We start from the raw sequence: 72089 nt of genomic DNA on the forward strand, positions 1-72089 counted from the left end.
GTAGCCACTTGAGAAACTGGAATGCTTGTCGAGGGCCAAGCCAACATGCTAACCTCAACTGTGTCTATACTATTTTTAATGTATTTAGAAAAAGCTTATTGTCTTGTTTCACTAAATTGCTATGTGTGGATATACTGTATCGTAGGTATTATTATAATTATAAGCAAAATTATAAGCGGTCATTACAACAACATTCGTACATTTAAAATATTATAACATTAATTTTGAGCACCAACCACCAACTCATACAAGCAGTTTTAGTTAGTACTCCCAAATAGAAAGATGAGTGGGAAGTATAATGTTGACAGTGATATATAATAATACAGGGATGACTTGTAATACACCCTCTCTGAGCACCAGCCCCACCCGGCTGAAGAAAACGACCGGAACATGATATTGTTACGTAACAATGCGCCGTACCACCCCTACCGAGTAAACACACGCCCACTTTCTCCAGAAGCCAGCAGTGATTGGCCAAACGCACCGGAGTTGGGGTCTCTTTGGTGCTTCATGCACTTCAAATTCATGGTCGTTTGTAATCGGTTCCTCCAGTGACTCCGACCGAACAAGGATAGAACGGTAGGGGGCGCGGCCATTCTCCTCATTAACAAGAGGCGTTATTCATGGAGTCACTTATTTCCTAATTTTTCCCAAATTTATTGATAAACTAGAAAATGACAACTATTTTCATTTTCCTGATCAAAAAATATATCAAATGAACTTGTTAGTGAAAACATGGCCATCCCCACCATCCCTTTAAAATAACATGATACATCTCCTTTAAGTTACCAGTTATCATTGGTTACATTTCTGTCGTGGCATGAAAGGCCCAAGTGTTTACAAGTAGCTAGAATGAACTGTACATGTGAGCAGAGGCTACAAAAGTGGCACTTCAGTCTAGCAGCTACAAGACAGTACGGATGTCACTGGGGTTGACAAAGATCCTAGGAGTGGCGAAGCAGGTCTGATTAGGACTGTTGGATAAACTGCAAGGGTGGTTAGGTGGAACACCGTAATTATACATGCAACGCGGTCACTGGAGAGAGGAAAATTAGGAAACGGAGGGTTTGCCTAAGCAGGCAGTGGAGATTCATGGGGCTTGGTAAATCGGGGGGTGCTGTCAGTCTCACAGGTGAGCAAATGACAGGAAGAATATAGCCAAGGGGAGAAGTCATCAGAGAGTCAATAGGCTAGAGTGTGCAACAATGAACTGAGGAGCAAGAGAAGTACTTCAAATAGCACTTACACACAGTACTTGGATGAATGGCCTTGGCTTCAGTCCACCTCTGATAGTGTGGTGTGTGGCTAATCAAAATCCTGAGAAGGAAGTGTTCACATACCAGTGAATATGCAATGAAAAATAATCTTATTGCATTGTTTCCAGTTGCAATGAGATAGATGATTGCATGGAAGTATAAAGGCGCAAATATCTCAGCATATGAGATGTCGCCAAGACAACCCAAAACCTCTTCTACATCCTCATTGTCCCATCTTTAGTTGAATCCCTCTCAGGGTATAAAATATCCCTTTGTGGTTGCCATTAACATTCACCCAGGAAGCTCAATCAGTAGCCAATTCTGGTTTTTCCCTCCTTTTATAATTAGGCTCCAGGCGGTGTGGGATAAGGCCGAGCATTTTGGCTGAGAAGACCCTCGGAGATGGGAGCTTGTGGTTTGGAAAGTCTTGGCTGGAAGGAACAGCTGTATTTTGGAGCCAGCAACTTGCCTTTCTCAGATGTGAATCATGTCCTACACAGTGACAAAGTTCGCAGACAAGATGAGAACTCTGAGGAGCTCACAGACATGTGCATGGCCAAGGATTTTGGTGGAAAGCGACAACTACAAAGGTCTCGCTTTTCCACTGGCTGGCTCCTTAAAAAATATTGCAGCATTCTGAAGGCTGCTGGTCAAAAAACTATAAGGAGCATGTACTCTGCCTGAAGTCAGTTACTTAAATTCCATTTTATGTTTACATTGAACCATCTCACATATTCACTCCCACAAAGCTCAAGCTGACACAAAGGCATGTCTGCAGTTTACACTTTCATAAGCAAATGTTAATAATCACACCAAGTGGGGTTTGGCAAGTCTTGACTTAAAGAGGGGTGGGGGGCGTAATTAATAGCTTGGAGTAGTGCAATGCTACACTAATAAAAATGTGAAGAGTCAGTCATAGACGGATAGAATGGAGGGACTCCACTTTTCAAAATAAAAACAAATTCAGCCACAGATAATAAATACACCGGAAGTATTGTATGTTTTTTTTTTTCTTTCATCTGTGCCGCCCGGTCCAAAGTGGCCTGCGGCCCGGTACCGGGTAGGACTGCATGTTCGAAATAAACTTAAAACCAGTGCTTGGCATTCTGTCCCGGGGGCGGAATGGTCCGTCCTGGATGGACACCCATTTTGGGATGGAGGACGACAAGTTTTAAAAAAGGGATGGACTAAGCAAGGGCGAAGGTGGATTTTAGTCCATCCCACTAATCGTCCCTCATGTGTGTGATGTGGTTGCGAGCCGGCCAAAAGTTCATCTCGACCTACTCGTAGAAATGGGCAAACGACAAAAGGCGCCTCAGAACGCTTCAAGCGCTCCACTAGTTACCCAAATGCGCGTATTTACTACATTGGGAACACCCCGGCAGGAACGCTGTGCACTGCACATGTTCGGTCTGCAAAAGTTTAAAAAAAAAAGCATGTTCCGTCTGCAGGAAGAGAAGAAAAAGAAGAAGGAGAAGGAGACAAAGAAAAAGAAGAAGCAGGAGATGAAGAAAAAGAAGGAGCAGGAGGAGAAGGACACAAAGAGAGAGAGAGAGAGAACAGAGGGGAAGGTCAGAGAGAATGGGATCAATACAACGCGTGGTGGCAAGCGGTTCGTCAAACCGTTATCCCAGAAGTGGGTGCCCATAAGGTAAGTGGATTTGAATAGTAAATTCAACTAAAATTCAATTAAAATAAACCCAAACCTCATAAACCTCTGATGTTAGTATCTCTCCCGCAGCGTCATGCAGGGAAGCGTTGTTTTTTTTTTTTGGTGGGTGTGGGCGGGCATAAGGACGTAACCGTTTTAAAAGGACGAGGACAGACTGAGTCGGAGCACAATAATTTTTTATGAATAAGGACGGAGAGACGAGGCCGTAAGGGTACCTAGGTCGCGGATGGAGGACGGACCAGCAAAAAAGGGTCAAGTGCCCAGCTCTGCTTAAAACACACACACACACACACACATACACAAGCAATAGCAGTAAAATTCAGGTTTTGCTGTGCCTAATTTACAAGATAATGCCTTCCACTTTGCCATTGCTCAATTTGTATCTCATGCACTGATTTGCATTTGCTAGCTAACAATCAATCAGAGTTGATGTCACTGACATCGCTTTTCATACTGCGGAAATTATGAATTTCTATACCATGATGGAGTTAAATTAGTTTAAGTTTACATCAGATGATTACACCGTTTTAAGATGTTGAACCACGTGTGACAATCTGCAGTTTCTAAGAGTTGAGGAACAAGGTGATATCTTTGTCACATGTATTATTCATCCTCATAGAAGCGTTAATCCATTACCAGAAGAATTTGCTATTGTGGGCTTCAACTTGACTGAGTGCCTGTCCATCACAGAGAACAAAATATGACCATTTCTCAGAAACCAGGACTTGAACTTTGTGTTTCTACTTTTATTTGAAACATTATTGGCAAATAACATTGTATGAACCTGTTCATCACAATCATCCCCTTTGGTACTGTGACAAGACATCTATTGAAACGTGTACAGTATGCTTATTATCTAAGGGCTCATCAGCAGTGGCAGAGGACAAGTTTATACCCTCAGCAGGGGGGGAAATCTCTTTGGGAATCCAGGATTAAAGGGAGTACTAACAGTAAATCCCTTTCACACAATAAGATGAGCCACTGGTTTAGGGTGCTTAAAAGCCTCATTCTCCTAACTCTCCTCTAACCTTCGGGTGTCCACAGTTGTCCCAGTGCAGACAAGGAAAGGATGCATTGGTTTATTCAGACTCAACATTATCCCTTGGCAGGGTCAAAGACGTTTTTATGTACCGTACTCTTAAGGAAAAATTGAAAGCACATAGGAAAGCAAATGAATGATGGCCTAGATTGTATTAGCAGGACCCATGATTTGTGTTCATTCAATCAGAGCTGAAAACAAGCCGGACGTAACAAATAACAATCCATGCACTCCAATGTTTAAAGCATCACAAGCCCGCTCCCATGCAAATGTCATCACTCCATACTGAAAAGTTCCACCTGCAATCTTTTTTTTTCTCCATTGAGACTACAGATGGCACTATTGCCTCAGCATGTTTGTAATGGCAGTCTCACTCAGGTGGCCCATCACCAAATTTCATAAATAATATAGCAAAGCATGCACATGGAGTAATGATTTTAAGGTTGATGGTCATAATCTACAAATTTTGGGGAAATATAAATCTCTTTAACTGCCCCCTCGACTAAATGGTTTAGCACATTTTGAGGCACTATGTTTTAATAAGAGTGGTCTAAAATGTCACCCAAACTGATATCCACCAATACCACTTGGTAACGGTATGCAAAGCTAAACAAATTCTCCGGTAGGAATCTGTTTTTAAATGATATTATTAGTGATAAAGGCCCACTGGACAGAAATATGTTACCATGATAGCAGAAAAAAGTCTAATTTCCCAATTTGTTTTTTCAAAAACATGCTGGCACGCTCTGCATTTTTATTATTGCCAATAAGTGAGGCTTTAAACTGTTCTGCCAAACAATTTCATCTGGTATCATCAACTACTTCCTGCTGTATAAAAGAGTCTCCACGTTCTTCAATGTTGCCCTGGGTGACCAAGAACAGATACTACCTCGAGTAGTCAAGATGGAATTCCCCCGTTCGAATATATATTTGACCTTTGCGTAGCTAATTCCTGGCTGGTCCACAAGAGGGACTGTGGACTATACTGAAACAGGAACCAAGCTTATCACAACATTTTAATTTCTCAGGGTTACCAGATTTACTTTTTTCCCCAAGTCCACCTTCCAGGGGGTTCCGTTACGTTACGTTAAGAGGGCGACTGCAACGCGTAGCTCCTCGGCTGCCTGAGCGGCGGCGGACGTGGAGCTCCTCGATTGCTAGAGAGGCAAACGTCCGCAACACAGATTTCCGGTAAGAAGAAAATTTCGTATAGCTAAACCTTAGCTGTATAAGCAGCCAAACGCTAATTGCTACACCGACAGTGTCAGAAGCGTTATAGCCTGTTAGCTGTGGGGGACTAATGGCTGCCTGGCTATGGCGTCTAACAAAACTGTAACGTCCCTAAATGTCATCGCCACCAAAATTTACAGTATATGCATACTCCTATTCTTGTCCACTTCAACCTTGTAAAAATAAAAAAACGGTCGGCTCAATATTCTCGATTTTGTTGAGGTAGTAATGGCTTTTCCTCACAGGAGCTCACATACAAAATTCAACATATTGTGCAGATTGCTTTTATATTTTAACATTTTGAAGTGAACATGAGTAGAGCTAGACATATGAATTTTGGGGACTATTGGTCACCATTGTCAAACAGTGACAACAGAACGTGACAAAGTACGCCAGGAAACAATATACACTGCTTGCCTCATTCCTTCAATGACGTGATCAGGCTGAGATGTGCAACAAGCAGCCCTCACCCATAAATAATGAGTGTCATTAAGCTGTGCTAAATGTACTCATGAAAAACGCATTGAAACCTTTTTCCAAGGTTTAAGTACTGACATTTTGACATACAAACTTATTATACAAGTGCCAATGTTCAGCCCAATCAAGTGTCTCCTTAAATTAACTCAAAGTAACATTTAATGTTTAATGGCATCACTATTAATTGCAATGAGGGTTCTAAATTAACTTTTTTTGAACACCAGTCAATACACAGCTGGTGACTCCAGTTAGCAGTCAATCATAATTCCCAGTAGACAATTTTATTTTATTTCTTTTAACTTTAGCTTTGCTGTTTTTATCTACCTCTTATCTACCTTTCTTGCACTGGTTGCACTCTATACTGTAGCGTGAGCAAAAGGAATTCGCAACGCTGCCAATGGCCGTATTAAACGTCATTATGGCATAGTATTTATTGGAAATGTGAAGTCACTGCCAGGGGTACACTGCAATGAACTCTCACTGATGGACTAACCTGCTGTGTAGACAGATAAAAGCAGAGCAATTTGGTAACGCAGTTCAGAATAGCAGCAGGTGCAGTGTGTTTACAATGCGCATGTTATGGACACACACGCTCACTTATGAGTGGTTTCTCCCTTCAGTCTGCTCTTCGGGAGGTGAAATGCATGCTCTTTTGGGTTAAGGCCCCGTGATGGACTTGGTCAGTCCAAAGCCTTACATCTTTTGATGAAGTCCTTTGTTGTGTTGGCAGTTTGTTTTGGGTCATTGTCTTGTTGCATGATGAAGCTTATCCCCATTACTTTGGTTGCATTTGCATGGCTTTGTTGACTTCAGAACTCCTTCTGATGCTACCATCATGAGCTCCATCATCAATAGACTAGTGAGCATGATCCCGAAGCAGCCATGCAAGCTCTGACATTACCTCCACCATGCGTCACAGATGAGCTTGTGTTTCGGATCATAAGCAGAACCTTTCTTTCTCCATAGTTTGGCCTTTCCATCACTTAGGCAGAGGTTCGTCTTGGTCTCATCACCGTAATACTTTGCTCCAAAACTTTTGTGGCTAATCTCTACTTCTTTGCAAAATCCAATCTGGCCGTACGATTCTTTGTACTGATGAGTGTTTTGCATTTTGTGGTATGGCCTGTATATATCGTCTCTCAAAGTCTTTGAACCGTGGATGGTGATACCTTCCATCCGTGCCTTGTGGAGGTTGGTAGCGATGTCACTGACTGTTGTCTTTGGGTGTTTCTTCATAGCTCTCACATTTCTGTCATCAACTGCTGTTGATACTCTTGGCCGACCTGTTCGATGTCTGTTGCTCTTTACACCAATACTTTCATTCTTTTTTAGGACATTCCAAATTTTTGTATTGGCTATGCCCAATGTTTATGCAATAGCTCTGATCGGTTTTCCCTCTTCTCTCAGATTCTAAATGGTTTGCATTTCTTCCATAGACAGCTCTCTGGTATTCATGTTTTCTTAAGCTCAAATGCAGTTTTCACAACCAAAAATCCCAAAGCTAAAAACAAGCACTATCTAATGTTTAAGAAATCAATCTAACAGGCAACACAGAGCAACTAGAAACCGCTATCTGTCACATGTTCCAATACTTTTGCTCACTCTAAAAGTGAGTGGCTTCAAGCAAAAGGTGCTCTGTCCTTGGTTGTTTAGCACATCTAGATGTAAATACCATGAACTAAAAGCTGGATTTAGGAACTTTTGTCTCATTCATCATTTGATCTAAACCCGAATGTCTTTAGTATACAAAAAACAAAGGAATTGACCTCGCCATTCCAATGCTATTGGGGAGGACTGTAGTAATAAAGCCTGACAAAATGTATATTCACATTACAACAGAACTTGTACAGGTGACAATTTAAGACTTAAGATCAGTTGGCTTCATTTCAATAGAAAACTTGGTGTAAAAGGCTGCACCTTAAAACAATGAATGTTCCGAGAATGTTTTAGTTCTGCTTTCCAATTCAAATCAGAATGTTCTCTGCCGTATTCCAACTAAAATGATAGAGACATTATCCAGTGTGCTGAAGTTGATGCAGCTGCTGCCTCAGATAACCAAAAGAACGAATTTTGGACTCGTTTATTCACACAATGTTCCCAATCCTGCTCCAGGATAGCGAGATAGGTTAAGTAAGTATAAATGAGCCGCACCCTTGTAAAACATTTCAATAAATGGAAATGTACCAGAAAACACAATCACTAAAACACCCAAAGAACATGTAATCACTTCATCTTTTATTAAGACATTTTGCAAGATTTGACTGAAAGGCAAGTTTTCTTACATATCCATCAGTGCAGACAGGTCTCCACAGTCTTGATAAATGGCATTAACTGTACATCTTTTTCTCGTGTCTTGTCCATGTTATTGTAGCCTGTTAGGTCAAGCAAGACAACTGAATGTAAAAGATTAAAGCAAGTTAGACAACTTGGGAATTGTGCCACAATATACCAGGTGGAAGGACAATAGTTTCATTTGAGAGGAAGCAACACGCTGCCTTTGTGCATATCAATTTCAGCCAATGACCAGACCCAAAATTGAAAGGGCACAAAACAAAAACAAACAAATGTTAGATTAGGTTTCACTTCAAGTCATAGGTCTAGTTGAGCTGCCGTATGGCTCCAAGAGTGTGTGGGCATCAAAAGGAGGAAGAGGGAAGGTCTTGGTGGAGGACATCTAGGACATGGTTATCTGCATGGATTCCAGCATCTCCTCCACTGCTTTTACAGAGCACTTGTTCTCCTTTGACCCACGACCAGCCAGCTGCAAATATCAAAAGAAGGTACAAAAGAAGCACAATCGTAAGAAAAAGAAGGGGAAGAGAATGAAGAGAAACTTCAAATCTCTCTACCAGTGAAAATAAAGGAGCGCCTCACTAACAAAGCCCTTTGCATGTGATTATTAACATGAGCACAAGCGAACATGCACGCACGTTTATAACACATCAGAAACATGTTTTACTTGAACTGTCACCATTTTACTTCAACTATTTGATGAGTTGATGTTAAGTCAGTGGCATGCTGTCAGGGCCTTCAAGCCTTCTTTGCTGGGCAAAAAACTATCAGAAGCACAGGCATACTTCCCTGAAATGGTAATAACCTATTTCCAGCAGTGTTTTGTCTTCATTTGATAGTGTGTGCCTTAAAATCGCTGTTTCTTCTTTTAACCAATCAGATTTTAGATTCACCACTCAGTGTCTTCACAAACGCTCTGACTGACGAGTGAGTTTTTCCATCCTCTTATTGATTTAGTCTTTGATTGAGCTCAAAGTGGATCAAAGATTATTTTAGGGGCCAGAATGATGTCGGACATGATTAAAACTTCACTTTCAAGTAGGGCCGGGCCAATAATTCGATATCAATATGTATCGCGATCGCAATAAATAAAACTCCATTCACAAAGCTCAACAAAGGACCTCAAATGTTGCAAAAGTATGTTATAGAATGGGCAAAACATAACATAAGGCATCTAAAATCGATACTTCATTACCATATCGATACTTCGTATCGGCATAAAAAGTATCATACATCATGATACAATATTTTTTCCCCGTTCCTACACTGCCGATGTAACACGAATTTCCGCGTGTGTCGGATTTCACCGTTAAAATCAAAATTTGTCCAAATACTTTGGATAAAAAGCAAAAAATACATTAAAATAAAAAGCACGAGATGATTTACTTAGCATTACTGCTGAGAAGTGGATGGAGAAGGGGGAGTGGCGAAAAAGGCAAAGATACTGCCGGCGCGCACACACGATCGAGATACTGCGCATGCTGATTGCTCAACCGCAAGGAATGCTGGTCTTTGTAGATACAGGAAGTGCTTGTATGCGGAAGTGCGTTGTTTGGTGCCAAACAAATCGCAAATATATAAGCAGAGGTAAACAAGCTGAGAGATGGAACACTAAAGCACAATTCTGGAGCGAGGAGGAAACAGCCTGCTTCATTCATGTGGTAAGTGACATGAATATCAAGTGTTTTATTGACAGTTGAAAGTAACAAGCGGAAATGACGTCCATTTCAGTCATGACGCCGTGTGTCGCCGTACACAGTGGGTTATTCAAATACCGGAGCAACTCTGTCCGCTCGATCATGTAAACGGGATATTCAGAATGTTTCAGAAATCGGAATTTTGACCTCAACCCAAATATTGACTGCATGTAAATGTAGTCACTATGGCTAGGTTGACACCGCAGGCAAATGCGACCCGGATCAGATTTTTTTGACCTGTATCTGATTTTTTTTTATGACGGTCTGAACTGCTCAATTCCGATTCTTTCAAATGCATCCTGGGTCGCTTTCATATGTGGTCCTAGATCGGATACGTATCCGATCTTTTCCAATGCGTTCGCGGTCTGAACGGGCAGGTCGCATATATCCGACATTGACGTCATCCGGAGCCCAAAATGTGCTCCGCGCAGGCAGAGGGAAACTGCTGGTAGCAGGGGATCGAATCTACAAGGTTGTTTTGAATAACACCATTGACTTTATATTTTACTTTAATTTAATCCACCTTGAAACATGAAGCATAAAGTGGACATTTATGGCGATCGTAGTAATTCAGCCACGGCTCAGATGGATTAATTTTTTACGCATGGTTAAGACGTGACGTCATCGTTAGTGATGTCTCCATGAAATGAGATATTAAAGCCTCGCCTCATAATTTCCCGCAAATACCGTATTTATTTCTACCTGCTACCTAATTGCTCAACTGTATAATTGCCCCGACGCGTTGGACCACATTTACTTCCGCAAACACGTCGTCGGGAGTGACGTCAACGCGTTGGACCACATTTACTTCCGCAAACACGTCGTCGGGAGTGACGTCAACCGTCTCTTCTTCTGCGCATGCGGGCCACTTTAGTGACGCATGTGTGACAAGACTGAGGTCGCATTTATAATGTAATATGAACGCTTACACAAACAAATCAGATTTTTTCAAAAAATCCGAATTGAGCATTAAGACCTGCGGTGTGAACCACTCTTTGGTGCTTGGGACAAAATAGAGGACGAGGCAAGGGCGTCGTAAAATCTGCCTGCATATATATAATGCTTATATAAACATACAGTATATATATATGCAGACACAGTAGGCTGTCTGAGGAAAATGTTTATACCCTTGTTTTCCTAGCAAAGAATTTAAGAATGGCCAAAGAGCTGTCAAACGTTAGCTCAGACATTATTTTTCTGTTCAATAGTGTTAGGGCGTGCAGATGTTCACAAGTATTTGACAATGTTTAAAATGTTATCTTCTTATCAAGCATATCCTGATATTTTGAATTAATAAAATAATTTGAAGTTCTTTTGTCAGTTTTAAATTCGATGCTTTGGCTCATTTTAGATTTTTGTCGAGGTACCGTTTCGATACCGGTATCGAGGTACTTTGTGCAGGTGTAGTATCGAAGTCAAAATTTTGGTATCATGACAACGCTAACACACATACTGTAGTTATTTAGCATTTTTTGTACATTTAGTGCCATGATGAAGTTATTAGGAAGTGGATTAGGTCACTTAAAATCCTTAAAATTAGGTCACCCACTGAAGGCCCAGGTCTGAAACTCAGCGCACACCCACAGTGTAAAGTAATAGAAATAGTCTGACCGGAAAATGTTGCATAAATGTCATTTTATTTTTGTTCTGCGTGTGAGCTCCCCGGCAGGATCAGTCCTCTTCCGAGGCCTCCAGTATTAGCACACAACACACATTTCCGCACCGTCTCTAAAGGGCTTCAGAGGAAGTGCACCGGATTATAATCCAAAATGCATACATAATCACTCATCCATAGACGCACTGTATGTGACCACACTTATGCAACCCAATTAAACTTGCCCTGCTGACTGGGGCATGTCCGCAAAAAATAGCAAAAGATCAGGTCAACATCCTTAACCTTAGGCCATCCTTAACTCAGGGACAGAGCAAGAGGGTCAGGCCAATTAAATGAAATTTGTTCACATTTCAAAAGCTGCAATGTGATGAATGTTCCGTTTGATGTGTTTTTATTTGTTCATGTTTTGTCTTTTGGGACCCACCAAAGCAATTAATCACTTGGTCAGATCACATGCTATATTTGTAACTTACAAAATTGTGCTTTTCCAGTCATTATTTTCCAACCACAATCTTATGCATACTGTTTTCGTCCAATGATAGTACTTTACAAAGGAGAAGCAGACTGGCCTGATGTGTTCTTGTTGAATGGTTGTTGCCGGCAGCTGACAAGGTTGCTCTTTTTTTTGTAATTTATTTATTTATTTATTTAAATACATCTGCTGCTGTGTGAGTTCAACCATTACAATTAAGAACTCATTCCATAGCATCCACCCATTCGAAAACCATGAGTGAAGGTGGGGGCTGTTTGCCTCCAGTTGCCCACCCTTGGCCTAGACCAGTGGTCGGCAATCCGCGGCTCCGGAGCCGCATACGGGAAAATAAATTATAAGTGTCCGATTGAAGTGTATGTTATATGTCTCAAAAACGTGTATCATGTGTTCTTATTATCCCATTAAGGCCAGGAGCGCATAACCGCGTTTCTACCACTAGAGCGCTGTTGCGTCTTTCCACCCTTAAAGCCGGGAGAGCGGATACGTCGTTTTCTTTCTATTATTTAATTATCTGTCTTTTAACCAATGAAATGCATCAGAATATGCACGTGATGGTGTCGTAAGCCCACGGAGAATGCTCTGTAATTCTTTCGAGGCATAATGGCGGACAGGTCAGTCACAAGAGCTCTGAAATGAGCAACGGCAGTGATAGAGACGACGCTCTTGTGGACTTTGAAGCAGTAGAATGAGTCGAACGTGATATATGGTTAAGATATATGTTTGTAGACAATGAAAATATTGACATCTTTGTAACAGAAAAGAGGATGTAATTACCACGTTACTTATTTTTTAAATTAAAAATAATGCTTCTCTTGCACTGACACTATTTTTACATCATTGATTGAAACAGAAAGATAAACTCGGGCTTGTGTGAAAACCACGTCTAAGCTTTCAAATTCTTTTGGAATTATGTTTCTATCTGCTACAGGCACTGAGATATTAATTATTTTGGAGGTGTTGAATTTCTGGGAAAACTTCAGGTTTTCGAGGGTAATTCCAAAGACGACCTTAGGTTTTGAGGAGCTGTTAAGCCAGGCACTTTAGGCCTTAATGGGTCAAATTTTTTTGCCACTTTCATATGTGGTCCTAAATCGGATATGTATCTGATTTTTTGCAATAGGATCGCAGTCTGAACCGCCGGTCGCATATATCCGACATTGACGCCGCACGGAGCTCAAAATACACTACGCGTAGGCAGTGGGAGATTGCTGGCAGCTGGGAGATCGAATCTGCAAAGTTGTTTTGAGTAACAGTATTGACTTTATATTTGACTTTAATGGCATTTGAAACATGAAGCATAAAGTAGACATTTAATGGTGGTAGTAATAATTCAACCACAGTTCAGATCGGATAATTTTTTAAGTGCGGTTATGACGTGACGTCACCTTTAGTGACGTCTCCGTGAAATGAGATCAAAAAAGCCTCAACTCATTTCTGTATTTCTACCTCCTACCGAATCGCTCCACTCTAGAAATGCACCGACACGCTGGACCACATTCACTTCTGTAAACACTACGTCGTGAGTGACTGCGCATGCGGGTCACTTTAGGGACGCATGTTCACAAACAAAAGAGAACGAGGTCGCATTTATAATGTAAAGAAATGAACGCTTACACACACACACACCAAAAAAAATCTGATTTTTTCAAAAACGACGCCAGCTTACAGTCCTGCGTAAAGGTGAAAGTGACTTCCTACAGCCCTGATTTGCAGACGCTGTTTGCAGAGGTTCCGGAGCAGAAGTCCCATTAACCAGGTAAAATAAATATTCAGGCCGTTATTTTGCAAATATTTATTTTCATTGTTCAGTGAAATAATGCTGTTCAGGCATTGTTATTTGCTAGATGGATAATTTAAGTTCAGTTATTTAATTCATTTGAAATAGAGCTTCAACTCTGCGATTTTCATCTTTGTAAGAGTTCAAAATGTGTTCATTTAATAAATACATTTAAATTTTCTGAAACATGGATGGAGTGCATGGCTTTCATAAGCAAAACGCTATTTTACAAATGTAAAGATATACTGTATATATTGGCTAACATCTTCATTTCAGATGTCAAGAAGTGTTTGCGGCTCCCGATGTTTTCTTTTCCGTGGAAACCGGGTCGAAATGGCTTTTTGAGTGTTAAAGGTTGCCGACTGCTGGCCTAGACAGTTTTCATTTATTTACTTAAGCCCTTAGTTGTGCTCCATTATTAGAAAACAGGAAATGTCACTGAACTAACAATTTCCATGGCCTAAGGTTTTTTCCTCTCTTTTGCAAAACTTCATCATAAACAGAGCAGTTGGCTAAGGTGTACAATTGGCTCCAAAATTTCCAAGTGTGACTCATTCAGCTAGGGTGTGCTGTAATGATCATGCATTTCATCGCCTTGATGCGTATGCGGCATTACCCCGGATCTCAGTCAATTATCTCCTCAGCCTGAGGTGTGACCACTGACCAATATTTTCAAACAGGCAGAATACAAGACAGCGCTGCATCTCAATAGAGCTTCTTATTATAGAATTATGACGCAGCAGGAGTTTATAGTCCATGACAGAGGACCTAATCAGGAAATCTTGAGTTTTGGAGCGTAAAGAGGAAAGGGCATGTTGGGCAGCTTTTAAGCTCCTTCAGCTACAGCCCACACGCTAAAAACAGTTAGGTCAGGTCAGGGTTAAAAATACCACAATTTTGGGTCAAATTGGACCAATCCCCTACTTGGGTCATTTTGATCCAATTCTCTGGGTTGTTTTCTGCAAAAACATCCCCAAAACGGGTAGTTTTCTACAAAAACCCCAACATTGGACTGTTTTGTACAAAACAACGCAAGAAAGTGGGTCAAATTGACCCATATAGTGGATCGGTCCATTTTTGACCCCAAATAGCCCAACTGTTTTTAGAGTGCACATGCCTCCGGGTCTTTAACATGTCAATTGACCCCATTGCTAATGACTTCTTTTTTCCCCCTATGAATAAATGGGCCCCGACCAAGTTGACCTCTTGCTGACATCTGCTGCCACTTGCACTCACCTGCCCAACTTTTTTTCACTGAGGTATGACAATCACCAGGTACAGAGGCCTAATAAATATGGACGACTGACACGAAAAACGCTTTAAAGGAGCCATCAATCAGCAAGCACAAACCCACAGCAGCCTGCAGCTGTCTAACAGAGGCCCACACAGTGACTTCCTTGAAAGAGTGCTGCAGTCCTTATATGGGAGGTGAAGAGGGAAAAAAAAGACAACCCTTACACCCTGTCAATTAACTTGTTTAAAACATAATGAAAAAAGACATCCTAAACCACATGCCATTTCCTGTGCACGTATTGGTACGTACACATGCATGCACATGTGTACTGATACTGTGCAAGTCCAAATATTACAAACAAAAATACTTGTGAGCAAGTATTGAAGAGGCAGAACATATTAAATCACGTCCCTTCAAGAACACAACAAGCAACTTTTAACACTCAGACCACTGGCTTTCAAGAGGGGCTCATGTATTTGAGACTTTAACCAGAAGAACTCAAGTATGAGGGGGAAGGATGTAATCCCGTACACCCAGCGCCCCCCACCACCAACACACACACTAAAACAAGCATCACTGCCATTGTAGACGATCATTTCCTGATATTTAGTCCAACATTCAGGCACTATTCAGTTTTAAATTGGGTTGGAAAACTGCAGCCATCCAAGCATATTTGGCGACCCAAATAAACTATTCTAATTGTGTTCATCTGCAATCAATTACCCAGAAGGAAATCTCCCGCCACTTGCAAACTATTCAATTGAAAATTACATTGCACCCAGTCAGCAAAATTGAGGCTGGGGCTCAAGTCAAATGTGTATATTTGCAGACTACAACACAGAGATGCCTCCACTGGTTGTTGCTAGATGAACGCAGGGTTGATGTTTTACATTTAGATTGACCGGCCTTTCCAACCCCTCTTTCTACATACTTGTGAAACACGTTTTATCAGTACTTGGAGATTTATAGTTATTGAAAGCTTAACACACTACCATTTTAAAATGTAATAATCGTTACTACAATATTTAGCATCTCTAAGTAATTCAATTAATTAATTGACTTTCTGATTTCATTGTTAAAACATGTCATGCCATATTTACAACAAATGAGGCCTGAAAAACTAAAAAGCACAAATCATAGCGTTCCAAATCATTGGCCTCTTTTGGGAATGCTGATAATGACCAGTGATGTATGAACTTGTGGCGATGCCTAATGCCAATGACGTCTTAGCAGGGGCTGTGCAATATTGATGAGATTTTATATCCCGATATAGTATTTTTCTTTAAAATTACATCAAATTAACAGCAATTTTATATGATCCTTTTTCTACTTCATAAAATAAATATTTTGCAGTGGCGTGCAGTCAGGGCCTTCGAAGCTGGCCCAAACAGCATCAGAAGCACGGACCGACAAGTTACATGATCCAACAGTCTTTTTGTCTTTTTTTCAGAGCAAGTCTATGATAATTAATAAATACACGACTGACCAAACCCGACTGCCTGGAACCGGTAGCCCAGATAGCAACGACCGGCACGCTGTGAAACTGTGACAACTCAGTGATCGCTCACACAATGAAGCTACCTGCTAAAGCTAATGCGAATGAATGCACAAAGACCCAAGAAGCACTTTGGATCTAACCAGTGATCGACAAACCAGTTTAGCTTCAATAAGCGCTTCAACCATTAGGAGAAATGACTATCTGTTGTGAGGGAGACTTTTAGGTTCTACAAAATGATGAATGTCTCAAATGTTGTGTGGCACTTTGCACCGGATTCAGTCGCTATTTAGCCGATCTTTGCACATAACGCCACAAAGTCCTAATAATATGACAGCTGTGTATTCATACCTTTGGAAAGAAAAATATGAGTGTGAGCATTCAAAAAAAGAGTGAATATTTTTTTGTTTGCCGTGGTCCATTGCAGAGCTCATTGATCATGTCACCCAGGGGAAGATGGGGGTGAGGATGTGTGGAGGGAGTTTCCTCATTGGAAAGCAATCGTCAACGGGGTGGGGGGTAGTGCTGAAGGACTTTTACCCGTTTGCTTAACATTGGACAACAGGGGGCATTGGAGGGGAAATTTTTACAGCACGGAAAGTATTCGTCAACGGGAGTGTGTGTGCACGTAGTGAATATTCTTTCGTCTGGGTTCGTTCAAGGTGGCAAACGGTCGCAAAGATTTTCACCAACAATTTGAATGGTCTCAAACAGTTTGTCTTGTTCGAAATTTGATAGCAACAAGTAAAACTGTTTGCGAATGTTTTCCAAACGTCTTTGGAACTGTTTGCAACATTGAATGAACCCTGACCAAAAAAAAACAAACATTTACTACGTGCACACACACTTGCAAACCTTTGCCACTCAGTGAGATATGGGGTTTAAGCAAGTTAAATTCAAGACTTAAGACTTTTTAATTCCATTTGAAATCAAACTTAAGTTCAACTCCATGTTGTCCAAAGTTGCTACAGACCATTAATCAGAGCTGGACATCGCCTAACCGCCACAGAGTTTTCGCCTGCATATTTAAACGACCCACATGGTCCCAGTCGGTCAGAGTCAAACGACATCGAGAACAGACTTAACCTGTACCACGTTACACAAAGGTGCTGCATTCCTGACACGTGGCCAAGTAAGGAAAAAATAAAAAAATAAAACAGTGTCGTGTACCTTGTAGGGATGGGACGAGACAAAAATCCCACGAGACGAAACGAGATTTTTGCTAAATTTCGAATACAAAAAAATACCTAATGTAATTTTTTCAGTTTTCAAAATATTTTTTATCAAACAGACTGCAAGACAATTAATCATCTAGCTCAAAAGTGCAAATGCAAACAGGAGTCACTTTCGTTACATGCTCTCAAATATTGCTGCAATAACAGCTAAAGCTGAGATCTTTCCTCTTACTGAATACTTTTGACAAAATCCAACTGTGCTCGTGGGGCAGTAACTCAATTGTATAGTGTTTTATGTTAATTTATTGGCTTTATTTATTCATATTTTTATTAATATTTTATATATTTGTTAATATTTACTGATATATTTATTAATAGATGTATCACTGCCCCTTATTGTTTTTTTATTTATTGTATTGTTTTTAAAGTGCTTTGTTAAAGCTCTAGCTGTTATGAAATGCGCTATATAAATAAAATTGAATTGTATTGTAGAGTTAAACTTGTTTCTCAGACGATCTTCAACAAGAGAAATGTTACTGCGTCCGTGTCAAGATTTCTGCAATTCGTCGTAGTTCTGGGCTCCTCAGAGCTGCAGATACGGCACCCCGCTGCTCTAGATCGCGAGCCATCATGTCCAAAGAGTGGTTCTAGCGCGTGATTACGTCCATAATTAGTTTCGCGGGCAGCTCGAGCTGTCTTTATTTAGATGTCAAAAGTGCTGCTGCTGTTGGGCATCGGTGAAAAAAAAGAAACTATACGCGTGACACGTCTAAACAAACATGATACACGGCCAACTTTGGACCAGCTGCACTAGCGTTGCGTTCATTGCCTGCATGATAAGCACTTAATGTGTGGCTCAAAGCCAGTCTAACGTATCGCCACATCCATGTTGCGAGCGTTGTCGGTCACAACAGCGACTCCGTGATTTGGCCTCGGAAGTTCCCATTTGGTGACAGCTCCTTTTAGGGCATCTGCTATATTCACCCGGACTCCAAAACATCGTCAAAAGAAAATAGATCTTGTGCTGTGCAGGGACGAGAAATCTCGTAGCGTTCTAATCCCGTGAGATCTCGTAGCACGAGATCTCGTCCCATGCCTAGTACCTTGCAAAGTCGCAATGACATGTGCCCCATATTGTTTTTATTTCACTGATCACCACGCTGTGCGTGTGTGTGTGTGTGTGTGTCAGTTTTGTTTGATATTTTTTCTTTGTCTGGCGGCGTGTGTGCTCGTGCGGCACCTGCGTGTGATTGGCTGTTGCCGACGAGGGACGGACTGGCACCACGTGGGTCATTTAAATATGTAGACGGGAACTTAGGCGGTTAGGCGATGCTCAGCTCTGCCATTAATGACGTGCATGTGCTCTTACGAGTCCCGACGGTAACCACATCATTTTGTTGGTTACGCTGCAGTGATTGCATGATTACCACAAGAATCATTCTGTCATTCTTTTTTTTAAGAATGTGAATTTATTTTGAGATTTTTTGCAATTATCAAGTACTACTACTTACTGTTAACAATTGCAAACTTGCAAATGCTAAACTAAATGCCTTCTAAGACTTATTAAGTACCCGCTGGAAACCTGAAATAACAATAACAACAACAACAACAACAACAAAACTTAAAATGTATGATTAGTGGGGATCCTGTAAACAATGTTTTCAGGTCCAGAGAGCAGAAATGAAAATATCTTGAAAGGCCAAGAATAGAATAATAATGCAAGTACTGCATACAATCTTGATGTCACTGACCTTGTAGGCTCTGTTTATTTGATTGGCAGCCCAAGCAGAATACTTTATGTTGTCCTTTTTCACCTTGGCACTAACCTTTGGACTGGCAGCTATGTGACTTGCAGACTAGATAGAGGAAAAAGCACAGGAGAGATCAAGAGATGTGGTCTTTTATCAAAAACTTGGTACGATAAAAAGAAGCACCATACTTTGCACACACGTTTTTCATTTTCTATCTCAACCACACTAATCAGAATAGCAGAACGAAAGAGGACAAAAGCAAGCCTTGCCTGAGATGGGCCAAGTTAATGGCAAGGAAATAGTGCTGAGTGTTTACATGCTTCATTTGTACACTATCAATTCATAGGGGCGGAATTTCTCCAACACCAGCACATCAGAGAAATGAAATGGCTTTGTATGCAAAATATCTTGCTGCACAATATATTAGGCATCATGTGAATCACTTTCTTTGCGTGAATTGATGACTCCCCTCTAAACCACAAATGCCATGTATTTCCCATGCTCCTTCCACCATCCCCACACAGCACAGCAAGAGGTCTTACCCTGTCTGCAGTTTTAAGCTCTCCCAACCAATATGCTAAAACCGTAAATACATAGCAATCTACGTGGTCTTTTTTTTTTTCTCATAAAATGGTTTGGGCTTCTGTATTCCTTTATTCCTGCGTGTGTGTGTGTGTGTGTGTTTTTTTCTAACTCAACAGAAACCTCAATGTAGATGATGTCAACCCAGACAGGCTATCCCTGTATGACAAACTGAACTATTATGGTGGGGAATCCCCACACGTGTTGTAAATAACTTAGCCGCAGCCCAACTGTGGTCAGTGCTACCAGTTCGTCTGTGGAATTGTCCGAGTTGGTGCAAGCTGGTGAAGGTTCCCTGCACTTTCACCGACCTTGCACCTGTCAAGATGTGGACCAGCAAGATGTGCTGACAAAACACACTCAGACTGATCTGCAGATGATAAAGGATAAAATCTCACCTCACGTACTCAGTTAAGACCTAAGTGTTGCCGGATGCCTTGTCAGGATATCATGAGGTCTGCGCTGTCTCCAGTCAAATATAAATGTTAAAGGAAGCAAATGTCTCCATTTAGCCCAACTCTGTTCCTCATACTTGTTGCTGAGCCTTCGGAGAGTTTCAGAAGTGTGCTGTTTTAAACTGTTTGGATTATATGAAGAATGCCAGTGCTGCACAAGGAAAACAGAAGGGCTTTCTGTGTTTGACCAGCTTCCCCTATGCACCTTTAATTCCAAGCACCCCTTTGTTTGTGTTCTTATGTCAGCTCTCACTTTCAGATGATACATTGGCTATAGCAAACAACATCCGGTTTAAACAAATGAAATTACCAGCGGGCCTTTGGGCCAAAACTACAATCAAAGTGGCACCTGGTTGGATCACTTTTCCAGAGATTCTTTCAAACCATGACTACTTTATTTATTTAAGTCATCATCATAAAAAAAAAAAAAAGTTCCCGGCAAGGGGGTATTATTACTTAAAGAGTTCCAGTGGGGAAGACTTTCCAATGGTTGCGTTCACCATCTGAGTCAGCAATGAGGTGACCTGTCTGAGAGCCCCTTCTTCCCCCCTAAAAAGACTTCCACACATACACGAGTGGACACATTCACTTGCGTGGTACTTGGCACACCTAGTGGCCAGCCTCAACACTGACAAACCACAGGGCTACAAAAATGTCTATTTTTGTTTCTTCTGCTCTGTTTTCTATCCCAAAGTCTCCACATGCAAAGCAGGACTTACCATATACAGGCCAAACAATGCTCTCATGTTTCTGTTGTTCAGCCTCAGAGCCTGGGCAAAATACTTTCTTGACAGCTCCAGGTTTTCCAAGCCTCCCTGAGTGTACTTCACCTGTGGGGAAAACAAAGCCAATAAGCTGTGCATAGGACTAGCAACAGTGATGGCAGTATGAAACAGAGTAAAAACTTCTTTCACGAGTCACTATTCTCAGAAACATCGCTAAGAGTGTGTCTGTCGCCTTGGTGTTGGAAAAGAGGCGATATTCACAGAAGTTTAACATTTATTCCATAGTTCGCCGCTATGCTTCTTGACAGATGTGCAGATGATTACCTACCTCAGCATACTGCTCACAATACAAGTGATTGTGAGGATTGGTCATCATCAGCTCCTCAAGACAAAATGCAGCTTTCCCATAACTGTGAAAGAGAAGGAAAACAGGACAATTGATAGAACTGTGGGTTTGGCATTGCTTAGGTTTTTGAACTGGGAAGCAACAATATATTTATAGATACAGAACAAACTGAAATGAAAACCAGGACCAAGGTCATCTTGACACACAAATGATTTATCCGAATGTTAGTGATGCACCTACAAAAAACAAACAAATTAGGGATGTTCCGATCAGGTTTTATGACACCGATACTGATCATGCATGAGTGAAATCGGCCGATACCGATTCCGATCACATGGAATATCTGTATATTTTTACATTTATTTATGGTGACTGCTATTATGCAATATCTGGAAAAAAAAATAAGAGCCATATTATTGCCGTAATTTTGACAAAAATCTATAAGTATTTTCAAGGGCATGAAGAAATACAAAACCGTTGCTGGCACAATACAACAATTACTTAGTCACAAAGATAACTGAAAAACTTAAATTTACCAGCTTTTAGTAAGACAGTTTTTAACAGATCAAAATAATAATAAAAATAATCAGCAGTCTCATAAGACTTAATTATGCAAAAAGTCAAATAAATAACATGCCACCTAAACGTTGCATGGTTCAGAATATAATCAAAGTAGAAAAAATAGTCACATGCAGGCTTCACTCGAATAAACTATTCAATGAGTTCCTAAATTGAAACGACTCAGGAACTTGGTTTGTCTTGTGCTGCATAGACAAACTATCTTGTGCATTTGTCAACGAGAAAAAAGTCACTGTTAATCTTTTTGTGAATTATGAAATGATATAGTGGGTCTGCTGCCCACAAGTGACCTACAATGCGTCTCCCTGCATGTGGCAATAATGCCACTTATACTGCGCTGTGTCCGCCTAGACTTTAATCAATGCAGTGAGCCTCGTAAACTCACCATAGTCTCCCAATTGCTTGTTCTTCAAATGTCTGATTAAGTTGGTTGTGTTGAAACTTTTGGCCATGCTCCCCCCGCAAGGTACCTTTTCATGGCATATACAGAATTACAAGACGCAAACTCCACACAGCAGACAATGCTACGTTCACACCAACTGCGGTGGGAGCGTTTCTGGTGGCGCGTTTCAATTGGAGTCAATGTAGCTCGCGCGGTTGCTGTTGCGTGCGGGGCTGTGCGAGTGAAGCTTTTAGAGCGGTGGGACGTCGTCGCGTATTAAACAAATCAACTTTTTTGCCATATCGTCTCGCAGCAGCCAATCAGCATCTGGCATTTGACGTCACACACAGCCATACTGCGCCCTGTTCACTCGGCGGCATTTTTTTTTTTTTTTAACAGTTTTTACAGTGGCTCTGTTTGGCTGCGTGTGACACACCGCAGTGTACAGGGGACCTTTTAGCTTTGGCTCTGTTTGGCTGTGTGTGATGTAGTATGCCCGATGTTGATTGGCTGGCGCGAGCTGGAATGGCAAAAAAGTTTACGTTTTATACGTGACGAATGGGGCAAATGGACAGATTTTCAGTGCTTCACTCCGCGTCCCACAGCTGCAAACGCATAATTCGCACTGCGCCGCACTCAACCGCGCCCGCCCACGCCAACTAAACTGACTCCAATTGAAACGCGCCCTGACCCCTTATGAAGAATAAAATGAATGGATCACGTTTTCCCTCGCCCAGACGTGGGTCACCGGGGCCCCCTTCTGGAGCCATGCCTGGAGGTGGGGCTCGATGGAGAGTGCCTGCCGGGCCTGCACCCATGGGGCCCGGCTGGGCTCAGCCCGAAAAGGACACGTGGGTTCCCCTTCCCATGGGCTCACCACTGGTAGGAGGGGCCAAAGGGGTCGGGTGCCGTGTGAGCTGGACAGCGGCAGAAGACAGGGACCTTGGCGGTCTGATCCCCGGCAACAAAAACTAGCTCTTGGGACATGGAATGTCATCTCTCTGGCAGGGAAGGAGCCCGAGCTGGTGTGTGAGGCTGAGAGGTTCCGACTAGATATAGTCGGGCTCACCCCTACACACAGCTTGGGTTCTGGTACCAGTCCTCTCGAGAGGGGTTGGACACTCTTCCACTCTGGAGTTGCCCAGGGTGAGAGGCAGGTGTGGGCATACTTATTGCCCCACGGCTTGGCGCCTGTACATTGGGGTTTACCCCGGTGGACGAGAGGGTAGCCTCCCTCCGCCTGAGGGTGGGGGGACGGGTCCTGACTGTTGTTTGTGCTTATGCACCAAACAGCAGTGCAGAGTACCCACCCTTTTTGGAGTCCCTGGAGGGTGTGCTGGAGCGCGCTCCACCTGGGCACTCGATCGTTCTGCTGGGGGACTTCAATGCTCATGTGGGCAATGACAGTGAGACCTGGCGAGGTGTGATTGGAAAGGACGGCCCCCCCGATCTGAACCCGAGCGGTGTTCGGTTAATGGATTTCTGTGCTCATCACGGATTGTCCATAACGAACAACATGTTCGAACACCATGTTCAAACATAAGGGTGTCCATATGTTCACACTGAGGAAGCAGAGCCTGGAGACTCTGAGGTGGGCTCTCCTATCTCTGGGGTTGAAGTAACCAAGGTAGTCAAAAAGCTCCTCTGTGGCAAAGCCCCGGGGGGTGGATGAGATCCGCCCGGAGTTCATAAAGGCTCTGGATGTTGAGGGGCTGTCATGGTTGACACGTCTCTACAACATCGCGTGGACATCGGGGACAGTGCCTCTGGATTGGCAGACCGGGGTGGTGGACCCCCTTTTTAAGAAGGGGGACCGGAGAGTGTGCTCCAATTACAGAGGGATCACACTCCTCAGCCTCCACGGCTAGGTCGATTCAGGGGTGCTGGAGAGGAGGTTCCGTCGGAAGGTCGATTCTCGGATTCAGGAGGAGCAATGTGGTTTTTGTCCAGGCCGTGGAACAGTGGACCAGCTGTACACCCTCAGCAGGGTCCTCGAGGATGCATGGGAGTTCGCCCAACCACTTGGAGAAGGCGTTCGACCGTGTCCCTCGGGGAGTTCTGTGGGGGGTGCTTCGGGAGTACGGGGTACCGAGCCCCCTGATAAGGGCTGTCCGGTCCCTGTACCACCGATGTCAGAGTTTGGTCCGCATTGCCGGCAGTAAGTCGGATTCGTTTCCAGTGAGGGTTGGACTCCGCCAAGGCTGCCCTTTGTCACCAATTCTATTCATAACTTTTATGGAAGGAATTTCTAGGCGCAGCCGAGGTGTCGAGGGGGTCCGGTTTGGTGGCCTCAGTATTGCATCTCTGCTTTTTGCAGATGATGTGGTACTGTTGGCTTCTTCAAGCCGCGATCTTCAACTCTCGCTGGAGCGGTTCACAGCCGAGTGTGAAGTGGTCGGAATGAAAATCCAGCACCAGATTTGGTCTTGTTCATGAGTGAGGGTAAGATGGAACGGGAGATCGACAGGCGGATCGGTGCAGCATCTGCTGTGATGCGGACCCTGTATCGGTCTGTCATGGTGAAGAAGGAGCTCAGCCGAAAGGCGAAGCTCTCAATTTACCGGTCGATCTACGTTCCTCTCACGTTACTCTCACCTATGGTCATGAGCTGCGGGTCATGACCGAAAGAACAAGATCCCGGATACAAGCGGACGAAATGGGTTTACTTCGCAGGGTGTCCGGGCTCTTCCTTAGAGATAGGTTGAGAAGTTCGGCCATCCGGGAGGGACTCAGAGTGGAGCCGCTGCTCCTTTGCGTTGAGAGGAGCCAGTTGAGGTGGCTCGGGCATCTGATTAGGATGCTTCCTGGACGCCTCCCTGGTGAGGTGTTTCGGGCATGTCCCACCGGCAGGAAACTCCGAGGAGGACCCAGAACACGCTGGAGAGACTATGTCTCCCGGCTTGCCGGGAACAACTTGGGATCCCTCTGAAAGAGCTGGAAGATGTTGCTGGGGAGAGGGAAGTCTGGGCTTCCCTGCTGAAGCTGCTGCCTCCGCGACCCGACTTCGGATAAGGGGAGAGAATGGATGGATGGATGGATGAAATGCGCCGCCAGAAAGGATCCCACCGCAGTTGGTGTTTAGGTAGACGCGCCTGTGCAGCGAGCAGAGGGTGAGGGACACAACATGGTTGTAGGCTGCAAAGCATAAGCTGCGGGTGATTGGATGTTTTGATCGGCAATATAAGGCTTTGATCAAATATTCCGATCACATAATTTTTCACGAAAATCGACCAATCATGATCGGTGCCTGATCGATTGTAGCATCCCTAAAATAAATACAAGCTTACGGAAATTCAGCACAAATGTGGTACTGTATTAGTCTTGGAAGAACACAGAGGTTTAATTCTGTCCATTTGTTTTTCTCCCTGTAGTCAACTACTTTGCTGAGGTGGCAACAAAACCAGCTGGCACACAACACCTGTATTCAGATGGCATCACCTCTCAGTAACAGACTGCCAAGTATTGACCTCGCAACGCTGCTGCTCCCTACCAAACGAGCATCATGTAAACACTTCAATTGGAATAGCCAGGCTGCATCCGGTCTGCGCATGCTCTGTCTTGACGTAAATGCATAGTGACGTTGTAGACGCACTTTAAAATGGCAGCGTCTAACCAGAGCTCGCCTGAAATGCGACATCTTGTTTTAAAGTACTGGTAACTTGTTTTTAATCAAGATATTGCTTTAATAAAAGTGGTGAACCAACTGTGAATACTGTGCTAAATAGATGAATGAACTTAATCTTAATAGATCACGTGAGGTTTACATCGATCTCCGCGTTTCACACGGCTGTTACGCAGCTGATCTGATTAACACGGTGGAGCATGTAAATGGCGGGTCAGAAAAGATCATGTCACATGTAAACAGGTGACCAGAGATCTTCAATCGGAATGATTTCAGATCAAAATGACAAAAAAGTCTCCATGTAAACCCGGCAATGGTGTCATCACACACATAACAATATGCAAACCCCAATTCTAATGAAGTTGTGTAAAATGTAAATTAAAAAATATATTATAATTTGTAAATCCTTTTAAACCTATATTGGACTGGACTAGGCGGCACGGTGGTCGACTGGTTAGCACGTCCGCCTCACAGTTCAGAGGTCGTGGGTTCGATCCCGGCTCCGGCCTCCCTGTGTGGAGTTTGCATGTTCTCCCCGTGCCTGCGTGGGTTTTCTCCGGGCACTCCGGTTTCCTCCCACATTCCAAAAAAACATGCATGGTAAGTTGATTGGATACTCTAAATTGCCCCTAGGTGTGATTGTGAGTGCGGATGTTTGTCTCTGTGTGCCCTGCGATTGGCTGGCAACCAGTTCAGGGTGTCCCCTGCCTACTGCCCAAAGACAGCTGGGATAGGCTCCAGCACGCCCCGCGACCCTTGTGAGGAGAAGCGGTACAGATAATGGATGGATGGATGGATGGACTGGACTACCAAACACAAAAAAACCCACCTGTTTGGGTTTGGGACATTCCACAGGTGAACGGGTTAATTGGAAAGGATCATGATTGGATCGTGATTGGGTAAAAAAGGAGCATACCCTAAAGGCTCTGTTATTCACGAGCAAGAATGGGGCGAGGTTCACGCTACATGATCAAATGGTCCCAACCATTTATGAACAACATTTTTCAACCTGCGATTAAAAGGAATTTACAGTCCATAATATCATCAAAATATTTGAAGTATCTGGACAAATCTCTGCATTTCAGCGACAAGGCCGAAAACTAACAATGAACGTCCACGAACTTCGATCCCTTAGGCGGCACTGCATTAAAAACTGGCATCATTGTGTAAAGGAAATTGCTTGGTGTGCTCAGGAACACTTTAGAAGAACATTGTCAGTTAACACAGTTTTTCGCTCTAAAAATGCAAGCAAAAACTCTACCATGCAAAGCAAAAGCTGTATGTCAACAACACCCAGAAATGTTGTTTTAGGGCTGGCACAAATCGTTTTCGAATCGATTATACATGTACTACTACTTTGAATACTCGAGGAATCAAATGGATTTACTATTAAGTAAATATAGTGTTCAAACGTCAAGTTTGGCAAACTCAAATGTTATGTGTATGTCTGATAGGACTGGGCGATAAATCTATAAACAATATGTATCGCAATAGACAGGTGATTGATATCAATAGAAAATGCCCTCGATAAAATGTTCGACAGAAAAAAAAAATCAGAAAGCTAATCCCGACCGCGGCAATGTACGTGCTGTAGTCCACGCAATACAACTCTTACAATAAGATTATATTTTGCATACTAACCTGATGGAGACCTGGTGCACAAGTACAGAAGTTCCCTGTCTTTGATGTGCTAGAGCTAGTGTGAGCCATGTCCGACCCTCGGCAGTGCAGTCAAGTACAACCAGGCAAGTAAAATATCAATCAAGTAGTCCTCCTAACTCCTAAGACGCTTTGTCAACTGTAATGCAGGCACTGCAAGTGAGTATTCTTTACAGAGTGAGACTTCATTACATTGTATGAACATTGAATGAAGGCAAATGTCAGGGTATTAACAATCCTGCTTTGTAGTAGCATCTCAAATCAACTCAAATAAGCATTTACAGTGCATTGGTGAAGGAGCAACTTTACACAGTTTTTTATTTTAAAAAAATGATCATCAATTATCAGCCATATAGTTGTGTTGTCTTCTTATAAAAGATTAGGTATCATATGTTAAAATAAAATTACCAGCCGTTTTTTCCTCTGGGTCCTTGTTTCAGTAAAAACAAAAACAAAACAAAAAACAGAAAAAAAAAGGAACAGACAGATATGAAACTTACAGTATATCGTGATATACAGTTATATCGCCCAGCCCTACTGTGTGACATTTAGAATCACATTGAAATGTGCAAAATGTGCTTTGCCTTATCACTCAAAAATGGTTAACATCTTACAAATTTTGCCTTGGTATGTAGCTATAACGCAATCCGTCAGGAGTTGGGCTTTGAAATTGGAGGACACGGGTTTGAGTCCCACTAAGGACAAAAATGAGTTAAAAAAAAAGGCAACAACTTGTCAGTCTGCTTGCTGGCTTTTGTCAAAGTGCACTTGAGCAAGGTATCGTCCCTGTAAGTGGGCCAGCACTCTGTACACCTCTTTCACTCTGAATCACTTTGCATGCCTGATCTGGTTCTGTGTGTGTTGTGCAACACAGTATTCATCGAAGTGTGAGTTGAATTCCCTCTTCAAGGACACCAATGATCATAAATACAAAACAGAAAAAAAAATCTCAACATTACTAAGCCATTATGTTTATGCTTTACATTATAGTGTAAAATTGGTTGGAGGTTATACCGCCCACATTTAACTGCCACAACAGCTATTTAAAGCCTGCCATAGTAACTGGCTGAAAGATTAACAGCATAGGAGGGGAAAGGAAGGTGGGAACAGAGAATGAAAGAAATAAACAGGGGGAGGGGGTTTCACAAAAAGGGAGATCAGAGGGCTCAGAAAGTTGGGGGCTGCTTACAATTACCACTTCCTCTCTATAAAGACTTTCAGATGTGCTTGTGCAGTGGCCCTGGCTTGCAAGAGTCTGTTCCATTAGCCCCGACAAGAATCTTGTAACAGGGCCAGACTCTTACCTCTCTTCATTTCTCAAGCCACCTCACCCCACCATCACCAAGCTACTTCTGCATGGCTGCTCTGAACCTCAGCAATACCACAGGTCTTGAGCAAGTCAGTAGCCACAATATGAAAAATAGTTTACAATTATTTTGGGGGTTATAATACAACACTCATCTGCACCCCCCCCCCCATTTTTCATTCATTCAAAAATGTATTTAGATTGTACAGTACTGTGCTTGTGGTTAAAAAATAGTCACTGTACATGATCATTTGAATTGGGTGTATTGCAGTAGGGAGAGATGGAAAACAAGCAGGAACAGGATTGAAGACCCTGACCTAGAGGTTCCTTTCAGTCTATATATTTTCAACGTCACAGAAAAATTCAAAATACTCCCAAAATAAAAACAAATCCAATTAATTTAGCAAAGTTTAAAAAATGAGTTCATTAATAGCTATCAATTTCTAGCAAATCTAAAGTTTAGAATTTAAGAATGCTTAATCGTTATCAATTTTATTAAATGTGTCGTGTTCATTGAATAATGCATAAAAAGCGTACTTTTGGAATGGGATGTACTCATTTACGTTGAGCACTTCAACAGTGAAAATGGCACAGAACGGTGCTTTGTATATTTTAAGGTTCAGGTCAGGGGTATAGGGAAGAAGAGAGTTTATTTCTCCTCCTTACATCTCCATTAACCTTGTTTTTGTTTTTTTTCTGGCTGTGGAAATGTATGTGCCACCACCCATTCCTGAGAATTTCACAGCAAGTGTTCTCTCTTTGTCTGTCTGGAAAAAAAGTAATGATAATGTGATGCTGTCCGAAAGAGGAGGAGGGGAAATGGCGAGTTTTCAAACTCACAATAAAGAAAACAATGAAAAAGAAATTGACACGCCTGAAGATAAGGGGTGGGAGAGAAATTAGAAGTGTTTGGATAAACTGGGAGATAATCCGCTCACCCTTGAATTTCCACTGGCTACTACAGCAATAAAGCCTCCTCTACAAAAGCCTGAAATGTTCAAAAAGTCGACATCTTACCATGCTGAACATTTCTTCTACCACTGTCTTCATACCAGAGCAACCAATACATGCAACCAATACACCATTGAGTGCAAGTGCACACACAGTAAAACTTAAGTCATTTCAAATGGCAATTTTTTGGCTTTGCTTTAAGAAGCACTAAAATTAGTGATAGACTGATATGTGTTTTTCAGGGTCGATACCGATGCCAATACTGATTACTAGCAGTCAAAGAGGCCGATTACAAATGTTTGGCAATATTTACTGGCATTTAAAAAAGTAACTTTGTTGGCATGCCATTAAACGTTTTTGTTAAAACAACGTTTCACATTTTCAACATGTTGAAGGTCTTCTTTTAATTTTTAAACAATAGAGAATCGAGAATTGGTTAAAATATTGAACAAAAGGGTCAGGGTGCTTCCCTGGTCATCAGCATGCCTTAAGCGAAATAAAAAACTAAACAAGTAAATAGCCCCCTAAAGTGTTCTACAGTAAATAGTTTTCCAAAATGTCTAAATAACTGAAATGTTAAACGTTCACTTATTTTCGGTTTAACTTCTAACAAAAACAAAAAGTGCAATGAGTTCCCAGTATCAGCAGCATATCTTATAAAGTTAAAGTGAACATTTTAATAAATACACAAAGTACCCTGAAGTTAACTCTGTTTTAAATTGATCTCTTAAAAGATGGTATCTCATTGAGCGATGAATGCTTGTGAACGGAGCAAATTCATTTTATTTCGTCAGGGTTCATAAAAGGTTGCCATTTTACGAGTCCAGTGTTTATGAAAGTAACCACACAGCTAGTGGTCTAAAGTGTCTTGATCTTGGTGGCATCCTGAAAAATCTATGATGAATAAACTAATCTTTAGAAAGCAGTGATGTGTTGTAATTTGGCAACGAAGCATCACTTTATTGCTGCCCTTGTTATAGATCATGGTCCTGCTGCCGCTTTCATGAATCGAGCAGCAAACGGGTTAGCAGATGCTAGCCGTATGAGAATAATGCCAATTTAAGTAGTGTTGTTCCGATACCAATACTGGTATCGGGTGCTACCGCATTAAAACGCTGGTATCGGATCGGCCAGTACTAACAAATAAAACGCTGATGCCGGGAACGCGGCGCGCATATTTGAGAGCTGCATGCGGAAGGAAAATGCGAGGAGAAGCCTTATCCATTATTAGCGTTATTGGTCATCAGTCTACTTATGTCTAGCTTTGTGAAAAAGGTCGCTATAAGGACATACATCGCCACATTGGAGGCAGTTGCTTGGGGGGGACTTGGATGCTATCGAGAGCCTGCAATTACTTTGGGGGCATGTCGGCTGTATCTTTGTCTCGTAGCAAAGTATGTTGCTTTTGTTTGACACAGTACATCGATCACTAGTTTAATGGTGTAAAACGTCTTTCATGAAATGGTTTGTGTCCAGATAAACTCGACTTTATGATAAGCTTTTCGAGCCCGCCCTAGCTTGCTAGCTGCTAACAAAGAGACTAATTTGTTTGCACATCGCTCAGCAAAATGTTCTATAATGTTCCATCAACGTATATGAAATTTGTATACCTATATACCGAGCTGGGCAGTCCGTCCCTGGGCCGGACCGGATGCCCATTTTTGGGGCGGAGGGGTGGCTGGTGACAAATTTTTAAAAATGGGTGGACCTCCGGTGACTCCCACCCAGAGCTGGGCATCGTCCCTCCGTCTCCGAGTTTCCGTCCTACATATTTAATCTACCCACGTGGTCCCAGTCAGTCGGAGTGGGATTAAATTAAAGTCAAATGTAAAGTCAACACTTGCACTCAAAACAATGCAGTTTCTTTTTTTTTTTTTAGCCTGGTGCAAAGTCTGGTATGATCTTTTTTTGTATTATGGTGGACAGGGTGGGCAGTGCCCCCCAAATCAAGCATAGAGGGCCGTGGTGCAAAAGCTTGTTTTGGCTTTCCAATTGAATCAAGTAAATGTACTTACTCATGTTCATTTATGTAGAGTTCTGACAACTCATGCCATGCTTCTTGATCACCAACAAACCTGTGACACAAAAAGACAACTGACTAAATAATGCGTGACATGCAAGTTAATCCAGCTAAAACTAGTTATGTTTACATGGACATAAATACTCAAAATATCAAGCAAAGTAAAGAAATGCTTAAATTAAACAAAGCCAAGTTATCATTATTGTTCTACTAGTCCGTATAACACCCAATTGTTGAAACAGAGAGGGATTAAAAATGGATAAATCTTTCCTACGGTACCTGGAAAACAAAAACCAAAATGCACATTCACCCACCTACCCATGATTTTTCTTATAAGAGGGACTGTATTTGTGAAATTCTATCCATCTAAAGTGTGTGTGTATATCTATCTATCTATCTATCTATATACAGTGATCCCTTGCTACTTCGCGCTTCAAATTTCGCGTTCTCAGTGCATTGCAGATTTTTCAGAAGCATTCATGAATCAAAAATGAAACAACACAGCCATACCGGCAGCTATATTGCAGAAAGGCGCATTTTTTCAAAGGTATGAGTTGACTCTGAGTCTTTCTACATACTCACAGGCACTCATAAAAGATGCGTGACTAGTTCCCAGCGCGAGATCGACCAACGACAGAACAAGTGGATTTACTTTTTCCGCTTGTGTAGTGTATGTGAGCTGACAGGGTGCGCATCATCGCAGCCACTCGCTAGTCTCGTCCACACTAACAAACTAACAGCACTTTTGAACAAAGTTCTCTTCGCAAACTCATAACGTGATTCAAATGTGCCGTTTGGCAGCTGTGTTTACAAGTTCTGAGCGGAGCGTGGGCGCTCAGCCACTCGGCAAGCACAAACGTGCTCAGCGCAACAATGACGACGAATCAAACAACGTTATGTTTGGAAATTCAGAACGTTAATCAAATGTGCCGTTGAGTTAGTCAGAGTCAAGCCGGATACTTTCTCCTCCGTATTTGTAACGATGTGTTATAAAGTTTTGTAAAAATCGGATAGTACAGTACAACAGCTCTGTTTATAAGTCGTGAGAGCAGCGCACTCCCGGGCCGGCACGGAAGACTTAGACATCGCCAAATAAACTGTGAAAGTGTTTATTAGTTTTGTCTTAGGTTGTCTTAAAACGGCTTACCTCAACTACAATCCCGCATTGCATTTTATCCAAAGGACTTTGTTATTGTGCAAAGAGAAAGTTAAGGCATGATTCCCTCCGGCGGCCGTGCTTCTTCACTTTTAAATGAAGTAGGAGGCAAAATAGGGAACGAAGAAGAAGAAGAAGGAGGGAAAGAAGAAGAAGCGGCCGTTTTTTACTTTCACTTTGCACAACAACGACGACGACGAAGACAAGCGTTTTAAAGTGCAGGATTGGATAAATTGCACTACGGCATTCTAGTTAAGGTAAGTCAATTGTATGATAAAAATTAAAACTTTAACCTAGTTTTTAGCGAAGTTCCCTCGTAATCGTTCGCTGCTTCGGTTAAAGATCAATTCTTCTCATAGCCTGTAGCTTGGTATTTATTCTTCATTTTGCATTTTTAAAGTTAAATTGATTGTGTAACAAGTATTTAGAAGTGTGGGAACCATGTCGGGGGCTTGCAACAGCCTTTACAGAGGCGCAAATCCCAACCAAAATAAAACTGTACAATAAATATCATGTAAAATAATAATAATAACAATCATAATAAGTCCGACGCTACTTGGCGGTTTTTCACCTATCGCGCCGGGTTCTGGTCCCCATTAACTGCAATAAATGAGGAATCACTGTGTATCACTGAATATTGGGGGGCTTGGAACGTATTAGGGCATTGACATGGAAAACACGTCTCTACTTACAAAATTTTCTACTTAAGATATTTCTTCCAGAACCAATTAATTTCGTAAGTAGAGGTACCACTGTATGTACTAAAAGTTGTAAAACTCTTCCAATTGGGTTAAGGAGACTTACTGCTCTAAATACTCATTGAGCTCCCGGATAGCTTCAGGGCTCTTTCCTTGGGCCTTCAAAATAGAGATCTTGCGTTTTCTTGCAGCCTGAAGAGTAGAATGTAAACAGGATTTAGTGTTTGGCTGAGAGAATGTGACTGTGATGGATTGTGTGACTTCCGAATTTCTTTTCACAGCAACTTACAGTATTTATCTCAAAATCAGTTTGGTGCATTACAACAACAGCCACAAAGACAAATGGTAAAAGCCAGACACAATAGATTAGCATTTTAAAATGTATTTATTCCAATAATGGAGTCTTGAAATGAAGAAGCCAACCAAGACATTAGAGGAGATATTGGCAGTGTCCAATAAATGACCTCACAGGCTAAGATAAAGTGGTGAGTCATCACAGAACCATTTGGGGAAAATGGCACACTATCCTAAACCCAAATGCCTGCCTTCCTGCTGGCACAGCATGCATCTAGAACTTCGTTCCTTCCAATTTACATCAGATGAAAAATGTTTTCCGCTTCGTTTTGATGCTGAATTGACCTAAAGGTGGATTAAATTCTCATCAATCTGAATTATAAATTATGACTTCCACTGCTCTGACTTTTCCATCATTACACCCGTGTTACTCTCCTACTCAGGGTAGTGAGTGAAAAACAAATAAACTCCTGTTCCATTCGAAGTGCACTACCCTGCCACAGCTTACGTTATGTCTGGACTGGCACTTGCTTGAGTGGGGCCATCTCTGCTCTACTCATTGCCAAAGCCATTGGGAGCAATGTAATAGTCATGTCAAAAGGAATCGATTTATTAAGCGCAGCCCTGAACGGCTTTGGTCTCCACCAATTTACAAGCCTCAATTCCAATGAAGTTGGGATGGCGTTAAAACATAAAAACAGAAGACAATGATTTTTAGATGTTTTTAAACCTATATTCCATTGAATACACTACAATGTAAGATGCTTCATGTTCAAACAGATATCATTTTTCTTTCCTTTTGCAAATATTCACTCATTTTGAATTTTATGTCTGCCGCACATTGCCAAAAAAATAGGACAGGGTCATGTTTACCACTGTGTGACCTCACCTTTCCTTTTAACAACATTCCATAAGCACTTGGGAACTGTCTTATGTCGTATTTTGAACTTCACAAAATGTCAAAGAATTTCAATGGGAGACAGGTCTCTGAATTGCTGGCAAACCCGTGTACTGGCACTCTTTTAATGCAAAGCCACACTGTTGTAAAACGTGCAGAAATGTGGCTTGTGAAATAAACAGGGACTTCCATGAAAAATATGTTGCCTGGATGGCACCATATGTTGCTCTAAAACCTGTATGTACCCTTCATAGGCACTAACATACCCCCATACCGTCACAGTTGCAGGTGTTTTAGTTTTGCACTGATAATCTGGATTGGTCCTTTTCCTCTTTGACCCTGAGGACACGTCCATGATTTACATCCAAAATTGAAATGAGAACCATCAAGTGTTGGACCTTGCTCCATCCTTGCTCGTGAACTTGGGCTGCCACAAACTATTACTTTGCTTGTCCACTAATCACCAAGAGTAGTCGCGATTAGTCGACTAATCGGATTTTACGTAAATCACGGCATATCGCACTAGCAAGCAAATACTCGTATAATAGTTTACATCTTGAATTCTTTAAGGTATGGACAAATTAACAATAAAGATAATTAAGATTATATTACTTTCAACTTTGATTAAACTATGCAGCTTCTACCAGCATCCCTGACATGTTTATAAATGATATTGCAACTTGAATTGAAGGAGATACTGTGGTCTTAAAAGATTTTGCTGTAATTGTTTAGTGCATTTTAAAACTGAACCAAAACTATATGCAATGCAGTTGCACTAATACAATGAAACTTTTTATAAATACAAAAAGAAATACTTCAAAACATATTTTTCTCTTGGAACCTAGCCTTTTTTTTTTTCTTAAATGTAAAAAGTAGTGAAATCAGAGGCATACAATTAAGAAAATGCACTATGCTAAAGAAAAGTGAAATAAACACTTGTATTGGGTTTTAATTTTGTTTTGAACCTTTTTCCAAAATGTTGTGTTTTTCTTCACGCGTATGCATAATTTAAAAGTAGTAAATTGATGAGCTATGCATCTGAAAGGCAAAACAAAAACAAAAAAATCCTTAGAAGGAACCTTCTTTTTTTTTTGCACTGTAACTTAGTAATGTATATTGAAACTAAACTATGTGTTTTACTGTTATGTGATGCAGATGAGGGCTTGTGGCAAATATGTCATGTTCTGTTTCTTTGGGTGCTTGTTTTTCCCAGTTCAAGAACACATCGCGAGAGAGCGAGTGAGCTCTTAGTGCTTCGATGTCAACCACGGGCATCAAACTGATAAGCTTGATTTCCTTTTAGCATATAATCATTAACTTAGAATTGCAACACACAACTGCAACACATTCCAAAAAGATGGGACAGCATCATGTTCACCACTGTTACATCTTTTCTTTTAACAACATTCACTAAATGTTTGGTAACTGAAGACACTACTTGTTGAAGCTTTGTCGGTGGAAATCTCTCATATTCTTGCTTCATGTGCAGCTTCAGCTGCTCAACAGTCCGGGTTCTCTACCCTACACTCTTCTACTACAAAACGACGCTATTGTAACACGTACAGAATGTGGTTTGGCATTGTCTTGCTGAAATAAGCAGGAGCGTCTATGAAATAGATGTTGCTTGGATGGCAGAATATGTTTCTCCAAAACTTGTATGTACTTTTCAGCATTAATGGTGCCTTCACAGATGTGCAAGTTACCCATGCCATTGGCTCTAACACAGCTCCATACCATCACAGATGATGGCTTTTGAGCTTTGCGTCCATAACAGTCTGGATGGTTCTTTTCCTCTTTGGACCAGAGGACAAGACTTCCGCAATTTCCAAAAATAATGTGAAATGTGGACTCGTCAGACCACAAAACACTTTTCCACTTTGCATCAGTCCATCTTAGATGAGCAAGGGCCCAGAGAAGCCTGCAGCGTTTCTGGGTGTTGTTGTTGGCTTTTGCTTTGCTTAGTAGAGTTTTAAGTTGCACTTACGGATGTAGCGCCGAACCATATTTACTGACATTGGTTTTCTGAAGTGTTCCTAAGCCCATGTGGTGATATCTTTTACACATCGATGTCGGTTTTTGACGCAGTGCCGCCTGGGTAATCAAAGGTCATGGGCATTCAATGTTGGCTTTCGGCCTTGCTGCTTACATGCAGTGATTTTTTCAGATTCGCTGAGCCTTTTGATGATATGATGGGCCGTAGATGATGACATCCCTAAATATCTTGCAATTACAGTATAAGTTGAGGAACATTGTCCTTGATGCGAATGCTGAGGTGTGATAAACCTACAGGAAGAAAGTAAACTCCTTTTAAGAACTGTATTTACCTTTGTACATGAGAAATTTGCTAGGTTGTTGTTGGGGTTAATATTGCACCAAGTACCAGTATCATAGGATGAATTTCAGAGGGCAAAAATGACACGATACAAAAACTCCCTAAATATTGGTACTTCAGGGGCAAGAATTTTTAAATATTTTTTTTTAATTGCGTAACCGCTTCAACTCTATGTCGGACGGTGTGCCACATAGCACATCTGCGTCACCCTGCGTACCACATGTTCAACCTGAGCCTGAAGCTGGGCAGGGTCCCCCAGCTATGGAAAACATCCTGCCTGGTCCCGGTGCCAAAGACCCCCCACTCGAAGGAGCTCAACAGCTTCAGACCAGTGGCGCTGACGTCTCACCTGATGAAGACCCTGGAGAGACTGGTCCTTGTCCACCTGCGCCCCCTGGTGAGCTCCTCAATGGACCCACTCCAGTTCGCATATCAGCCTGGCATCAGTGTGGATGATGCCACCATCTACCTCCTCCACACTTCACTCTCCCACCTGGAGAAGGCGGGGAGCACTGTGAGGATCATGTTCTTTGATTTCTCCAGTGCTTTCAACACCATCCAGCCCACCCTACTGGGAGACAAGCTGGAGCGGGCGGGGGTGGCGCACCACCTCACCACATGGATCCAGGACTACCTCACAAACCGGCCACAGTATGTGAGGACACAGGACTGTGTGTCTGACGTGCTCCTCTGCAGCACAGGGGCCCCACAGGGAACTGTCTTGGCTCCCTTCCTGTTCACCCTCTACACCTCGGACTTCAACTACAACACCCCTACCTGTCACCTGCAGAAGTTCTCTGACAACTCTGCGATTGTCGGCCTCATCACAGGCGGAGATGATCGGGAGTACAGAGAACTTACTCAGGGTTTTGTGGACTGCTGCCAGCAGAACCGCCTCCTGATCAATGCGGAGAAATCCAAAGAAATGGTGGTGGATTTCGGTAGGCGCCAGCACTCTTCACCTGCACCAGTGAATATCCGGGGAACAGATGTTGAGAGAGTCTCAACTTACAAGTACCTGGGTGTTCATCTGAACAATAAACTGGACTGGTCCGACAACACAGATGCCCTCTATAGGAAGAGTCAGAGCAGACTCTTCCTGCTCAGAAGACTGAGGTCTTTTGGGGTTCAGGGGACACTCCTCAGGAACTTTTATGACTCGGTGGTTGCATCGGTCATCTTCCAGGGAGTGGTCACCTGGGCAGGCGGCGTCTCAGCCCGGGACAAGAAGCGGCTGGACAAACTGGTCAGGAGGGCCGGCTCTGTCCTGGGCTGCTCCCTGGACTCTGTGGACTCGGTGGGGGACAGGAGGATGTTGGCCAAGCTGTCATCAATGCTGGGCAACCCAGACCACCCCCTCCAGGGCACCCTAACAGCACTCCACAGCACCTTCAGTGACAGACTGTTACACCCTCGCTGTGCAAAGGAGAGATTCCGCCGTTCCTTCTTGCCTGCTGCTGTCAGACTCTTTAACAAGAACATTGTGTAGTCTCTACAAACTGGCGGACATTAGTGCAATTGTGCAGTCCTGCACCTGAGCTCATATCGTGCAATACCCAATATTCCCCACTACTGTAATACCGTGCAATACTCAACATTCCCCACTACTGTTAGTCTAGTTTTATTTTTATCCAATGCTGTTCCTTACATTTCACTACAGCACTGCAGCACTGTCACTTACTTAGAGTATTTTTTCCTCTGTACTATGTACAGGCCGAAATGAGTGTTCCTCATATTTTTTATGTAGATGTAGGTTGGTGTGTATATACATGTGTATATACACATGTTACTGCGTATATCTACATAGGTTTGATTCTAAATGTTTGCCGTCAATGTTATACATTAATGGCCACATTATGCCACCGCCCCTGTGTGACCTATACCTTTGCTACTGTAACAATGAAAATTTCCCCACTGTGGGATCAATAAAGGCATTCTTATCTTATCTTATCTTATCTTAAATCCTTCTCATGTAAATAAAGAAATATCTGAGTCTGGATATTTACACTGGCATTCTAAAAAGGACTGTGTGTGCAAATCTAAAGCTGCTTGATCACCCCCCATTCACTGACATGCACGCTATAGCTACGTACCCGCTCGGAGCATGTACTTATTCACTTATAAATGATAAATACTATTTAATACTGTTGTAAAACACTATACATACGGCTGAGCTGGTTGGGTCTCCAACTATCAAGCAATCACTATCTTAGAACACGGAGACATATTTATTGTGTGTGTGAAAGCGAGTGGATCACTCAGATTACTTGTGCAATCTAACAGGTGCACTGGGTACGGAAAGTATTCAGACCCCTTGAAATTTTTCATTTTTCTGTCATTTCAGCTATTTGCCGAAATCTAAAAAATTAATTTTATTTCTCATTAATGTACACTCAGCACTCCATCTTGACAGAAAATAAACAGAAATGTAGAAATGCAAATTTATGAAAAAAGAAAAACTGAAATATCATATGGTCATAAGTATTCAGACCCTTTGCAGCGACATTCATATTTAACTCACATGCTGGCCATTTACTCTGACCCTCCTTGAGATGGTTCTGCTCCTTTATTGGAGTCCAGCTGTGTTTAAAGGGGAAGTCACCCCAAACATATTTTGTTCCAGAGTGTGTTCTATGCAAGCGCAATAGTCTAAACACAGCATTGTGATTGATATTGCGTTTGTTGAATATGTGAAATCCACCCGTTTTTAGCTAGCTCAAAGGGCAGCCATTTTGTCACTTCTGTCGACTGAACATGACATCGAAGTTGCTCAAGGCTCAGACAATGACCAATCATAGCTCAGCTTCATCAAACGGGTGAGCCGTGATTGGTCGTTATCTAAGCCCCGAGCAACTTCGATTGTCATCTTCAGTCAACAGAAGTGACAAAATGGCCGGCCCCTGAGATGGCTAAAAGTGGGTGTATTTTGCTGCTTAATTTATATTCCACAAACGCAATATTAATCAGAATGCCATAGTTCAACTAGTGGGCCCGCGTAGAACATATTCTGGAAAAAAAATGTGTTTTGGGTTGACTTCCTTTTTAATTAAACTGAATGGATTTGATTAGGAAAGGTCTATACAGTAAGTATTCAATCTTAAAAGTCTAAATTCACGTTAAAATATTTTGGATAAAAATACGATATTACATTAAAATAAAAAGGATAAGATGCTGTACTTAGCTTTACTGCTGAGAGGTGGATGGAGAAGGAGTGGAGGGCCAAAAAGGAAAAGATACTGCCGGCGCGCAAACAGACACAAGCGAGACACTCTGCGCATGCTCAACCTCAAGGAATGCTGGTCTTTGTAGTACAGGAAGTGCTTGTATGCGGAAGTGTGGTGTTTGGCGCGCAACCACCGCAAATGCACACTTTTGGAGCGAGGAGGAAAGCGTCTCTTTTATTCCTTTGGTGAGTGACCTGAATATCAAGTGTTTTTCTGACAGTTGAAAGTAACAAGCGGAAATGACGTCCATTTGAGTAATGAGGCTGTGCGTCGCCGTACACAGTGGATTAATAAATTAATAAAATGCTGGAGCAACACTGTCCGCTCAATCATGTAAACGTGTTATTCAGAATGTTTCAGAAATGCGATTTCTGACCTTAATCCGAATATTGACTGCATGTAAATGTAGTCACTATAGTGCTGGGGACAAAATGGCGGAGGAGGCACGGACGTCGTAAAGTCGAAACGTCACATTGTAATTTGAGGAGTTCCTGTATAAGACCTTACAGCTCACAGTGCATGTCAGACAAAATGAGAATCGTGAGGTCAACAGAATTGTGGCAAGGCACAGATCTGGCCAAGGTTACAAAATAATTTCTGCAGCACTCAAGGTTCTCAAGAGCACAGTGGCCTCCATAATTATCAAATGGAAGAGGTTTGGGACGATCACAACTCTTCCTAGACCTGGCCGTCCAGCATGCACTGAATCTTTATTTGAAGATAATCGCAAATCCAAATTGCAATATCTATCTGAAAAATTGCAATACAATGTTTATATAATGGCGTGACTCCTTATCAGAAACACTGATAAGTACATTCTTTGAGTATATTCAAAGACAGTAGGACATTCCAAATTCACACAGAAATAAATCCAAAGCTTTAAACGTTAACTACCGTTATCTAAACAATCTGTGCTGTCTAACAATCAACAAAAGCTGATATACAAGACAAAAGATGGGGGTGAAATCACTGGTTCATGGTCACTTATGTTCCAATTCATTATCAAATCATGAGGCTTCGATTCTCCATTCTGCAAATTTTCCCAGTATTAGTGGTTGGGATGTCAAACGTTAAATATTGAAAGAGAGGTTACACTGCCCAAATTCTGAAATAATAAACAACAAATCTTTTGGTACCTAAATTTTTTTTTTTCAGTAATGTATAAACATAAAATTATCAGTAGTGTGTACAAATGTTTAAAAATGCATTTTTTATGTTATGAAATGTATTCTAATTACTCTCTTTATAGTATTTTTTTTCTTAATACAAATAAAATGAATTTGAAGTTGTTTCACTGCTTTTTTACTGACAGTATAGTTTTCTGTCAGGGTATCGTTACAGTACCCTTATTGAGGTATTTTATGAAGGTATAGTATCGAATTCAAAATGTTGGTATTGTGAAAAAACTCGCTGTGGCCGATGAAAGATGAAAAGTAATGGAATTGAGAAGAGTTTAAAAAATATTTGGATACCGTCTTGGTAAAAAGAAACAAAAAACCTTGAGCAATTTTTGTTGATTCAACAATTTTGGTTAATGGGTACCACATCTCCACAGCCTGTAATTACAACAGCTCACTTTCCAATCTCTGCTTTGCATGCTGGCATGCTTTGCAAGTCTTCCTTGTGGTCACCAATTTTCCATCATTTCTCAGGCCCATCCCCAGCTGACTGCTGAACCTGCAGGAGAAATTTCTTGTGATAGTCCTTGCCTCAAGATAGTTGACTAAATGACAGGGGTGTTCCGATCAGGGTTTAAGCTGCCATCCATGAGTGCAATCGGCTGATACCAATACCGATCACATTCGGTGCAAAATGTTTACATTTTGGGGCTACATCCATAGATCTTTTTAAATAATCAATTAATTTATGTTTTTTAATCAATTGATTAATCATATTTTTTTAATTAAATTTATATCCCTTTACTATTCAAAAACAGGACAGAAAACCGCAGAGGGATGAATGAGACAAATTCCACACACTGACAGACGTCAGAAAAGCGCTATGTGAAACTTATGCATTATTATTATTAGTGCATTAATGCTGGTATGTCATCACTTAGCTAGTGGTTTGATTTACTTACAGCTCTGGTCTCTCTATTAGGTTTAACTCATTCAGTGCCAAAAACGGGTTTTTTTGTCTTTTCACAGTCCAGCCATTCAATCCCAGGAACTTATTTATATTCTTTCAAATTTTTTCAAACGTTAGGGTAAAAGAGTTTCTGAAAATGTCTGGCAGGTAATTGTGGTAATTGCGCCAGTTTTAAGGTTCAATTGCCCTGCCAATCCACTTTTGTACTGGCCAAAGTTCACAAGGTAGTGTTCTGAGAAATGACGATTGCAGACAAACAGCTGCTGGATGGTCTGTCGCCGGTGAGGCCGGAGCCTCGGTCGAGGTGGCTGCTCCTAGTGCCTCTTTCCCGGATAGACTTATCGGGCATCCCGCCTCGAGGTGGACTTATAAAAAATTGGAAAGAGCAGAGCGCCAAACAGGGAGGCCACTCGGAGTGTGCCTTCATTGGACATGCATGTGCGGGCGAGCGCACGAAGATGAACAGAGCAGCGGAGTTCCAGTCAGGGAGGCCAGCGCCTCGGCCAAGGTGGCCACTCATAGCGCCTCTTTCCAGGATATGCTTTTTGGGCACCCTGCTGGCTTCTCAGAGAAAGTGGGCATGTGTTTAGTCTCCAGGAGCGGTACGGGGTGGCTCACTCAATCTTAAGGCCGAAATACACCAATTCGACATCAGACGTCGGTAAACGTCAGGGCGTCTGATTGTGGTGTTTGATTGATGAAGCGAACACCTTCGTAAGATCAGACCCCGTCAGGACGCATCTGGTGAGTGTTTCAGTATGTTGAATCGGTGTCGGGACAATTGGTCACTCTGATTGGCTGTTAGCTAGCGAATCAGCATGGAGCACAAATGGGGAGGGGCAAATGCGGATGAAACAGTGAGCATGCCTTTGCTGCCTTAATCTTATAAGTACTATACTGTGTCAAGAGCGTGAGGGTTTGCTTCGCGTGGGAGTTCATCGTGAACAAAAGATATAGCTGAATAAATTGTTTACGTTTTCATAATCCGCCCCTGGCCAATAGCTTTCCGGTTAGCTTTTTCTAAAAATAAGGAATAGTGACTACCGCCGTCAATGGTATGGAGGAGTATTACATCTCACGCTGTGCAGAAGGTACTTTAATGGTCAGCGTCGCTGTCTGTCATTGCGATGTATTTTTTTCCAGCGTGACACAGTCAGTCGGTCTGAAGCCACGGGGTGGTAAGCGTCGGTCACAGTTGGCTGTCGGATTGGTCTATCTAGGCCTTTACACGTATAAGATTGAGAACCCAATAATTTTCTTGGACTGGGTGGAGCTGGTACTTAGAGAGCAGAATTGCTAAGAGATGGGTCAATGGAAGAAAACACCCGGGGATAGTTTTGGTGAGGAATTAGCATTTTAACATAGCTAAAAGCTCAAAAAAGTTAATTGTGCACGACATAGACAACTTGTACTGAGAAAAAGAAGAAGAGTGCTTCAAGTAACATTTAGGAATAGTTAGCATTTTACCTACCAGTTTTCATGACAGAGTAATCGATGGAATATTAAATCGATTCCAAAAATATTAATTAGTGACAGCCCTACATGACATGAACAAGAGGAAGAAATCTGATGTGATGTGATGTCATACCGCTCTGCTACACTGACAATACGTGAATAAATACAGAAATACAAGACTTATTGTTGCGAATGCTACAGTGACCAAACTGGTGCAAGTCCAGACAGCGTCCCCCGCCCATTAGGAAAAACTTTGCTGCAATCTAAGGTTTTCAACTGATGAGCAGAACGCAACAATGCTAGATGATAATGCTAGCTCCTAGCAGCGACCTTCCCACAAAAGGCAAAGGCAATGCATGTGCATTGAAAATACGTCATAGCTTGCTCAATTTCCCGATTTTTTTCAATAGGTATTCCAAATGGTTGTTCAATTACAATATTTTTTGATCTTCTCTCAGCTTCACAATTGGTTTGTCCCCCACCATAGACAACTCTCGGGGTTTCATGTTGTTTACACCTCTGAATAGTATAAATGTATTTTTCAGAGAAAAAAAATCACATCTGAAAGTGAGTGTAAGCATTCAGCAATATTGTTTGACTACTTATTCAATTTAATCAGACATACCTTTGCAACAAGACACCCATCTGCCACATTACAATACTTTTGTACAAATGAAAAAATGGATGGGTTCAAATCAAAGGTTCTATGTTCTAATTTGTGTGTCACATCCAAACGAAATAAAATAAAAATTAAAATAATAGCTACAAAATGTGGAATGTGTCTCATTCATCTCTCTGTCAAACCCAAAATGCTTTTCTTTACAGATTCACCTTGGCTCCCATCGCTTGCACTTCAAAGGTCATCATCAAATGTTCTATTTACACTTTACCAAGACTAAAAGACTAACATACAGTGGCTAGCGAGAATATTCGGCTACCTTGAACTTTTGTGCCACATTTCAGTTTTCAAAAAAATAAATAAAATTGGAATTTTATCAGGAACAATTGTGAAGTGAAACAAAATACATCTGATATTTTGAACAAACAAACATTAACAAAATAAAAAATAAAAATGGGGCATGCAAAATGATTCAGGCCCCCCTGAGTTAATATTTTGCCAAATACACCAGACAGATGTAAGGCACGTTAAATGAGGTAAACAGGCACAAATGATATGCGTTCGGCCAATTTAGCACCAGCTAATGCTAACATTAGCGCACGTCCATCAGTAGCAGCAGGACTTACCAATACATGAACACTACACATTAAATGGCAATGTCACTCCACCTCTCATGAACACACACTGGAAAGGGCACAAAAAAAAAACTCTCTTCAAACACAAAGACAAAGTAAATCTCTTAACAACGCTACACTCTTGAATTGCTTAACAGCCTACTTGTTGTGCCTGGGGTCACTCTGGAACCCCACCCCGAAAATATCACGATGGATTTGCCATCTATTGGTCTAGAAATGTTGCAAATTGTCTGAAAATTATCATCCCTGCTTGTTGGAAGGTAAACCTCTGTCTCAGTCTCCGGTCTTTTGCAGACTGCAACAGGTTAGCTTCCAAAATTACCCTGTATTTTGGCTACACCCAAGTCCACGTTCACAGAAATTTTAATCTGTACGGTACAGTACTTAAAAGTAACACACACAAAAGGTCAAGTCTTACTGCATTGTTTCCCAACCTCATAGCCAAGGCACCCATTTTACATTAGGAAAAGAAAAAAAAAAAAAGAAAAAAGAAAAATCTCCCGCAACAACACTGATGCTCTCTCGCTGCATCGTAAGCTGCCACGCCACCCTGGTTGGGAATCACTGTCTTACCGTATTTGTGGGGTCGTCTTGAAGAATGGCATCATAGTGCTTGTTGGCCTCATCGTACCTTCATAAAGAGAGCAAATAAAATCTCAGTTTTCACACAATCCTTTTCCAATCTTGTAAAATTAGGTGGTGGGGTTTTCAAACGGTTTGGGAGAATCAAGTTTCTGTATACATGTTTCTATGATTACAATAAGGCTATACAGTAATCAGTGGCGATCTTAAGGATGAAATAAACACTCATTTAAGTGTAGGTTTCTGGTTGCACAGCCAACCTTATAAGTCTTGTATCATTTCACAATGAGTCATGAAATCCATGCAAACAAACCCCTCTGTTTCGAATATTCTATTCGTTTGAGTGTACCCAGTTTGATTCACCTTTAAACAAGATCATATTGCTACATTACAATGTGCTTAGATCTGCAGCCAAGTGTTGATTTGGTTGTCTGTATCTTGGTCAGTAACACCAGCCTACATGTGTGTTGCGTACCCAAAACTGGTGGCTGAAGCAAACAAGGTTTCTTAAGAGCAACACTTTTGAGTTTTAAACATCAAATTATACTCAAGTGAAAAGCAGTAAAGAAACTAACATAAGATGTATGGTACATGTGTATTATACATGTCATGCTACATCAGGAACATGGCAACAACGTCAATGATGTTTTTAAATCTAAACCACTGATATTTTAGCTGTCAGAGGCAGCGTCCAGTCAGTAATCAGACACTGGCTACGTTCACATGGACAAAATGTCTTTAATCCGACCAGAGTTCTGATTAAAATTACGATCTGATGCACTGTTTTCATGGACAATAAAACTATTGATACTATTAGGACTTGCATGTTCATGCATCACACTTTTGATCGGAACAAATTATTCGCGCCTGCCATGTCTTTCGCTCGCTCTGCTTCTCCTAGCTTCTGGGAATAACTGAAACACATATACTGACAGACATGCGCGGTACACACGATTTGTTTCGAAATTTCTAAATGTTTTCATGCGTGCCAATCGGACTAGCGGTCGACATAAACCACCCTTCTCATTCGTAATAAAATCTTGATCGAAATGAGCTGGATCGGGTCAGAATATACCGAATGGGGTGCATACATGTAGCATTTTTATTCTGATCAGGCTTTTAATCCAAATAAATGTGCCCATGTAAACATACAGACTGTCCTAGCACACACTATAGAAGACAGAAGTAACTCTTTCCATTAGCACCGAACAGCCCCGTGTCCAGAATGGCTGCCTCTGTCACACTCACTTTATTACTCAACCACATTTTCGAATATTTCAGATGGCACAAGGATGCGAGCCGCTGATTTGGCGGGGTGGGAGGGTGCTTTGGAATTCTTGTTAGAATCTTTCTTTAAGTGTCCCCTTTTTTATACCAATTAACTACGGTGTTCAGGTTACTACATCTGACAAAAGACTGAAGTCAAATTTCTTTTAAGTTTTGTAAATAAAATAAAAACCACTGAGGGAAGGGGAAACACGTGAGGTGACGTAAACACTTACTGGGCCAAGACACACTCATTTGTACCAGCACCAAAACCGGACAGGAAAGACAAAAACAGAAATTGAGGGACCCCGAGAATAACAGTGGGATCTAACCACTTCCTTCCCGGGAATCCCAAACTCCGACTCAAGGGCTATCCAAAGTCAAAGCTTTCTCCATGTTACCCAATTCAGTAAATGAATGCTGAGTGATCCAACATAAATACACCCAACCCTCAAACCTTTCTGAACATATACAGACTCAGACTATTGTTTCAAATTCTCTAAACGGTTTCTGATTTCAAGCCTCTTGAAGTACAATTCAAAAAAGTGATGTTGTCTCCCCACTTCTCCGCTCCAGATTTTGGTGCTCCATGCTTACCTTTCCAAAGCTTCCAGCCTCATGCCCGATAATCGCTTCACTCTGTGGCTATCTGGAAACTGCTTCCTCAGTTCCTGTAGACAGGTCTGCAAGGATGTGGGCAGACGAGAGACAACAATTATAGCTGGCTGTATCTACTAAACTATTTTATGCTCCATTCACGCGCGCAAAAGAAAAAAGTGCAATTTGGAGATTTTGACCTATTTTGCTTTCATAAGACACTGTTCAAGCCAAACCACCCAAAATATATCTTCGCATTTATTTTTTACCCAGGTTTCCCACTGGGGTGAGCTTGCGATCCCTTGTAACTGTTTGCCTAATCTGTAAAAATCATAACAGGGTTTCATTTCAGCAGGAAGCCTTTTGAAGACCCTTTTTAATTAAATTTAAGAGCTGTATCATGACATAAAACCACAACAATGCAGTAAGGACATTACAGTACATATATTCCAATTGGATGCAGTATTCACATGAACTAGAGGAAAAAGAAAACATTGTGACCTTACAAAAGCAAGAGAAGCCTGTCCTCTGTGAGTCATCTGCCAGTTTGTTAACTGACAATAAATTAGTTCTATGTCCACTTTTTGCAAAAGTAGATTTAACCATGACAGTGCATTCTAAAATCATTTGGTTATATGTCACAAATAGCTTAACCCCAAGTTTTAAGATTTATATATATTTATTTGAAGGAGCTTTAGTTTGACATCAGGTTTATAGGACTTGTGACCTTCAGTCAAGATGGCCGGCGAGCGGAGGTCAAAATGAGGTAACTATTGCAGATTTAGTAACAACAAAGAGTCCTGTCAAGATGGTTCATGATTGTACTCTTGAGGATTTTGAGAGGGACCTACGATTAACACATGATTCTGTGGAGTGACTGCATTTCGCAGAACAGGAATTGCATATTCTCAACTGCACTCAAGCAATTTATGTTCAAACAACCTGATAGAGGGGTAATAGAGCACAACTAGTGTAATAAGCCTGGGAACAGATTTACTGAAGAGGTCAATAGTCTTTATAGATCCTTTAAAAAGCCTACAGACATGTTGAATAGTACGGAGCCCCCGGGGTGCCAGGGTAGGAGGAAAAAAAAACATTATTTTAGAATCTGTTCTCTCATTTACTAATCTGTCCCCACAGTTTTACGAATCTCTCCCCTCAATTTACAAGTATATACCTCTCAGTCCCACAGACGCAATGGCATTGTCCCACATTGTTTTTGTTTCACCATACTGTGTTTTTTTTTTTTTTTTTTTTTTTTTAACTTTCTTTGGCTGTGTGTCTGCTTTTTCTGTGCATGCGTGTGGCATAGTAAGTACGTTCTCGACACCAACTGGAAGTCGCCGCCACGCAGCGGCCAAAATGTTCACTTCAGCTTATCACAGCGAAATGGAAGGAGCAAAATGTTTCTTCAAATGCATGCACACAAACAAAGAACAAACACATATGTTGTCACATAAAATTATTATTTGTCCTTAAAAGAAAAAGTCAACCCCCAAATTTTCTTTGCAATATGTTCTATGCGTCTCCACTAGGCTAAACAAGGCATTCTGATTAATGTTGCATTTGTGGAATATGAGTTACAGCAGTAAAATCCACCCGTTTTTGTCCATCTCAGGGGGCGGCCATTTTACCACTTGCCCTCAACTGAAAATGACATCACAGCTGCTCAAGACTCAGGTAACAGCCAATCATGGCTCAGCTTCAAAAAACAGGTGAGCCTGTCTCATTTTACTCTGCCACGTGTTGTGTAAATATTTGTTGAAGTCAGGGATGGCGCTTGGTCATGAAACCTCTTAGCCAATGCGGCTAAACAGAATAAAAATCTCTTAGCCATAGGTGAGTGTAGCACCAATGACATCACGTTTATGTTTTACCACTGTCATTTTATGTGCACCGCACATATTTGCACATAGCAGAGACATTGTAGCCCCAAGAAAAAACACAAAAACACTTCAGGGATTTTTTTTTTCAGGTTGTAAGCATAGCTTGATGGCCAATTGCACATTGTAGTGGTAGAAACATGCCAAGTTACCATCAGTAAGGAATCTGTTCCTTGATGGCTTGACTGTGTTTCAGGACCGCCCCAAAAATGGGGATAACTGGAAGGGTGAAAAAGAGCTTTACGGTTCACTACTAAATTGTTAGCCAATTTTTGCACATTTTCAAAACTTGTGTTCTAAAATAATGTATTTAGAAAAAAACTTAAATTTATTTACAGGGTCTTTAATGTTTAACTGCTTGTTTGGAAAGATTAATTAGAGCGATTTTTGGTCAGCATTTTTTCAACACATTTAAGTGTAATGATTATTGCATTTTACTTTATTTGCCAAGCAATGTTGTGTTAATACGGTATCCAATCATATGTGTAACTGGCCAGGAAGAATATTGTGGGATTATGTGCATACGGCATTTGTAATTTGTAGCCATGGCTTTTGGCGCAGGTCTTGCATGGACAATTTTGATGGAAGAATTTGCCCTTGCTGGAGTGGCGAATATGGAAAATATTTATCACGCCACTCCCCATTTCAACTCATCATTGGCAACATGGCAAACGGAGAGCGTGAACCCTGGAAGTAAAGATTTTCTCATTTCTATTTAGATTTTTTTGTCTAAGTGGTACATTTCAATGCAAATGTTCAATATACATGAGAATTTAAAGATAATTGCTCTTGTACTTTTGCTCAAACATCACCATTCAGTGGCATAAAAAAAAAAATAGTAATGATACTATCATTATGATCGTGATAGTTTCAGGGAAAATGTATCACCCCAAAAACATGTTTATCATGACAGGCCTAGCAATATTAACTAATCAAGGCTAACTACAAATGTGAAATGACATTTCATGATGGCAAATAAACCCTCAAAGAAAAAGGTTTACCTCTATTAATTAGGGTCACGCACTTACTCATGTGCTACAACCTCTTACTCCAACACTACTAATGATTTTTTCCGAACGAAAAAATCATTACGAAAGTAATATCATTTGGCAAAATAAAAACTGTATTTACACATTTGGCCAAGATGATGCTGTGAGTGGGAATGGCTGTGACAGAAAGAATGATTGCTTTTGAAAATCCTGGTTGTGTAAGGGAATATCATAAAATCTTACCAGAGCCAAGTCATCTCGACTGCAGTCCAACGCTGCAATCATCACCTGCTCATAAATAATCCAAACTGGGCAGAAGAGAGACAAACAAAAGAGGCTGTGTTAAAACTTTAGCACTTTCCCTCTTGGTGCAACATTGCAATGTTTTAATTATGTATGTGAATTGTGCAATTTACAAAAAACAAAAAATAAGACTGCTAAACACAAATGTTAAACATCTTTTTACCTTTACAGTACATACACACACACAAACACACCCCCACGCACGCGCGCACACCCGCACACACACACACACACGTACAACCACACACACACACACTTATGATACAAATCAGAATATTACAAGCATTTTTCCCAACATTTGACAGTTAGGTGCAAAAGTATAATATATAACGGAAATATATGAATTTATTTTTAAGCACTACCACAACAATTTAAAAGTGGTAGTCAACCCAAACATTTTTTTTTAAGAATTTGCTCAATGCATGCATCCTGGCAGCCCACCAAGCTTATATTGCACTGGGGGAAACCCTGAAATCTCTCTGGGTTCTTCACTAGGGATGGGCGATTGATATCGTCATCAATATCATCATAAATCTTGCTTTCTGTGCAATTTTACATTATGGAATATTAATACTGCCTCGAAAAGCAAAATGAGTCACAAACTATGAGTAAATGCTGAAATCTTCATTTGGCAAATCAGTGTGCATTGACCGCAGAGGAGGAGGAAGTGATGATCATTCTCCGAATCCGCGGGCAGGACCCAGTCACGAGATAACGATAATTTGACGATACTCTACAAAAAATATTTTAAATCTGCACTTGCTTCACAAACCGATTGTGGATAGGCGGCTTTTTTTGAACATCTCTTAAATTGCTAAATACAGCTTCTGCAAAACAGAATGCTATTCTACGACAATATTTAACAATAAAGAACAAAAAATGTGTAGACTTACATTGATTTTTGGGAATTTATGTCATTTAAATGCCTCTGCTGTTATTCCATAATGATATGACATTTTGAGCTGCAGTAAGTACTGGTGTACCACTGCCAACTACTAGAGCAATCAGAATGAGAAAAAGGTGTTAACTACAGCAATCAGAATGGGAGAAAATGTATTTGATATGTGACGTGTGATGGACGTGTCACCGAGCGAGAGAAAAAAAAAAAAGACGTCATCATGACAACACCCAGTCTGATACATTGGCCCCCGTATTCAGAATAAAGTACTGTAATTAAAAAAACTGTAATCAACAAAAAAGTACATTTTCCCACTAATTCTTCACTGTGATATGTAGACTTTTCATGTTTGGGTGTATCCTGGCGTTACACTAATAAGCCGCCGTGGTTTGCGCAACATGAATACAGGCTAGTTATGAATGATGCGGACTAAAAGCGTGTAAACTGAATGTTAACCGATCATCCAGACTTCACGTTTGACTTGCTCGCTAAAGTATTGGGTGTGTGTGTGTGCCCGTGAGTGCGTGCGTGCCTTTTTATTTGTTGGTTCAACTCGGCGACTGTTTTCTGAGTGTGCGTGTGTGTGTGTGTGTGTGTGTGTGGGGGGGAGGGGGAGTGCGTGTGTGTTTACGCTTTTGTTTAGTGTACTTGCGCGGTCGCTAGGTTTTCCTCGTAATCCATATGGCTCGCGGTGCAACACAATTGCTCTTCACAGTGAATGTTTTGGCACGTTATTCCCGCCGACATCAGTCTTGTCAACCCCAAACCATTTACAGACTACGAACGACATGGACTCGTGCCTCGCTATGAATCCCCGCTCGACACTCCATATTTGAAACAGCTCGGCTGCAGTGTGGACAGAGTCACGTGACTGGATCCTGGCCGCTGATCCGGCGAATGATTATCACTTCCTCTCCTCTGCCGTCAATGCACCCAGATTTTCAGCATTTCCTCATACTTTGCAGCCGTCGACTGACTCGAGTCGTTATGCTTTTAGAGGCAGTATTAATACTCAATAATGTAATATTACACATCGTGAAAGCAAGATTGATGATGATTTCGATAACGGTATATATCGCCCACCTCTACAACAACTACATTTTAAAAATGAACATTTCACTTTAGTTTGGGGGTTATTTTGCCTGAAATGGCTCCGCAGGCGCCCTGCTGCAAATAGTAGGGATAGCTGAATTCACGAAGATCCTTCCTATGTCACATGCTGTTTCAGACAATGGGGAACGTTGACGGCAGAGAGACGTGGAGCAGAGAAAACGCAAAGCATTTACCAACTAAAAACACGGGATAGGACTGTGCAAACCAATATCCGGACCTCCTGCACGAAAGCAGGGGTAAACTATTTGGTTATAAATGAAGTATAATAATAGATTATAAAAGAAAGTCATCCATCGACAAGCACCTCACAACATATCGTTCCAATTACACGTGAAACATTTTCAAAGAAACATGCACTCTACAAATTCTCACGGAGATGATGGAATCAAGGTCTGTTGGGAGCACGGACCAAACTAAGGTGAGAAACTTAGTTACCGGTACATAAAATGTGTATGTGAATGACGTGTGTTAAGCTTAGAGTTGGGCATTATGCTGACGTAAATCAATCATTAAACCTGTCTTTAAATGTGTTAGTTGAAGTTTAATCATGAGACAAATTTGAAATATCACTACATCCCTTCTGTACAAAATGTTACTTGCGTGCAAAATATTACTTTATTATAATCATACAAAAATGATTGTAAATGCGTTACACATGCTCCTAACAACATTCACAAATTGTTTTGAAAATTTGATATATTGCCCTCCTGTAGTTATTTCACAGTACAGGCTGATGATGTGATATTAGATTTTATCAAGGGGATAATTCAGATAATGAGGGAAAAAAGTGCAAGAGTGCTAAAAGTTTTCGGTTTCTTGTCAGATCTGTGAAACTATCAATATCGCAATGTCTGTTAGTGACTACGCAGCTTTAAGATCCCGAGATAAAAAGTCATCAGTGGAGGAGCCATTCTGGCTTATCATCATCATCTTAAAAAATATTTAGCTGCAGTCTACCAGAACGAAGAAGAAGCTCTGAGGAGCCACACTGAGAAAATGACGGTTGCCGTCATGTTTGATTCAACTCCAGAGGCTGAGAGATGTGTGCTAAATATCCTTTTTCAGTAAAGACTATACACATTTGTAGAATCATTTTGCTTAATTGTAAACAAATGAGGTTTTGACCCCCAAAAATTGCAACTTTTATTGCAACTTAGGAAAATTGCCTGCGAAATCAGGCATTTTAGACCTCAACACCTAACAAATGCCTGCGAAATCCCCGAGGTACTGGTTGAGGTAGCCGCTGCTAGAACTGCGATTGAAAGAAGCATGTGTGTAGGCAGAACTTCGGCTGCACACACAACAGCTTGCTGCCCCTTGCTCCCATGGGGGGCAGACATCGAGTTTTATGTGTCGTATTTTTAATAAATACTGGATGTACGCATCTTATAGGGCTTATAAAAACGTGCATGACGCCGCCATGGGAGAGACGCTAACGGAAAAGGTTTATTTAAAGGTCATTAGCTGGCTAATTTACTATTCAAACCCGCTGTGGACACGCTTCAAACGCGCCACTAGTACTTACCCAGCTGCGTGTGCTTACTTGCATTGCGAGCCCTGGGGTTGGTTTTTTCGTATTGTATAATTATTTGGGTCCCACAGACGACAAGTCTGCAAGCATTCAACAAGTTACCTATTTATTTCCCACACTTCCCCTCCTTCACACTTCACACCCGGCCTTCAAAATAAAAGCATACCAGCAAACCACTACACAGCACATTTGTTGCGGCGTATTTCCGGAAGTAGGGAAGACGGCAGAAGAAGTGCATGAACTCCACCTTGATGTGTCAGCGTCATCCTTTGAGTGCTGCGCGCAGTTTGACTATACTCGTAGAGACAAGTTGTTTTGAAACAAGCATTCCAAGTCGGGGGGCGTCGCTTCAAAAAGACAGCGACAACAATGGATATCATGCCTGCTACAACCATAATGGGACCGAGATGACTAGACGATGCATTTAATTGTATTGCGAAAACGATCTGGAATGTGGCGGAACGTGGGTGAGTAGCTTCTTTGCACACACATAAGTGACATAACACCCACTCCGCTGCCGAACTAGTTTGCTTTGCAGCAGCAACGAGCTGCGTGATGCATCCTCTCCATGTGGGAAACTGTATGTCATCGCAACATGTGACATAATGGACCGATTAGAGCAGCAACAATTCCTGATGTGTGCGTGGCATGTGTCGCAGACCTGTCGCCAACAGTACAATGCCGGTCATGTGAATCAATGCGGCAGTTGTCGCTCGCTCCAACGCGGGAGTAGAAAGAAGCCTAAAAAGAAGCCTTTCATCGAGTAGGCTGAGATGAAATTTGGCCGCCTCGCAACCACGTCACACGCATGAAGGCTGATTAGTGGGCCGGACTAAAATCCACTTCCGGCCATGCTTAGTCCAGCCCTTTTTAAAAATATGTCAGCCGCCACCCCGCGCCCCAAAAATGGGCATCCAGCCGGGCCGGAGGGTCCGACCGGTCCGGCCCCGGGACGGACTGCCCAGCTCTGGTAACTACATACTGTAACTCTAATTGGAGTAAATAAACTGTCTTTCATATTAATTAATGCTTCATATGCATTTACCTCAATATTCTATAATCCATAACAAATCTGATATACTTTGTTGTAATAAAGATTAATTGTTGAGAAATACATTAGTAAGTACCTTGAAAAAAAAAAAGAAACCACAACTCATATTGGAATCGCAATTATTTGGAACAAAAATCGCAATTAGATTATTTTCCATAATCGTTAAGCCCTAGTATCATACATTACATAGAGTCAAACATTTTTGCCACGTTAATCAGCAATGTAGGCGACTGCTTGAGAATTGTGATTGGATGAATCGTGCGTGAGTGTGTGTGTGTGTGTGTGTGTGTGTGTGTGTGTGTGTGTGTGTGTGTGTGTGTGTGTGTGTGTGTGTGTGTCTGTAGGCGGAATTTTCAGCTGCAGACACGACAGCTTTCTATTTTCTGCCGCGGAGGAGACAGAGTTTTATGTGGGGTTTTGGGGCATTTACAGCCAACTGTAACCTTTAAATCATTCTGAGGTCTATTTAAGAGTATTAAAAAATAAAATAATGAAATAGCACCGCACTGATCTGTCCGCTCATCCATGCTGTGATGGTTTGCATAACGAAACATGTCTATAACTAGAGCCATATTTTCTACTAAGATTTTGTGCGCAGTTTGAAAAGTTCTTAATAAGGGTCGTTCACAACTCGAGGTTCCACTGTATATGTATGTGTGTGTGTTAAAATACTTCACAATAGTTCAGATTAACTATGCTGTGCAATTGGAGGCTTCACTACTGTTATTTCTCGCTGTCACTTTCTGTTAGCAGCACCTGCCAGATCAGCTTCACTGAAGCAATACCAAACTGTACTATTTAGAAATATGGCAACACTAAATGTAATTACAGTTAGCACCTGTTATTTTCCCTGAGGGGAAAAATGGTGTGTCCATTTGGAGAAAAGCAAATGGATGGTGCATCTGTGACTTATTACGAGTAGAGGCCACTGTGACTTATTCGAGCAGAAGCCACATTTTGTGGAAATACTGCATGGTATTTATCAACAGCAAATATGCATGTATATGCTTTGTTGTTTATTTCTACTACTCCAACAGACACATACTTTAGGTGCATGCAGCTCTCTCTCTAACACGTTCTCTAATTCAGTGTTCATTATAAAATACACAACTGAATCTAAGTGATTAGGATTTATCCAAATGTACCAGTCTACTTCCAATGTGCAATTAATTTTAAACAAAGCACTTACTGTCATCCCCCAGTTTAGATGAATGTTCACCGATGAGCTCCTCGCCAACATCCACTATTTGTTCACTGTTTCTACAGTTATCCTCTCTCCATTTGCGCAACTTGTCTCGCATCTCTGTAGACACAGTACATATAATAAATCAAACCACTCGAATTAGCGGAGTATATTGGTAAACAAACTTCGTTCATATGTAGTGCAGGGATGTGGTACAGCAAGTGTAATGCACAATTCAAGTAAGAAAACACAGGCACACGCGAGCAAGTTTTTCAACGACAATAATTTGCGTTACGGCCCTGCTCTGTATTTTCTGGGGAAACTTTGCAAAACGTCAACACTGATTCTACAGCCACACCATTATCGTTATCGTTATCATAACAGTACTAGATTACTAAAACGGGATTTGTATTAATGGGTAACGTCCACTACGCTACAGCTACTGCTAAAGATAGCAATAACAATCGTTTAAAGAGTGAAGTGCCACAAACCATACGTTGCAGACGACTTAACTCCTTTTGTCTTTTACAACATGCACCTTTCATATCAATGTAATGATCAATCATATAATCAACAATATTCAAGTAAAACTGACAGCTATTACCTTAAATAGGTCGTTTAAAGATGTACGACGCTAAAACTAGCGGAGACCTACTTCCCACATTGGTATGTTATCATTTTAGAAGATAAAATAAACGACCGTCTCACACAAAGAGCACCACAATACCTCTGTGTTATCAAATACTGATTCTGTGACAATTATTATTTGCCTTACCTTCCCAGCCTACATCGTACAGTTCCGAAACCGACGCCATCTTTTCTTTACAGCAACAACCTCAGTCCCTCAGTCATGTGACTGCTAATGGGCGTGGAATCACATAAGAATACGCGTATGATGAGTTTCCTTATGATACATGTGCACACTTTCTATATTACTGATGCTTGGTTTTAATTATTTTCATCTTATTATTTGTGTTAACTTTATTATGATTTGTGCAATGACTTAATACTTTGTTTCTCTTTCTTTAATGCCTTTAATGTTTTATGTAAAGCACTTTGAATTGTCTGTCTACAGCGAGAAAATGGTTGAATTGAGTGGAAGGAACACTTAACATGTCAAAACCTACTAGTACTTTTACTCTAAATTAAATACTAACATTATAAAACATATAGTTTAAAACAGAAAATATGTTAATTGCCAATGAGGTGTTATTGGCCACAACGTTGTCTAGAGGGAATAGAACTGTTTGGAACTACAGTATATAACACATACTAAGGCTGCTTGATTATGAAAAATATGTTAATCACCATTATTTTTGTAATAACTGAAATCCCAATTATTCAAATGATCTTTTTTTTTTTTTTTTTAAACAACACATTTCTTTGAAACACTAGAATTATGTAAATTCCTTTTGGACCAAACAAAAATGTATAAACTTAGTTATTATTTGAAATTTAAAAAAAAGGTGCAAATGTATAAATTCAAGCATGATTTCCTTGTGTAAACAAGCATAGTGCGTTGGATATAAATCCATATTAATAATTGTTTTTTACGATTTTGCCAATTTTGTAATCGTGGAGTGTAATAATCATAATTGTAATTGAATTTCGATTAATTGCACAGCCCTAACAAATACTAATGCTGTCAATACAATTGTGTTGCTCGTCTTTGATATATTCAAGACTCAAGACCAAAGCCTCAGAAACAGAGGGTTGCCAGCCAATCACAAGACATAGACAATCATTTACACCTACCAGCAACTTAGAGTTTTCAATTTACCTGCCATGCATGGTTTTGGAATGCGGCTGGAAACCGGACAAACCCACGCAGGCTAGGCCGGAGCCCAGATTTGAACCCATGACCTCAGAGCTGTGAGTCGGATGTGTTAAATAGTTGCCCCTCCGGGCAACCACGATCATGATCATCATTCAAAAACATAAAATTGTTATCCAAATGTCAACCATTTGATTGTGATTTCCCTCCGGAACCTTCTGAGGATCTTATCTATTGTTTGCCATATTACTTATCAATATGTACTAGTCTCCAGCAAAAACTTGCTTACAAATAAATACCAGTTTTAGAGCTCTTGTGTCATATCGTTTGCAAAGGTATACGTCTAATGTTCTATGAAGAGAGAGCGAGGTGGAGATTTTTTTTCCATGCATTACTGATACTGTAAAATATCTGAGCAGAAACCGTATTGGCCAAAGTGCAACTTGCAAGTGCAGAAGACTAGGACTGGATATCGTCGTCTTCAGCAGATTTTGAATGAGTTTTGGCAATTTGTGATTTTCTTTTATTTCTCTTCAGTACATAGACTAGTGAAAGTGAATTGATATGCAGTTTAATTTATTGTGGAATACCAAATACCAAAGTAATCATTTTAAAACATTTATATATTGACCTTTAAGATGGAAGCTGCCAAGGAGAGTCTGAAGGTGAAGGCCCCAATAAATAATAATATGTAATGAACACTGCACTGCAAACCTCACGTTCAAGTGCTCTGTGAACAAGTTGCCTGTTACTCTAAGATCTAGGTGAATGTGGTGAAGGCAGAATAAAAGTCTTACAACATAAGGGGCCTGTGTAGATTGGAGCTAGAGAAATTGCAGATTACAGTACTCTGAAAGACTAATTGCCCACTTCTCAAATTCTTACATAGTTTCCCTACTTTAATCTTCAAGATCATCAAACAAATGTAAACTTGATTGCAGTTTTTGAATGCTGATGTTATATATTCAGGAAAAAAAACTATTCAAAGCTACCTAGTCCTGTGTAAAAAAAAAAATAAATAAAAAAGTATTTTGCCTGCCTGTTAAATCATGAATTAACTGTGGCTAATCACATTTTTTGAAACGTAAATCTATCCACAGAGATGTGAAAAGAGATGTGAAAGACTCATTGCCAATGATAGAAAACACATTCACATTTGTTTGATTACCGTAAACATTAAAGTAAGGAAACCACAAAAAAAGTAAGAATTTGAGAAGAGGGCAAATAGTTTTCATAACACTGTAGTTGCAGCCCTCTGAAAACCCAAGTTATCTTGTTTTGATGGTACTGGTTTCCACAGCTATGACACACACAAGACATGCGTATATATGTAGTATATTTTGCTTTGCAGTCCAGTCCGTCTGTATGAAAAAATGTTCCAGTAGAATCACTTCACAAGCATTATATTTTGATTCCTGACAGAAGCAATCAGAGTTGGCAATCTCTAAAATGAACAGTTACGAAAAATTTGAGGTAAGACTGAGGTGCTCTCTGTGGGTTTGAAATAGTTCCTGTTCCATCTAGATTTCATTTTCATCGGTGTTATACAGTGAGTTGCGGAAAATGAAGATGAATGCAATTAGCAACCATGTTTGGACTAAGCCCTCTGGAGCCAGCGCCATGATGTTTACATTGGAATCTGATTGGTCCCCTGTCTGACCAAGTTGCTTTCACCTCACCGCGAATAACTCTGTACAGATGACTTCAGCACGCTTGCAGACTCCGTCTAGTGCACCTTTGACCTCTGCCATATCCCAAGTGAGGGGCCCTGAGCAAGAATTGATGGAACATCACTGTTGGCCTTCTTCACCGTCTTGCTTTTTTCTATCTTTCTTTGGTGCCAAAAACAATATTCAGATCCATGTCATGGTAGCACCACATCTGTCATTAGTACACAATTGCTTTGGTGGAGTGCAACCACATGATATTTTTTGCTGCATTGGTTTAAATTACCCCTTCCATATTCGTAAAAAAAAAGAAAAAAAATCATTGCTATTTGGAATAACAAATGTTTTGTTCTTAAAAGTTTTTTTTATCACTTTCATAAACTGATTTCCATCTGCTTTTTTTAAAGCTACGGCTTGACTACATTTTCTTAAACATGATGTCCAAGGCAAAAGATAAGCAGAGCTGAAGTTAACGTTGTTCAATCTTTTTTTTTTTATGCTCAACATGCATAGTTACGTCACGTCACCAAAGGTCATGGTTAAAAAAATTAATTTAAAAAAATTCTCATTTCTGAGACATTTGGAATAACCCGTTTAAGTGGCTTGGGCGAACATAGTTATCCCCCACATTTAAATAACCCGATTGAGACGTGCGGACGTCATGATGGAATTATACGTCATCTCCTCTTGTCAATAAAACACATTATATTCATGTCACTCACTGCACGAATGAAGCAGAGGGTTTCCTCCTCGCTTTAAAAGTGTGGTGTCGTACTTACTCTAGCTTTTGCTAGTTTTATTTATCACTAAATGTGTATTTCCGGTGGGTTGGGCGCCAAACAGCTCATATCCAAGCACTTCCTGCACTATAAAGACCAAGATTCCTTGGGTTGAGCATGCGCAGTGTCCTATGCATTTGGGATATTCCGATTGGCGTATACATGCACGCATATTAAGGTTGGAAAGGAAGTAACCCAGGCATGATATTCAGAATTTGAAAAACACGATTAAGGGCATATTCGGGTTATTGCGCGCATTTACATGGCTTTTAAAAACAGAATATTGCTAATATTCAGGGTTTTAAAGATTTATTGGCTGCCTGTAAACACAGCCATTGTCACCCCCTCAAAACAGGGCAATATCAGTAAGACACACAAAAAAAATGCTACATAAACACTATAAGATGTAATTGTAGATTTTTGGGCTATTTTTATGAATGCATATCACACATTTTAAAGCATGTTTTAATCTGTGAGCCATTTTTTCATGTCATCATGTCATCTTCCAAACCGCTTATCCTATACAGGGTCGCGGGGAGTTACTGGAGCCTATCCCAGCCGTCAACGGGCGAAGGCAGACTACACCCCGAACTGGTCCCCAGCCAGTCGCAGGGCACACACAGACACCATCACTGAGCGGGAATCGATCCCACGCTGCCCGCACACAACTCGGGCGTGTGTACCACTACACTATCAGTGGACGTGAGCCATTTTAACAAAGTGAAAAATACATACCATGCCTTCTTTAAAGTAAAACATCCATCCATCATCGATACCGCTTATCCTCACAAGGGTCGCGGGGCTTGCTGGAGCCTATCCCAGCTGTCTTTGGGCAGTAGGCGGGGGGAACCCTGAACTGGTTGCCCGACAATCGCAGGGCACACAGAGACAAACATCCACCTCACAATCACACCTAGGGGCAATTTAGAGTGATCAATTAACCTGCCATGCATATTTTTGGAATGTAGGAGGAAACCGGAGTACCTGGAGAAAACTTACGCAGGTACGGGGAGAACATGCAAACTCCACACAGGGAGGCCGGAGCTGGGATCGAACCCACGACCTCTGAACTGTGAGGCGAAGGTGCTAACCAGTTAACCACCGGGCCACCCAGTAAAAGATCCAAATGTGATCATTTTGACACAATCAGAGCCACATATAAGCAATTATAAATTATGTCAGAGACCTGCATTTTCCGCAAAATCACTCTTTGCAACTTGTAGAATAGGTTCACGTCATCAATATTTTTGATTGTACTGTATTCCAGCTGCACGGTGGGTGACTGGTTAGCACGTGCGCCTCACAGTGCAGAGGTCGTGGGTTCGTATCCGGCCCCGGCCTTCCTATGTGGAGTTTGCATGTTCTCCCCGTGCCACCATGCTTCTGTTGAAGACTACCATGAGAATATCCATGTACATTGGATGGACATGTAATCTGTATCTAATTGCACAAACCAATGAACCTGGTGTGGATGCCCACCACCAAGAGACGGTGTGCCCTTATTCTGGTCCCCTGTGCTCAGCCATATGTCCCAGCATTTTTAACAGTGCTTATTTCAATGGGTAAGTGGGTTTGTTGAGGTCTATATTTGTTGTCTAGTTTTAATGTTACTGTAAAGCACGTTGAGTTGCAGTTTTGTATGATAAGGTGCTACACAAATGAAGTTGAATTCGAGCCAGAGTTAGCATATTTCAGTTACACACACAGACACACACACACAGACACCCCCACACACCCCCACACCCACACACCCACATGCACACACACGCACACACACAGTATAGGAGTACAGCAGCCTCTTATTCCCCCCATGTATAGCTTGTCTTGAGAGGCTGACATGTACGGTTTGACTGGGAGTGCGGAAACCGTTAAAATACTCCCCCTTTAAAGGGTTCTTTTTTTTTTGGTGTAATCTTCTTGTTCAAATTGATATATATATATATATATATATATATATATATATATATATATATATATATATATATATATATATATGGGCTATTCTACTGTGTTTGTTGCTGGAGCCTATCCCAGCCGTCAATGGGCGAAGGCAGACTACACCCCGAACTGGTCGCCAGCCAGTCGCAGGGCACACCATCAGCAAGTCACAGCTCACCAATCACTTTCATTTAAAGCACCTGGTAGGAAGGAAATCCACCACACCCAAACAACCAACCACCATCAGCCAATCACAGCTCACCAATTACTTGCATTTAAGGCACCTGGGCACCAGTGCAGACTCAGAACAAACACTCTCTGAGACTCTGAAAGTTCTCTGGAGAGACTGCTGGTAAAACCCTTCCTTTATATTGTGATGTTTATCTTAAGCTTGGCTGTGGCTAATGATGATTATGGTATTTACTATTTGATAAGCCTAAATTTTGATTTTGATGTTTGATTGACATTTACTCTAATTTGGAATATTTCTAATTTCAATAGTTTCATAGTGATGTGTGCGATGGATCCGCACCCGCCCGCTGATGGCAGGGTCTCCTGGAACCCACTCTATGGGTACTCCATGTATCAGGACTCCTGGCCGAGACAAACGTATCCGCTTCCCAACCGACGCTCCAGTGCGCCTGAGGAAAACGCTTAGGCGCTTGCAATGTTTCAGTAACAACTGCAACATGTCAATTGTTGATCTCACCAGAGGGCGGGAATGGTTCAGAAAGCCTCTCCAATGTCTTCATCCAATGTGACGTTAACAACACATCTGATGAGGACACTGAGGAATTATTCTCTGCTGTCAGTAACTCTATCCATCAATTATCCAAACCACTTAACCTCACGATTGCCGCGGGCGTGCTGGAGCCTATCCCATCTGTCTTTTGGCTGTAGGGATAGGCACCCTGAATTGGTTGCCAGCCAATCGCAGGGGCACATACAGACAAACAAATATGCACACTCACAATCACACCTGGGGACAATTTAGAGTGTTCAATTAACTTACCATGCATGTTTTTGGAATGTGGGAGGAAACCGGAGTACCCAGACAAAACCCACCCAGTCGCAGGGAGAACATGCAAACTTCACCGTAGGCCGTATAAATGCTTGTAGGTGTTGTGTCTTTGCTTGTGTGAAGCACATTGAGTTGCCTTGTGTGTGAAATCCCACCAATCATCCATTACCTGACCTGCTTATCCTCAAGAGGGTCGCAAGCGTGCTGGAGCCTATCCCAGCTGTCTGTGGGTAGCAGGCGGGGTACACCCTGAATTGGTTGCCAACTAATCACAGGTCACACAAAGACAAACATTCTGTTTATGAAATATGCTATATGAATAAAACCACCTTGCCATGGGTCTGGTATGCCACTAATTATGCCTCTTTCTGCAAAAACTTTATAAATAAACACGAAGCTGTATAAGTGAGAAACATGAGTCACAAGTAATTGATCACCACACCAAATTCAGCTTTGGTCTGTGACATCCATAGCACTTGCAAGACAACTAATAGTTAACGAATAATAAAATAAAGCAGGTAAAACACACACTTTTACTAACCAAAAGGCACACAACAAACAACTCTACATTCGTAACGACCGAAAATGAACACAGGTCTGTTTACTAATCTTTTTGTTTCGAGCCCAGCGTATCCTCCCCATCTGGACCTCCAACATGGCGGACAAAAGTCTGTGTGTGTTTTTATCATGTCAGTTGTTTTGTGTTGGATTTTTGATTGTGGGGGTGTTGTTTTTGTTATAGTATTTTAATGTTTGTAATAAAACAAAATACCCATCGTTTTTTTTTTTTAACTGTTTAAATGGTCATCACAATACAAGTCATTCACAGGGCTCACGAAGATATAGCCTAACTGTGTGTCTTTTTTTTAATAGGTTTTTTTTCTAACCACACAATGCATATTTGAAAGTTATACAATAATTTGCATAGTGGGCTATACTTTGAAGGTATTGATAAGAAGAGATGTTGCTGATCTTGATTGATCCCCTGTCAATCATAAGGTTGACACATATAGTCAGACAGGACATAGGCCTACATACTGTACATGTACTATACACACCAATGTGAAATTCATTGACTCCAACATAATGTTCATGTAATGTAGAAGGAACCTGTGGGGAGAGCCCACTCACAGGAAGAATATGCAAACTCCACAGAAAGGTCAGATCTGGCATAGTCTCAAAGTTAAATATTAATTTCTGTGAGACAATAGTGCTAACCACCGTGCTTATGCTTCAAACACAGCAATCCACATTATAATGATTCCATGCCTCAATATGTAGTTGAAGCGAAGACAGCAAGTTATCACATCACAATGAGTACCCACAGTGGGTGAAGAAAAATGTGAAGAAATTAAACAGCATCATAGAGGAGTAGAAGACAGGGTGGGAACAAACAAGTGGTCAGAGTCCATAATTTTGTCAACAAAACCCACTAATTTATTTTGTTAAAATACACCACAACATGGTAGTTAATGTGAAAAAGTTCAAGATCCATTCTTCAGCAATGTTTATTAATGATAAAACTGCATACTGTACATAACGGTACTATTACTAACGCTACTATCATAACATAATTTTCTCAAATCTCAAATAACAACCACACATGTATTAAGCAATACTGAACTGTATGTGTGGTGCACTCAAGATGACAAACACATCACACCACATACAATGGGTGAATATCATGCCTTGCTCCTTTGTGCTTCGACTATGACACCACTAGTTATTCCCATGCTAACATATTATTGAGGAACTCAATTTACTTAAATAAGGAGGGATCTACTGCCCAAAATTTATAGGTAAGCTAATTTATGACAAGTGTCACCTCTTAGGGCTTCATCAGGCTACTGATGTGTGTTTGATCAGATAGATAGAGATGCTGTCTACCGACCCGAGAGATGAGGAGCGGAGGACAAAGAAGAGAGAGTGTTTGACTGGGTGGATTGAATGGTTGCTGTACTTGTGTTGGCGTCGGCTACGGCCCACAGTAGCTGGTTGAATTCATAAAAACGCGTTCATTGAACTATGACTGATGGCGTATCATTGGGAGACGCTACAGTACTATGTGGCGCATTTTGAAGCGTGTTTGAAGCATTTCCACAGCGGGTTTGAATAATAAATTAGCCAGCTAATGATCCCTAAAAAGCCTCTGCCTTTAGCGTCTCTCCCGCAGCGACGTCAATCACGGACACTTTTTTTATTTTATTTTTTTTTCGGGGTTGGGGGGCGGAACGGGGCGGGGTCCGACAATGTTTATGAATATGGCCGGAGGGTCGCGGCCAGAAGGGTACCCAAGTCAAGGGTGGAGGGTCGCGGCCGGACCGGCAAAAAATGGTCAAGTGCCCAGCTCTGCTGGGTACTTTACCCTTTTTTGCCAGTCTGTCCTCCATCCGCGAATTGGATACCCTACCATTCCTGGCACCTCAGTCCTTATTCATAAAAATGATCATCCTCCGACCCCGTCTGTCCTCGTCCTTTTAAAGCGCCTCCATCATTACGTTCCGTCGACCAACGGCCCTTGGTCCTTGTGGGTCTTCAGGTGGGCGTGGAGGCCGATCCTGGACCCGATGACTCTGGTGCAGTGTGGACAGGGGAATGCAGAGGTCGTGGGTTTGGGTTGGCCCTGTTTGGTGGATGCTCTCTCCTTCCTTAGTCTGCGCTTGTCTTGTGCAGCAGGAAGGAGGTCATCATTATACTGTGCAGCACCCTCACGGACAAGGTTTCTCCAGGCAACTCTGTCTTTTGCTGAGTGTTCCCAGGTCTTTAAGTCTATGTGGCACTTCTTTAGGTTGGTTTTAATGTTATCCTTATACCTTTTCTTTTGGGCCCCAGGGGCCCGTTTCTCTTTAACAAGCTGTGAAGAGAGGACCTGTTTTGGGTGGCGAGAGTCAAGCATATGAACAACATGGCCAGTCCATCTGAGCTGGTTTTGGGCGATGGTGGCGGTTATGGTGGGAATGTCAGCCTCCTCCAGGACACTGGTGTTGGTGCGTCGATCCTCCCAGCTAATCCTGAGGATTTTCCGGAGGCATCTCTGGTGGTACATCTCAAGTGCCTTTAGGTGCCTGCTGTATGTGGCCCAGGCTTCTGACCCATACAGAAGTGTGGGGAGTACCATAGCTTTATAGACCTGAATTTTGGTCTTAGCTTGCAGGTCACGATTTTCAAAGACTCGCTTCCTCAGTCTTGACAAAGCCCCACTGGCACAGCTGAGGCGATGGTGTATTTCGTCATCTATGTTGGCTCTTGAGGACAGGAGGTTCAGTTTCGTCTCCACTGCCACTGAGTACTGTGGCTGATGTTATCATGCAGCAGTCTCAGTACCCAGATATACTTGTCTGGGCAGTCCATCTTTTCTAGGACCAGCCAGAGGGCCTGACGGTTCACTGAATAAAAGGCTTTGGTGAGGTCTATGAAAGCCATGTATAATGACAGATTTTGTCCCCGGCATTTTTCTTGCAGTTGGCGAGAAGTAAAAATCATATCTGAGGTGCCTCTGTGTGGACGAAAACCACTCTGAGATACAGGAAGGATGCTTTCTGACAGGGGGGTGAGCCTGTTTGCCAGCACCCGAGCAACGGCTTTCCCTATGGTGGACAGGAGAGAAATGCCACGGTAATTTCCGCAGTCTGCCTTGTCTCCCTTCTTAAAGATGGAGACTATTAGGGCGTTCTAAACTGTACTGGGATTTCCTCTCCATCCCAGATTTTGAGAAGAAGGGCATGGATGTGCTTAAACTGATCAGGTCCCCCTTTTTTCAGGACTTCTGCTGGGATACCATCAGGCCCAGCGGCCTTGTTGTTTTTCATCTGCTTAATGGCATCTTGCACCTCATCCAGGCTGGGTGGCTCCCCCATGCCCTTAACAATGGACTGTTGAGGGAGTTGATCTAGGGCCCCCATGTCGGGAACGGTGTCCCTATTTAGAAGGTCCTCGTAATGTTCCCTCCACCTTTTTGTTATTGTCTCCTTGTCCTTAAGCAGCAGGAGCCCATCTTTGGAGCGAAGTGGGGTTAGGCCGCGGTTGCTGGGGCCATATACCGCTCTTATGGCTTCGAAAAACCCTCTTGTGTCCCCTGAGTCACCAAGCTGCTTGTTCTCAAGAGCCTTCTCTGTCCACCACTGGTTCTTCAATTGCCTGACTGGTGTTTGGACAGCTTCCTTAGCTTTTGCATGGGTTGGTCTTTTCACCTTGCAGTGGATGTTATTTTGCCAAGTGATAAAGGTTTACATACTTAGAAACCGATGTTTCTTTGTAAGTATGGATACTTGTTCCTCCAAAACCCATGAAATTAAATGTGGGGTTCCCACATTGTTCCTCCAAAACCCATGAAATTAAATGTGGGGGAACAAGTATCCATACTTACAAAGAAACATCGGTCTGTGAGATAGGAATAAAACCAGTTAAAAACAGTACCGGAGATGCCTGGATGAAAAACAGTTTTTCTAAAATCTTACTTAAAAACGGTTGAATAAATAAAAAAATAAAAAAAGTTGGATACAAGTCTGTAATTATTAAAAACGCTGGGGTCAGAATTGCTCTTCTTCAGAAGGGGCTTCACCTCCGCCGTTTTAAAGGCAGCGGGGAAGGTGCCCGTCTGAAGAGAGCAATTGACTATATTTAAAATTTGTTCCTCAAAAAATCCATAAAATGTCTTAAAAAGAAATGTGGGAATTGGATCCAAAAGGCAGGTTGTTGGGTTTACCTGGGAGAAAACTCGAACAAGTGTCCTTGCATCAACCAGGGCAAAACTTTCCAGTGTTTCCTCATGTAAATATGATTGTCCAGGTTTATTAAAACTTGTGTTTTGACGGGCTAAACGACTGGATCTTATGTCATCGATTTTACTTCTGAAGTGGTCTGCAAAGTCCTCACAGAGAGCGTCTGTTGGTCTCTGTGGGGACTTATTAAAATCAGAACTAGTTAAAACTTCAAAGGTGGAGAAAAGGGAACTCTGGGGTTGTTTTTATTGACTGTAATGAGGTTTGAGAAATAGGAAGATCTTGCCAGTTTGACTGTTTTATTGTAGGATTTCAGTCGTTCGCATAATATTTCATAGTGCACTGTAAGTTTACTTTCTCTCCACCTCCTCTCTGCACTCCTGCATTTTCTCTTTGATGTTTTGATTGCATTGTTTCTCCACGGGGGTACAGTCTTTGTTTTTGTTGTTTTAATTAAAAATGGAGCTACTGAATTTATTGATGATTTAAGATTTAAGTTGAAATTATCAACAATAAGATCACAGGGTGCAGGTAAAATGTCAGCAGGAGTGCTTTTTAAGATCTCGATAAAGATTGCAGCCACCTCAGAAGATAGGTAGCGTTTCTTTACTGTTCTCACTGGGGCTGCTAGATGGTTAAAACTGGTGATGTTAAAATAGACACAGTAGTGGTCTGACACTGCCAAGTCAATAACAGAGGACACACCAGCAGACAAGCCATAGGTTATGACCAAATCCAGGGTGTGTCCTCTGTTGTGAGTTGGCTGCAAGACGTGCTGTTTAAAATCCAAGCAGTTTAAATGGTTTAAAAATTCTCTGGATAGTGGGTCCAAGATGTTGTCCACGTGTATATTAAAATCGCCAGTTATTAAAATCCTGTTATAACTGGAATATAAAATGGATAAGAATTCTGAAAATTCTGTAATAAAAGAAGTGGAATGATGGGGAGGTCTATAAACGGTAATGCAGAGAATAGGGGGACTGCTAAAAACAAACGCATGATGTTCAAACGATAAATAGCTGCTAAAAATGATCTCCTTTGATAAAAGAGTATTAATAAAAATTGATGCAGTCCCGCCTCCTCTTTTCCCATCCCTTGTAGAAAATAAAAAGTTAAAATTCGGTGGGCAAGCCTCGGTGAGAGCAACTGGAGCATCTGTACCAAGGCATGTCTCAGATAAAAGAATACCATGTAAATTATTTTCTAAAATCAGGTCGTTGATTGTCTAAAAGAGGGCGTGAAAGTCTCTCTTTGTCTGCTCGGATTGTCGGCGTATTGTCTCGTTCGTCCCCACGTGAACGATGAGCTGGGTTATGGATGATGGCAGAGAGTCAAGAACACCCAGCAGGATGTTAAATATGTCCATGACTTTTGCTCCGGGAAAGCAGCGGGTGACGGTGCCGGAATAGTGAGTGTGTCTAATGGTGCTGTCGCCAATTATAACGGTGGTTGGTGGGTGACGTGAGGAGGGAATGCCAAGGGACTCACCGCCGGCGGGAGATTCACGACCCCGCTGTCCAGGCTGGCTCCGCTGACGCCGAGTGATGACGGAGGATGACACCGGTGAGTGTCGCCGATGATGCCACTCGTATACCGGGACACCGCGTCCCGGAGCAGCCCGACGCGTGAGTGGACGCCCGGGCCACCGGCGGCCCATCATGGGGTTCCCACCCGAGGTCGTCGCCGTGGGTGGCGGGGAACCCCAGGGAGCCCCTAGGAGCACAGTCCCAGTGTCCCAGCAGCCAGTGTCTCCGACTGCCAGAGTGCAGCGATGGGAGCAGGGGACTCACTTGCCAGGGCGGCGAACCGATTCTCCAGGACCAGTTGGGGGCAGTGGGGTGGCTCCTCGGCCCTCCGGTCGCGGAACACCACCTCGACCCAGGTGTCACTCTGCAGCGGGGTCGAGCAGGATGGCCCGGGCAGGCAATCGGATGCCACCTCGCCGTGTCCGAGAGCCCAGCCGCCTCAGCCGTCATTGTCGGCGACAGGATCTCACGAGTGTGCCTCCTCATAGCCGCGGCGGAGAGTTTGGGGAAACGGGTCGCGAAGCAAGAGATGACCGATTCCTTCTCCTGGAGCTCCTCTTACAGGTGACGAATATCCCTTCTCAGGTCAGAGATTGTTTTATTTGCCTTCTCCAGCAGGCTATTGTGTCTGAAGGCATTTTAATACACTAGCACCAAGCTAGCCCCAAGCTAGCCTGTTTCCGGCGTAAGCTAGCTGTATGCTAGTCCGTGAGATCAAGCGATTCACTGTTTCATGAAAATTAAAAAATTAAAAATAAGATAAAAATAGTCTCCAAAAAAGTAAAAACGCAATGCACAGGTGAGCTAGACTCGAATGAAAAAGTGCAGAAGTGCAATCGTTATCAGCCACACGTCCAAGCTCTGACATGAACGCTGTCACTTCATAGTACATTTATCGAGCCTCAGAGTGGTGTTCTTAAATAGGTGCTAATGACGAGCAGGGCCAATAATCAACATCTCAGTTTTATCGAAGCAAAAACTTGAGAGACATCCATCGTTTAATCTCGGCAAAGCACGCATCTAAATTACAGCAATCAGCCGGGTTTGTTTTCTCGAGCGGCATATATAATTGGGTATTGTCAGCATAACAATGAAAACTAATGTTATATTTACGTATAATATCACCAAGCGGAAGCATGCAGATGCTAAACAATAATGGTCCTAATACGGATCCCTGCGGGACTCTACATGTAACTTTACAAAACTCAGAAGTCGCATTGCCATGAATTACACGGTGCGTCCTTTCTGAGAGGTAAGAATTAAACCAAGAAAGTGCTGAGCCTGAGATACCAACACATTCTTCAAGGCGTTAATAGTATGTTATGATCGACCCAAAAAAATTGAAATAAAACATCCATGCATGACATTATTTCAAGCTCAATAGCTGGCAAATTTCCTATGCACATTCACTTACCAGCTGGGAAGAACAATGTGTGTGTGTTTGTTGGGGGGCAACAATGCTCAGAGGCCTATAATTAAAATCCAAATTAAAAAACAAAAAACAAAGGATCTTGTCTTTCCCATTTATCTATTTATCCCACTCCTTTAAAAACAGTAATACTGTACATATATTTTGAAGTATTTTTTATTCCATTTTATTTTCATGATTTAATTTTTGTCCCTTCAGTGTGACTCAGCTGGGTGGGAGGGAGACACCCAAGCACCCTGTTTTGACAAGCTTCCACTCTTTGATAGTTTTTTGGATGCTGCACAGATTCAAGTCAAGAGACCCAGCAGCAAGAACGCTGAACATAACCATAATGGAATTGTTAATTATCTGATCATACAAATACATTGGTACCTTAACTTATGGTTGCCCCAACTTACAAGTTTTTCAAGATATGAGGCGTTGCTTGGTTGATTTATTTATTTAATTTTTTTGCTTTGTGGTGCAAGACAAAATTTGAGTTAGAAGAAGTTTCGAATACACCACCGCTCCAGTGAACTGAAAAAAATAAATAAATAAATAAAGATCCATTAAACTACTGTAATGCAAGTGGACAAGGAGAGCCACGAGCATCAATGTTTTTTCGCCAAA

At 41.7% G+C, this 72089-nt stretch overlaps 1 protein-coding gene across 1 annotated transcript; it reads right to left on the reverse strand.

Annotated features, from left to right (window-relative positions):
• Window positions 1-7888: 7888 nt before the first annotated feature.
• emc2 (ER membrane protein complex subunit 2) lies at window positions 7889-57516 on the reverse strand. Its single transcript, XM_086039054.1, has 11 exons — window positions 57401-57516; window positions 56632-56745; window positions 50790-50854; window positions 47675-47760; window positions 45803-45860; window positions 33791-33876; window positions 31826-31885; window positions 21294-21375; window positions 20960-21070; window positions 19204-19308; window positions 7889-8435 (listed from the first exon to the last, which is right to left on the reverse strand). The coding sequence occupies exons 1-11, from the start codon at window positions 57438-57440 to the stop codon at window positions 8349-8351; spliced, it is 894 nt and encodes a 297-aa protein (XP_085895180.1). The 5' UTR covers window positions 57441-57516; the 3' UTR covers window positions 7889-8348.
• Window positions 57517-72089: the final 14573 nt, after the last annotated feature.

This window comes from Filicampus tigris, chromosome 8 (genome assembly GCF_054856515.1).
Source record: "Filicampus tigris isolate MCC_2025a chromosome 8, RoL_Ftig_1.0, whole genome shotgun sequence".
NCBI classification, from domain to species: Eukaryota; Metazoa; Chordata; class Actinopteri; order Syngnathiformes; family Syngnathidae; genus Filicampus; species Filicampus tigris.

What these genes read in the sequence shown, in the direction of transcription:
- emc2 (XM_086039054.1), bottom strand. Translation starts at nt 57,440, where the DNA reads ATGGCGTCGGTTTCGGAACTGTACGATGTAGGCTGGGAAG. An exon ending in ATCTAAACTGGGGGATGACA is followed by an intron (nt 50,855 to 56,631) that starts GTAAGTGCTTTG and finishes TCTTCTGCCCAG; the next exon opens with TTTGGATTATTTATGAGCAG. An exon ending in CTCTACATAAATGAACATGA is followed by an intron (nt 21,376 to 31,825) that starts GTAAGTACATTT and finishes TCTCTTTCACAG; the next exon opens with TTATGGGAAAGCTGCATTTT.